This window comes from Mytilus trossulus, chromosome 5 (assembly GCF_036588685.1).
Source record: "Mytilus trossulus isolate FHL-02 chromosome 5, PNRI_Mtr1.1.1.hap1, whole genome shotgun sequence".
Taxonomy (NCBI): Eukaryota; Metazoa; Mollusca; class Bivalvia; order Mytilida; family Mytilidae; genus Mytilus; species Mytilus trossulus.
In genome coordinates this window covers 60,898,665-60,970,753 of record NC_086377.1, presented here as the reverse complement: position 1 = coordinate 60,970,753, position 72,089 = coordinate 60,898,665, and the positions used below count along the sequence as shown (strand labels likewise).

Here is a 72,089-nt window from a genome sequence, read left to right as displayed (position 1 = left end):
TATGAGATGTATATGTATATGTATAAGTTAGCCGCAAGATGTGTCTGATTTCATACATGTTATAAAGTACAAAGAATTTCAGTAAAGAATATGCATAATTTACAGAGGCGGATTTAGGGGGGGGGAGCCCGCCCCCCCCCTTTTTGGAAAAAAAATTGGTTGCTTATATAGGGAATCACTGAAGCGTGACTGAGCGGGCCCCCTCTTAGGTCAGTCAGTGGGCCCCCACTTATGAAAATTTCTGGATCCGCCACTGATTTATTCAGACTCGTTTATCTATGTTGCCATTCATAACACTTAAGTAAATCAATGTGGTCATAAGAAATGGTCTAGACTGCCATAAAACTTTATTTATTGTCATTTTTTACCAAGATTTCAAATACTTTCGTATATATACAGGGCATGCGCAGTAACTGTGTCATGAAAGTAGGACAACAATGTGACTGGCAAAAGAGTTCCTTATACAAGGCCGTTAGTGTTCTTGTTTGTTATTACATCACAATTTATAAAAGTGAACCATTATAGGTCAAAGTACAGTCAAAATTACACGGAGCCTTGGATCACACCGAACAGCATGCTATAAAGGACCCCAACATTACTAGTGTAAAATCATTCAAACGGGAAAACTAACGGACCAATCTGTATAAAAAACGAGAAACGAAAAACACTAATAAAGATCATCAACAAACGACAACTAAACATCAGCGTATTATTATATAGGACATCGTTTTGATCAAATTCTTCATGCTCGCTTAAGAATGGATTCAAGCTCATTGAATTCTCACCTTTTCCTTCGTAACTTAGTAGACTCTCCAAATTGTCGTTGTGGTGATGTAGAAACAAATTCTCACTTCCTGTTATCTTGTCCTTTATATACTTATTCAAGACAAGAACTATTAGATTCTGTTTCAGTTCTTCCTGTCCAAGTTAACACAAACACATTGCTTTTTGGATCAACGGTACTCTCAGATGAGCAAAATAGTCTTTTATTTAGTTTGGTGCAGAAATATATTATTAAAAGTAAACGTTTTAACCCTTGATGTTAATGCTTCATCACTCAATAGGAACTAAAGCATTTCACACTGTATACATAACAATAATTTATGTGTTTATTTTTATTTTCTTTATTTTTTTTCTCATTAATTTTTTTTCTTCTTTTTCTTCTTTCACCTTTTTCATATTCATATATTTATTACAGAGCATGCCAGTATTTATATTTATGTATTGTTCGATAAGTGTATTATTTTTGTAAAGGAGACAGATTTGTAAAAGCAAATTGCTCGTTTCTGAATCCTGAATATATTTGTATAATATCGTATCATGATACATTTATCTGAATACATATTGTTTAAACTTAACATCAGATTCCTGACTTAGGACAGGTGCAAACATTTGCAACGGGTTAATACGTTTCAATGGTACCAAACGTTTGATGAACCCTTATCTGAAACAATAGTGTAACGGAATCACAACATAGAACGACACACTATAAAATATCAATTGAAAAGGCTTAAAAACACAATCAAAAGACATATTTTACACAAGTGAACATATGTAACAAAATATGTGTTCCGGCGTAACATTTGTTCTGCTGGAACAAATTTCATAGGAAATATGTTCCACCGGAACTTATGTCACAGAAAATATGTTCCATCACTATAAAATGTGTTCCGGAACTAATTTTTTAACCAAGTGTAAAATAAGTTCCGGAACAAAAATCACGGCACCATGAGTTTTGTTCCAATATTAAAATTTTAAAAAATAAGTGAAATAAGTTCCTGTGATATTAGTTTTGAACGAAGGTATATTATAGAAATCAATGAAAATGTTCTGCTTCAAACTATTTCACAGAAAATAAGTACTGTGCTTGCATGGGGTACATTTGTAATTGAAGGCATGACAGTAGGATGAAGATAAGAAATAAAAGGGATGATCATGTGTCATAATTTATATCTTATGAGGTACTCCACCTCCTTGTTTTCTGTTGATCTGTCATGTGTGTTCTAATCATACATGTTCTTAGCTATGCATGGTCATTGCAGTCTTTAAAGAGTGTGTCTTTTGTTTCTTTATGTCTTTTAATATAATTGATCAGTCACTTTGTCCTTTTCAAAAGAAGTACAAATGTTCATCTTTAACTATTATAATACTTTTTTTTCGGAATGACTTTTATTATTATTTTTTATTCTTCTCTTTCCGGGTTCATAAGTGTCATTTTTAGAATTATTAATTGAGTATGTTAATAAACTTTTGTTTTACTCCACATGATCCAAATTGTAAAGTTTACACATTTTTTATTTATCCCAATATCAAAATAATACATGTTTTTTTATAATGACTTTAAACTCATTGGTAACCAGTGCTCAGTATAAAAGATAACTTGTTTAACCAGTGGAACATATTTCACAGACATGAAACTTATTTCACCAGTTGAGGACTGAACAAATCTCATAAATCCAGAACTTATTTCACCAGGTAAGGAACAAATCTCACAAACATGGAACTTATTTCACTAGGTAAGGAACAAATTTCACCAACCCAGAACTTATTTCACCAGGTAAGATCAGGTAAAGTGTGGAACTTATTTCATAGAGATGGAACAAATTATATAGAAATTGTCTGTGAAAAAAGTTCTCCGAGAACATATTTCCTGTGAAATTAGTTCCACTGGAACATTTTTCACAGGAACAAATTTTGGCTCACACATACTCTCAAGGAATAAATTTGATCGATGATGCAATGTAGATACAAAATCCATATTAAATAAGGAACGACTGAATTATAAAGTGATAGGTCCATCAGCACCGGTAGCAATGCTGTAAAAATGTAATCACTTTATGTCGGTCGACTCATATTCTACTGCAGAATGAGATACTATATTCCCGGTTCTATTTTTTACTTTTTTGTTGTTTCCGTATTAATAAACTTAATATCATATCCTTTAATATTTAATCGGCGTCATTACACTCAATGTCTCTTACCATAATTATATCTAGGTACATTGCTCATATTATCAATTTATTATTGTGTATTACTTATTGTGTATTTCACTAGTGTTTATATAATCATTGTATTATGATGTTTTTGTATCTTGCCCGACAAGGGCCCATGATTGGTTTAATAAAATGATGTCTAATGTATATTCTGTTTTTCGTAAATTGGTTTGTTATATATTAGTCATTATTTTTCTTATTTGAACTGTTTTACATTTTTCATAACATGGCGGAGTATACATGAACCAGTGAGTGGACCTCATTCTATAGATCAAAATAAATGTAGATGTGTAGCTGGTAAGAGTTGTCCGCCTTGCACACATTCGTCTCAACTCGGCCGATTCCGTATCCTCATCTAACGGATTCAGCCGATGATTACCGATTGCCTTGCACCGTGCACTAACCAACTTCATTGCGTCTTGGTTTTTTTACTGTTTGTTAAAAATACCATCGATGACAAATTTAAACATACGTAGCTGTATCTTTGGTTTGCTTGGAGCAAAATTTTCACAATAGCGATCAAAGGTACCAGGATTGCAATTAAATAGTTTTAAGACGCGCGTTTCGTCATTGACGCTCAGATCAAAATAGTTATTACGCCTAACAAGTACAAAGTTGAACAAAGTGTCTGACATTGCACTCTCATATTTTTTTTGTAACATTCTTCGCAAATGACTATAGAGATCACTTAGATTACCGGGTAACCTTATTTTCAGACCGCAAAGGTCATGTATGACAGATTAAAGACTTCGAAGGATATTAAACATTACTTTTATTGGGTCACCGATGGGAAACCATTAAAAATGTTGGTTCTTTGTAAATTGATCCGTTTCTAGACCGCAAAGGTCGTCTATGCATGACAGATTACAGACTAAAAAAGATATAAACCAATAACTGGGTCATCGATGGAATTTAACGGTTTTTTTCTGTATGCTTTTTTTGTAAATTAAAACAAGCTAGCATCGGCAATTCTTTTGAACATATCATATCCAGGAGGTGCCGGGGGTTGGAACTCCCTTTTTTGAACGATCAATGCATTTGAATAAGGACATATAGTCTTTATCCTGGATTGGGAACCTCTCTTTTTAAAATGGTTGGATCAGCCCCTGCATATATAATTTTATCATTTAAATATCACTCAAAAAAAAAAAGGCAAAAGTTATATGATTCACCCAAAATATCTATAAAGGTTATATATCTAGATAGATGTCCACGAACACGTTGTTTTTTAGGGAACCATAAATATTAATGGCAACTTAACCTATGTTCACCATTAAAAAAAATTCGTAAGAAAGAAACTTGAAGAAACAGTTAGAAAACGACAATTTAACTCCAAGGGTGGATGGGAGGGTGTTAGGTTTATTTTTTTCTTAAAAATATTGTGGTCAAGCAGTTGACAAAAATTCTGACTCAGACAAAAAACCGTTACTCCCTTTTAAATTAAATGGTTGCTCTTTCAAATTGCTAAATTACTAAAAATGCGAGAAAAAAAATATGGCAACAAATCATATTGATATTATTACTCTTATACATGTATATACATGAGGGTCTATTATATATGAGCATATTCTCAACTGAGTTTCTCAATTCTTATTCATTCTTATTCACTTTGTCAATTAATCTCTATTCCTTATAAATGATGAGACCTTATATTTCTCTCTTTTTCAGTTTGTCTATTCTAATTTTTCTATATATAATGAGACCTTATATTTCTCTCTTTTTCAGTTTGTCTATTCTAATTTTTCTATATATAATGAGACCTTATATTTCTCTCTTTTTCAGATTGTCTATTCTAATTTTTCTATATATAATGAGACCTTATATTTCTCTCTTTTTCAGTTTGTCTATTCTAATTTTTTCTATATATAATGAGACCTTATATTTCTCTCTTTTTTCAGTTTGTCTATTCTATTTTTTTCTATATATAATGAGACCTTAATATTTCTCTCTTTTTTCAGTTTGTCTATTCTTATTTTTTCTATTCTTTATATTTTAGGACCCCATCCTTTCTCTTATATTGTTTAAACCTATTCAAATTGTTCTATTCTTTATATTTTATCCGCTTAATTATTCTCTTTTCTTTTAATTTCATCCGCTCCATCATATTTATTTGCGGGGGTGTCAAACCTGACCCCATTTCGACCTCTTCCGGTGACATACATATGTATATGAGATAAATTAACAGGGGCACATATAAAATGTACTTAATGCTGCGTGTGTCAATTGTATTCTCTTATCTGTCAAATGGTTATTGTACATTGTAGCTTAAGTGTTAATATGGTATCATAAGCATAAAAGACTCAAGTCCACTTCTCCTCTGAATAAATTCTCCAAAAACCATCACGGTCAATATTATTAAGTTTGAACCAAAGTTACAAAAAATAGTTCATGTTATATACTTTTGTAGTTTTACATTCCTTTTGTTTGCTAAAACTTAAAATCTGAAGTCCTTAATAATAACATGAAAATTAATTCAGAGTTTGAACAGAATTATTTCAGTCTTGTATTTGATAGCTAATTGGTTAAGAGACATATGAAATACATAAAAAAAATGTCGCATTTTGAAAACGAGAACGATTAAAATTTTAACTATCTTATAGTAGTTGGTAAAATATGACGTAAAATTTGATTTTAAATTGAAAGTGGGTACATTTCTATGTTTGACTGGAGGAGAAATAATGCTTGGCAACTGATCACTTACAGTTCCTTAAAAAATGATGTTGCAATGATTCATTTATATGGATAGTCGATCTTCGTATGGATAGAAACAAGTGCCTGTGGTCAGTTAACTGCGAGTACTCCCAGATCTGTACCTAGTATCTTTTTATTGCTTGGATGTTCAAGTACCCACCCACTTGTATTTATGTCCATCTGATGAGTTAGGCCTTTTGTTTTCCAACTGTTTTTTTATATGTTACATATTTGTTTTTCGTTCATTTTTTTAAATAGATAAGGCCGTTAGTTTTCTCGTTTGAATTGTTTTACATTGTCTTATCGGGGCCTTTTATAGCTGACTATACGGTATGGGCTTTGCTCATTGTTGAAGGCCGTACGGTGACCTATAGTTGTTAATGTTTGTGTCATTTTGGTCTTTTGTGGATAGTTGTCTCATTGGCAATCGTACCACATCTTCTTTTTTATATTGTACAGAAGCTTGTTTATGTTCATGAGATATCTAGACGTAAATTTTGTAAAAATGAAATTCCATTTTTTTTGTATTTTACTTATAAATGGACTTGGTTTTTCTTCCAGTTAACATTACATACAGTCTGCAGTTAAAGTGTTTTTAAAACATTTTAAAGATTTTTAAACTATCCTGGATTTTTACGAAACTTGGACAAAAGCTTCTGATAATCAAAAGATAGTATCGAGAGGAATATTTTATTCATCATTATATTCAATCTCCCATACAGACAGAGTTATCGTCCTTTCCTCCTCGGGGAAAGGACGATAACTCTGTCTGTATGGGAGATTGCATTATATTTGTTGAGTGTGTGATAAACAGCAAAAGTAGGCTAGACAATGGGCTTCGCGGAACCCTTACAATTTTTTTTATCTTATTTTTTTACAACATGTACCTTTTGAACAGTAAAATACATGACTGTAAATTAACTATCATGTGTAAAATTTTCTAAATATCTGTTTTTGGTTGTATTGTGATGTGGGTGTTTTTGAGGGCCTCAATGAAGATGAGGTTTTTTTGGTAACTAACTCTATTAACCCTCTTTCAGTCAGGATACTACTTGTTGAAGTAATTTTTATTTACTTGAAGAAGTAAAAAAAAATGTACACATATAAGTAAATTTGTAGGATATTTTATTTACTTGTATAGGTATAAAAGAAAATGGCTAAAGTTATGTCCCTTAGACATTCAGATTTTTTTTATATCTTGTATAAGTAAAAAAGTCATCCTTTCTTCTTTTCTTGAATTCTTAAGAATTCTTTACTCTGATAGCAGTTTGAATTGTGTACCCTTTGCAGAAGTCTTTACTTATCATTTAAGTGCAATTTCATTGACATTGAAAATTCCATTTGTCTGTTATCTTCAGAACACTGCTCATTTACAAGCTCCATAGGAGCAATTTTGGAAGGCCTTTTGCAAATATACAAGATCTTTGCTTAATCAGTTTCTTTGCTGAATTAATGAGACGAAACATTGAACTTATTAATACAAAAAATTGAGCAAACCTGGGAAAAATCATTAATGGAATGATTTTGCATCTCAAAACTTGAGAATTTTTGTGGGATTGTAAGAAAAATTTACTTATACATTAATTTTTTTTAGAAAATGAAGGGGAGATTATTCAAACATTATTTATTTACTTATATGTGTATATTTTTTTAACTTATTCAAGTAAATAAAATTAACTTGTTATATAAGTAGTAGCCCTGACTATCTTTAAATAAAGAATTTTTACTATTATTATTCTTATTATTATTATTATGATTGTATGATGGCGGCGACTTAGGTATTGCTCTCCGGTGACGGCGTAAACTATTTAAATAAAGCTTGATATTTCAGAAGGTAGAAGACCTGGATGCTTCATATCTTGTATGAAGATACCTTATGTTACGAAATTTCCGTTTGTCACGTGTTTAATGTTATTGACCTTATTTTCACGGTTCAGTTACTTCTTGAAAAAATGAGTTTTTTTTGTAATGTAAATTTCTTTCTTGTTATGAGTAATAGTTTTTTAATAGGATAACTATATTTGGTATTATCTGACCTTGACCTCATTTTCATGGTTTATTGGTCAATGATACATTTTCGTCATTTTGTCAGTCTATCAGATACTATATAAGCAACAGGTCAACTATATTTGAGGGCCCTCGTGGGTTTTTTGATTATGTGATTACTTGGCCGTTTTTTTAATGATTATTTGATTATTAAGCCAAATATTTCATGATTATTTGATTACCTAGGATTGTATTTTTAGTTTATGATTATTTGATTACTAAAGATAAGCAAATATTTAATGATTATGTGATTATATTGGCAAAAAAATGGTGATTATGTGATTACTAGGACCCCCCCCCCCCCCATGAGGGGCCTCATATTTGGTGTATTGAATGATTGTAAGGTATACATGTAGTTCTAACCAGTAACATCTGACCTTAACCTCATTTTCATGGTCCATTGGTCAATTTTAAGTTTTCGTCTTTTTTTTCAAGTTCTGTTAGAAATAGGTCAACTATATTTAGTGAATAAAATAATTGTAAGGTAAACATGACTTTTTTTTTTTGTAGTTCTAGCCCGTATCATCTGATCTTGACCTCATTTTCATGGTTCATTCGTCAACGTTAAGTTTTTATACTCCCGTTTACGAGACGTATTATGGTATACCGTTGACCGCCTGTCGGTTCGTCCCAAAGTTGGTTTCCGTTCTCTAACTTTAGTTTGCCTCAATCAAATGTTATGAAACTTATGCACAATGCTTAGTACACACAAAATACAGATCAAGTTTGAATTTTGGTTGTGTTTTTTTTTTAACTGTTTTTGAGTTATGCCCCTTTACAAATAGAAAAAATGCTGAATTTTTCGTGTCCATTCTCTAACTTAGGTTTGCCCCAACCAAATGTCATGAAACACAATATATTTATACCACAAGTACAAATTAGGTTAGCGGTATTTTTACCGATCATGATTTAAGTTACTTTACAACATTACTGTTGTTAAAATTGATATGTGAGGCTTAACCCCTTAATCCACGCTAAAGGAGTTAAGGGAAATGTGAGAACGAGATTATATGATTTATCATTCATGTATTAGTATCTGTCATATTAATTAATGTTTGTAAAACGAATCTTCCTCCAATAAAGGAGAAGCTCATAATTAGAGTGTCATGTTTTGAGTCAATATTCAGTAAAAATAATAGTGATTATAATAGAACATACAGACGCACAGAAATGCTTTAAGCAGTATCACTTATGACTACGGGTTATGAATGTGATTTTAATTAGATAAGATAAGATAAGATATTTTATTTTCCAATTATGGGCCCCAAAGGGCATAAACATTACAACATCAATATTTTTTTTCATAATACAATACAAACAATGAGATAAAAAAAAAAAAAAAAAAAAAAAAAAAAAAAAAAAAAAATAGAGTATTACTACACGTTTGTCAGTTAATTGAGTATTGTCTGTTTTCGGTATTCCTGCTAAATATTGGCTGTGAATATAACACATTTATAGGTTAGACAATACTTGGTCATGTTTTATGAAGATTTAAGCCCAAGGCGAATTTTCAAATTTCAAAGTCTAATGAATAGTAGCAACCCGTCTGAACTAAACAATCTGTGCAAGTTTATAAGAATTATTATTAAATGCCTAGAATCTCCTGGGTAATCACTTTATGTCTCTATTTTACATTTGTATTTAAAATTTATACTATGATAATTTATTTGTATATGTCTCTACCATTGTACTTTGGTTTATGAGAATAAAGATATATGACCAATTTAGAACATATTTACACTTTCGAGTGACCTTACAAAATGATCCTTGCCCATTGTAATATTCAAACCTAAATAAGAGTTCACTATTTATAATTAACTAAAAATAAAACATAGGTAATGATCATTTCAATGGATGGAATGAAATAGCACTGACATAGTTTGTGAGGACCAAAAGGATAAATAGTTTTTCTTCTGCTTCAGGTAAAATTTAATACTTATATATCTTTAGATCTAATTTTAAAAAGCGCCATATTGTTATATAAATCCCCTTTTTTATTATTTTTTTTATAAACATAAAACTCTCTATTCAGACCATTCACCGTTAAATGTTACCTTTTATTGATAAATTTTCATGTTTTGTGTTTCTCCGAAAAAAAAATCCTCTTCTTTATATATCAGCAGTCTGGTATTGTTTTCTTGAGAAAAAAAACTCAAATATTCCCTCAAATTTTGGGTATATAAATTAAATGAAAAATATTTTTACCTCCATCCTTACCCTATATATTTTTTTGTTTATTTTATATATACAATGGATGTGTACCATTAGAAAATGTTTGAAAATTTGTAAAATTCCAAAGGTTTTTGTTTTAATCTTTGCTCTTTCGTCCTTAATCAGTATAGTCCTTTTTCCTAAGGAAAATGCCTCAGGGGATTGTACACTTTATTAGTGCGGTTATTTTAAGAGTTCACATAATTAACTGACAATGAAAAGTCATTCATGTATAGCATTGCATAGTGCATGGAAAACCATGTACTATGAAAATTAGAGGGAAAAAAACTGACTTTTCATTGGACGAGAAGGGGTGAGTATGTTCTAAATAAATATACACAAACAGATAGATACAATATATAGGCCGCAGGCAGGAGTCAATTGCAATTGTTAAACGAATATTCCTTCAATGAAGGAGGAGCTCATAGTTAAAGTGTCATGTTTTTGAGTCAATATTCAGTAAAAAAATGTGATAGGTGCATGATTATAATAGGACATACAGAATCACAGAGATACATATATATATCTAGAAGGCAGGTAGGAGTCATTCATGATTGTAACTGTTAAACGAATCTTCCTCCCAATTAACAGGTTGGGAACAAACCCTCTCTATGGTGATTATACCTGTATAGAGGGATAAACCTTCTATAGAGGGATAAAATTATCCCTCTAAAGAGGGGTATTTTTGTTTAGACTGGATTTAAATCAAAACAGGGCAGAATGGCATTCTCTACTTATTATGGCAGTAACCTGCAACAGTTGATGCACCAATTGATGTACTTAGTTTAATATGCACATGCCCAGTTTGCTGCTTATCTGACTAAATATAAAATCTATTGTCCACCATGATTGAAAGCTGTGATGATCAGGTAAATTCTACTCACTTATGCCTCACTGAACAGAATTTCTATTGTTAGATTTAACATGATTTTTAAAGGTCAACTATTCCTTTTGATGTTGATCAGGTGTTCAAATAGGTATACAATAGATTTCAAGTTTTGTCACTTTAGCAGAAAACGGGTTATTCCAATTTTTAGTAAAGTGCATATGTTGATGCACATACTGCTAGAGATTATAGCCAATATAATTAGAAAATGCCATTCTGCCCTAATTTGCTTTAAATCCAGTGCAAACACAAATACCCCTCTGTAGAGGGATAATTTTATCCCTCTAAAGAAGGTGTATCCCTCTATACAGGTATAATCACCATCCAGGGGGTTTGTTCCCAACCTGATTAACAGACTCACAGGGGTACATGTAGTCCGAGTTGGTTCAATATATTTCTGCATATGAATAATGGTAGGCCGAGTTTGTTATAGTCCGAGTTAGTTATAGTCCGATTTTGTTTTAGTCCGACTTTGTTTTAGTCCGAGTTATCCAGCAGCGGGTACATGTAGGCAGATAGGAGTCATTATTGTAACTGTTAAACGATCTTTCTCTATATTAACAGACTCACAGAGATATACATATAGATAGTAAGTAGATAGGAGTCATTATTGTAACTGTTAAACGAATCTTTCTCTCAATTAACAGACTCACAGAGATACATATAGATAGTAAGCAGGTAGGAGTCATTATAGTAATTCTGTTAATCGAATCTTCCTCTAAAGACGGAATCACATAATGTATTATGTTGGTAATACTGATCATAACTTGAAATAAAGAGATTGATTGCCATCATAGATCAAATGAAGTGGATGTAAGAATTTATAGGCCACCATACGACATTCAACAATGAAAAACCCATACTAGCTCAACTTATGAAAAGGAGTTTAATCTCATTGAACATAAAGCCCGGGTCTGCCAACTCACCCCACTGGGTGATGACAAAAAATATTAAACCGTATCATAGTAAATTAAGACCTACTAACTCGCCCTAGTTATGAAAAGGAGTTTAATTCCGACAAAAAAAGGTCTGCCAACTCGCCCTCTAATGAAAAGGAGAATAAAATCCTACTACATTAAAGACTACAAATTCGCCCATCTTGTGGAAAGGTGATAAAGAATAAAATCTTGAAGCATTACTGAAGGGCTACCAACTCACCTCACTTATGTAAACGAGTTTAATCCCGACAAAAAAGGTATATTTAATCCCATTGAATATCATGGCCAACTCGGCCGACTATTGAAAAAATCCAATTTGAACCGTAATAAGCCATACTTCAGAATTATAATTAATCTGATGAAAACCTTAGAAATGCTTCTTACTACTTCTCAGTCGAAGAGGTAAATACATTATTTACCAGCCTTTTTCGTGTTTCTGTGACCAAGGCCTTAATTGTGTACTGAGTAATTACTCATGATACAAAGTCCTTGATGTGACGTACGATGTCATTATTATTACCATTGTAACTGGGACGAGGTGGGATTCGTTGCTTTTTATAAGTATTGCGAGTTAGCCATACAAAGTTAAAATAACCCTTTTTCGTAAATTGGTGAAAAGTAGGGCGATTCGGTATGGGGCGATTTTGCAATGTGGCAAGTCTTGCTTTCCTCATGATAATTTTGGTTTCTTTCCCCTGACTTATTTTTCCCTTGAAGAGAAAAGTAACAGTTATGTAAGTTTATAAATAAACAACGCCATATCTTATTTTTTTACGAACTGAATTGATGAATATACTATAAGGATAACACCAATGCAGACACGAAAACTGAAAAAAAACTGGTTTAGACATATTTGGTATTTTGAGACCGTAAATAACATATATTTCCATGAGTCCATCATTGTCCATTGGATGTACCACAGTCGCTTGAATTTTAGTGATATATGTTAGCGACTGTGGATGTACATAACAATGAACATATTAAATTGTTGAATGTGTACGCTACGGATTGATAATTGAGTCTCAGATACATGATTTTTTATCAGTTAAAAATCACATTTAAATTATTAATAAGGATCCAAGATATCAAAGGGTCTAGGTGGCCAAGTGGTCTTAAGTAGGGTTATATACATGTACAATTAGGGGGAGGGTTGGGATCCCCATAACATGTTTAACCCCGCCACATTATTTAAGTATGTGTCTGTCCCAAGTCAGGAGCCTGTAATTCAGTGGTTGTCGTTTGTTTATGTGTTACATATTTGTTTTACGCTCATTTTTTTACATAAATGAGGCCGTTAGTTTTCTCGCTTGAATTGTTTTACATTGTCCTATCAGGCCTTTTATAGCTGACTATGCGGTATGGGCTTTGCTCATTGTTGAAGGCTGTATGTTGACCTATAAGTGTTGATGTTTGTGTCATTTTGATCTTTTGTGGATAGTTGTCTCATCTGCTCATTGGCAAGCATACCACATCTTCTTTTTTATAAGTAGTAAGTACAATGTAGTAACTATTGAATCAGTAGTCGACACTGGAGTTGTGAGTTCGAACCTTGCTCAACTTCAACCTTAATTTACTAGGATTGTCAGTTTTCCTGTCTTAGTTTAAGTGTATATAATTTTAATTTACTAGAAACTTATATCATGTAGATCTATATGTGTGTGACAAACTTCTATAATTCATTATCTGGAAATAATTCTGATGAGAAGCCAAGGTGTTCCACAATTGGAATTAAATATGTACATGTATAGAATTTTATCTTGAAAAAATGTATGTTGTTACTGGAACTTTAGAGGATAGTTGTCTCATAACTTATTTGACAATTGTATATAGTTTGAGGACAACCATTTGATATTTGCAATTGGGGATGGGAAGCAGGAGGATTTGGAAAATAAATAACTCAGCCCTGATAATCACAAAAATAAATGGTTCGTTCTGTGGTACATGTAGTTTGAAAATAGATTACCTGATATGCAATGTATTGGGGTGTCATATGATGAGTTTATTTATATTGTTTTAGAGTTTTGCCTCATTACAAATGGAAGAGCTTAACTGTTTAATTATTCGCTTTCATTCTTTCTTAAAGATACTATTATATGTATGGTTGCATCAACCTTAGGCCAAATAAAATAATATGTGTGTTTCCTGTTTCCTCTTTGAAAAAAATAGGGTAGGTAGGTAGGGATTTTTTTTTATTTTACCATTTTTTTTTACATTGAGTCTATGGGAGAGAAATCCTGACTTTAACAGTGCTTATTGAAAAATGACAAAAAAAACTTTAGGGTAGGCTATTTCTAAGCTTAAAATATAGGGTAGGTAGGGAAACAGGAAACACACATGCTTTTTTATTTGGCCTTACCATATATATGTTATGAGACTTATAGACAATTGTTATTACCACAAAACTCAGATTAAGTACAAGATAGCTTTACTTTTACCGATCTTCAGTTATGTCCCTTAATAAATTTAAGGTTTGAACTGTGGTGGCGATACTATTTAACTGTTCTAGAGTTATGTCACTTTAAATTTACTGTCAGGGAATCCATGACATATTAGGGTGGTATGGAAGTCTAAAATAAAAATGATAGAATTTGTTCATACTTTTCCAAAACAAAGTATCTATTGATATATATGTTGAAAAATATAATAAAAGTGGTAGGTCACCGCACATTTTCTCAAGCTACAGGACGTGACAAAATGGCACATTTTGTATGAATTATACAAGAAAAAACACTATTTTGTGATATGAAACTAAACAAAATGATAGAATTGTTAAATACTTTAGGAATTGATAGCTTTCAGACAATGCTTTGAGAATATCAAAAGAAAAGATAGGGTCACCATACGTTTTTTACTGCTAGAGACAGTAGAGTACAAAATAGGAAAATTCCATGTAGAATCTTTCAGAAAATGCACTGTTTTAGAGTTACCTCCCCTTAAAATGCCAATTTAATTTTTTTCAAAACAACCAAAAATAATCAGCATTTGCAAAAATATTAATATTTATAAGTTATATTCTTATAAATTGGTTCATTTAAATGAAAATTCACATTAAATATCAGCATTCCTGCATCAAATTTTGCTAACTTGATAGAAAATCTGGACCTTTGGTTCTTTGGTTTTTTTTTAACAATCTAAGATGGAGGAAGATGCCCATACCACCTTAACTGTCCGTGCAAGGGCTGTATAGCCAGTCAAGGTCATTAAAAACTTCCATTTGAACTACCTTTAGTTAACTTTTGTTATTTTTTTTATAGATCTAGTCTTACAAGAACACACATATACTGCCTATTACATTGTAATAGGATGGACGAGGTAGAGGATTTAGCCACAATCAATGATACTCTACCGAGACACATAAGAACAGAGACTGATAATATACGTCATAAATGTGAGGTTTGTACGAGAGAATTTAGTCGAAAGAGTGACTTAACGAAACATGTAAGAACACATATTGATGAAAAACCTTACAAATGTGATATTTGTGGAAGAGAATTTTCCCGAGGTAGAAACCTAACTAGACACATGCTAATACATTCTGGAGATAAACCTTATGACTGTGATGTATGTGGTAAAAGGTTTAGTCTATATGCTTCTTTACAGACACACATCAAAATACATACAGGTGATAAACCTCATGAGTGCAATTTGTGTGGTAAAAGATTTATTCAGCATGGTAGTTTACAGATACACAAGAGAATACATACAGGAGAAAAACCTCACGCATGTGATTTATGTGATCAACGGTTTAATGATCAGAGTAGCTTACAGAAACATGCGAGAATACATACAGGTGATAAACCTTATGACTGTGGTGAATGTGGTAAAGGGTTTAGTCGTATAAATTATTTACGGGATCACATGAGAACACATACAGGTGATAAACCTTATATATGTGATTTATGTTGCAAAGGGTTCAGTCATTATAGTAATTTAAAGAAGCACATGAGAACACATACAGGTGATAAACCTTATAACTGTGATGTATGTGGTAAACAGTTTAGTGAGCTTGGTGATTTAAGAAGACACACGAGAACACATACCGGTGACAAACCTTATGAATGTGGTGTATGTGGTAAAAAGTTCAGTGTGCATTGTAATTTACAAAAACACATGAGAACCCATACAGGCGATAAACCTCATGACTGTGATGTATGTCATGTATGTGGTAAACGGTTCAGTGAACATAGTAATTTACAAAAACACATGAGAACCCATACAGGCGATAAACCTCATGACTGTGATGTATGTGGTAAACGGTTTACTCAGCTTGCTACCTTACAAAATCACAAGAGAATACATACAGGTGATAAACCTCATAACTGTATTTTATGTGGTAAAGGGTTTAGTCAGCTTGGTAATTTACAGAGACTACGTCGGAAAAAAATATTGGCCTTAAAAATAATTATTGTTATGCAATCATGGTAATTGTAAAACCTTAAGGTAGCAATACACAGTTAGGAGTTTAGTTTCGCATTATGGCCCCTGTGGATTTTTCAAATAGGAAAGTTATTGTGAAATAAAATTCATTTTTAGACAGATGAGTGCTAATTTAGCCTTCAAAGGTGGTTTATAAGAGCATCAAGATTAGTTTTTACATGTTTTATGGGCTGTTTTCTGTTTGACAGTCCCTATTTTCATAGCTAGACCGGCCATCGGTCCAGAAATTAATGTACTGTTTACAAACACTCTTTTTCTACACGAAGTTTTTGACGCAATTTTACAAAAAAATGAGATGAAAGACATATGATTTTCATTGGATTTGCTGAATGATATATGTACACAGTTTCAGAAAAGGTATTACTTCAAGCAATTGAAATTCTACTTTTAGTCCAATTTTGGGGAAATATGTGACATCTTTCCCCCCCTTTTTGCATTTTTTTATAACAAATAAATGCAGATTGTTGCCATGGATACACCAAAAAGAAATTATATTTTACCATTTTATATACTGGAAATAAAATCTATGGAAGATTCTGATTACATACATATGCCCATATATGACACAAACAGTAAGCTTCATATTGCAAGAAAGCAATGAAAAGGGAATGGTAAAATTCATAAGGGCAAATTTTAGTATTTTTTCCTAACTGTTTATTGCTACCTTATGGCATACTTACCAAGCTCAGAATTGTATAATTTAAGACTTTTCATGCCACAAATCTATTGATATTTAGATTCAAAATCAACTTCTGAGTAAATTAAGTGTTTAACAATGACAATATGTGTCAATTTTCTTGTTTACAGTCCTTAGCAACCAAAATTAGACATTTTGACACTAGGCTTTTATTTGTTCTCTATCGGCTAAACGTTTGCTTCTGATGGATTGGGCTGCATGTAGTAGCCCAAGTATTGAACGCGTTGGTTTTTTTCTTTCGAATATATTATATTATTGTTTTTATCAAGATTTCATGTTACATTTTGGCATATATTAGATGTATAGTTAAATCAGATGTAAGAAATTGATTCCCTATCACCAAGTTTTTTAATCAAGTCTTTGGTATGCAATAAGCATAAAGATTAACATTTTTATGCTTAGAATTGCTCAATTTTGTACAATGGTGCATCATCAGAGATCTTATTATGATATTCAACATTAAAAAACTGACAAAAGAGGTACAATTGTTAAGATTTGGCTAAATATTGAGGTAGGGACAAGATTTTACACTTTGACTTGGCACCTTTCTTAAAATCAGTTTTTATCGCGTTTCAGTGTCAACTGCTAACCTTCATAAAATATTCATTACTCAACCAATTTTCAAAAATAAAAGGCCAATTTACTCGTTTTAGCTAGAAGAACTCAGAAAATAAGTTAAAAGGGAGAATTTGAAAAAAATATTTACTATTAAGGTAGCAATACACAGTTAGGAGTTTAGTTTCGCATTATGGCCCCTGTGGATTTTTCAAATAGGAAAGTTATTGTGAAATAAAATTCATTTTTAGACAGATGAGTGCTAATTTAGCCTTCAAAGGTGGTTTATAAGAGCATCAAGATTAGTTTTTACATGTTTTATGGGCTGTTTTCTGTTTGACAGTCCGTATTTTCATAGCTAGACCGGCCATCGGTCCAGAAATTAATGTACTGTTTACAAACACTCTTTTTCTACACGAAGTTTTTGACGCAATTTTACAAAAAAATGAGATGAAAGACATATGATTTTCATTGGATTTGCTGAATGATATATGTACACAGTTTCAGAAAAGGTATTACTTCAAGCAATTGAAATTCTACTTTTAGTCCAATTTTGGGGAAATATGTGACATCTTTCCCCCCCTTTTTGCATTTTTTTATAACAAATAAATGCAGATTGTTGCCATGGATACACCAAAAAGAAATTATATTTTACCATTTTATATACTGGAAATAAAATCTATGGAAGATTCTGATTACATACATATGCCCATATATGACACAAACAGTAAGCTTCATATTGCAAGAAAGCAATGAAAAGGGAATGGTAAAATTCATAAGGGCAAATTTTAGTATTTTTTCCTAACTGTTTATTGCTACCTAAACGAGTTAACCAAATTTAGAATCAGTGCCCATGAACTTGAAATAGAAAAGGGAAGACATAAAGGAATACCTCCAGACAAAAGATTTTGTAAACTATGTAATAATGACATTGTTGAGGATTAAATTCATTTTCTTCTTCAATATCCATCACTTAAAACTGAAAGGTCCAGTTTCATTTTAGATATATCCTCTAAATTTACTAATTTTAAAACTTTAAATGACCAATTTAAATTTGTATGGTTGATGTCAAATGAAGATCTATTTGTTAATAACATAATGATTAAATTAATAGATAATTTAATAAAGACTAGAAGAGTAAAATTAAGTAATAAAAACTAAGATTAAAGAAGCCCTCAGCCCTTCTCACTTTACAACGTACTGATTGTGTTCACTCACTCATTTTCTTTGAGAAAATATACTGTATTTGTTGTCTCCCTTCTCTTATATAGTTTTAGTTTTATTGTCATGTATTGTAACTTCAAATATTTCAATGAAAAAAAATCACCACAATTATTTGTACACTTTAATTTAAACTGTAATTGTACTGCTCCTCGGGCGTATTGATTGACAAATACAAATTGTTGTTGTTGTTGTTGTTGTTGTTGTCATAAGTCATTTTTTGGGCTAGATTTTGATTGTTGTTTGTATGTATATGAATATTTTGTGAATGCTTTATTTCAATCAATATGTGACACTATTGTAATATAAATGCGGTTGAAGATGAAACCCACTTTTTCTTAAAATGTAAAATTAATAAATCTTTACGTAATCAGCTTGAAAAAGATATAAGTAATATATGTCCAGAATACTTTAATTTGTCTGAAACAGATAGATTACAATCTATCTTCATTTGATATTATGCAGCTTACTGTTCCGTTCATTAAAAAGTCATTTGCACTGAGGGGAGTGGACACAACGCCTGAATAAATATTACTGTTTTACCACTTTATATATGATGTTTAATATGTTAATTTTTCTATTGTGTATATTGTATTGTATTGTTTGTATATGCCTTCAACCCCCAGGGGTGTAAATGTGCATTTCATTAATAAATAAATAAATATATTATATAATAAACAATTTTATTATTATTCTTATTTTGCAGTAATGTCAGTTAAACAATACATGTATATAAAGGGTTCAAAATCAACATTGTAATTTACATAGACCTGTGAAAATTAGAATCACTGATGAGTCTTTGGCTTATGTATATGAAATGCGCGTCTGGTGTACAAAACTATACTCCTGGTACCTTTAACTATTGTATTTAATTTAAATGTATTATTTACCTGCTGTATATTTAAAAAAAATTGATTTTACATATCCAGCTCACGCTGGTTATGCTTTGATCTATTATATGTATTCAAATCCATTTTAACTCCCGTATATATGTACATATGAGATATGAGATGCACATGTAAGATATGAGATGTACATGTACAGTTTACATGGTCATGATGGTATATTTCATAGATATAAAAAGATGTGGTATGCCTGCCAATGAGATAACTCTCCACCCAAGACACAATTTGTGAAAGTAAACCATTAGTTATAGGTCGAAGTACGGTCTTCAACACAGTCTTCAAATCAGAGCTTTAGCTCACACAAAACAGCAAGCTATATTAAGGACCTTAAACTGGCTAGTGTAAAACCATTCAAACAGGAAATTAAACCAACGGTTTAACCTTTATAAAAACATTGTAAAGGTTCCGCAGTGTCTTGCCTACTTTTGCTGTTAATAGCAGGCTCAACAAAAATAAGGGAAAAAAATCAATACAATATTTTTCTCGATACTTCATATGTATCTATTGATTTTAAGAAGTTGATGTGTTTTATCACGATACTTTTCAACATGTATAACTATTTACACGTGATTCTTGACAAGGTACCTTAAGTTCGGTGGATGTGTTTAATCCTGATATTTGACAAGGTACCTTAAGTTCGGTGGATGTGTTTAATCCTGATATTTGACAAGGTACCTTAAGTTCGGTGGATGTGTTTAATCCTGATATTTGACAAGGTACCTTAAGTTCGGTGGATGTGTTTAATCCTGATATTTGACAAGGTACCTTAAGTTCGGTGGATGTGTTTAATCCTGATATTTGACAAGGTACCTTAAGTTCGGTGGATGTGTTTAATCCTGATATTTGACAAGGTACCTTAAGTTCGGTGGATGTGTTTAATCCTGATATTTGAAAAGGTACCTTAAGTTCGGTGGATGTGTTTAATCCTGATATTTGACAAGGAACCTGAAGTTCGGTGGATGTGTTTAATCCTGATATTTGACAAGGAACCTTAAGTTTGGTGGATGTGTTTAATCCTGATATTTGACAAGGTACCTTAAGTTCGGTGGATGTGTTTAATCCTGACATTTGACAAGGAACCTTAAGTTCGGTGGATGTGTTTAATCCTGATATTTGACAAGGTACCTTAAGTTCGGTGGATGTGTTTAATCCTGATATTTGACAAGGTACCTTAGGTTGTGTTGATGTGTAAATCGAGATATTTGACAAGGTACCATAAGTTCGGTGGATGTGTTTAATCCTGATATTTGACAAGGTACCTTAAGTTGTGTTGATGTGTAAATCGAGATATTTGACAAGGTACCCAAAGTTGTGTTGCATGATGTGTTCAATCGTTTAGTCCTGATATTGGTCAAGATACCTTAAGTTGGGTGGATGTGTTTAATCAGAATACTTGACAGGGTACCTTCAGAACTTTGTGTTGATGTGTTTTATCTTGACACGTTACATTCTCAGGACTTAAGGTGGTACCCAACACTACAGGGAGATAACTCTGTAAAGTCAGCTAAATGTTTTAATTACATTGTGTTGTAAAGGGAATGTTAAGCTTCTCAATGATCAAAATTTGTGTTTGTCAAACTGCTATATAACCAGTGTAATTTTTCTGACAAAACGATTGGTTCAACGTTTTTGAAATTTTTATTTTTTTGTTAAAGGGTCAAAGTAATTACATTGTCAAAATTTTATGAAAATTAAACGAGCCAAATTAAATTTAGTAAAAGTGTTGGGTACCACCTTAACACGAACAGCATAGATCATATAGTGATATAGATATAGGAAGATGTGGTGTGAGTGCCAATGAGACAACTCTCCATCCAAGTAACAATTTTTAAAAAGTAAACCATCATAGGTTAAAGTACGGCCTTCAACACTGAGCATTGGCTCACACCGAACAACAAGCTATAAAGGGCTCAAAAATTACTAGTGTTAAACCATTCAAACGGGAAAACCAACGGTCTAATCTATATAAACAAAACGAGAAACGAGAAACATGTTTATAGAAGATATGCTCTAAAGAGACAAATAAGAACACATTTAAGCCATTTTTCATTTTTCTCTTTTCTTTAACATTTTGGTCAATCATTCCGTATTCTTGATATTTTAGCACCTCAGTATTTTCTATTGATACCCCACGCAACGGGTTGTGGAGGGTATAGTGTTTTTGACCCGTCCGTCCGTCAGTCCTGTTTCTTGTCATTGCAACTCCTCTCAAACCACACAACAGAATTTCACGAAACCTTTTCAGGTAATAAGGACATACTATGTAGTTGTGCATATCGACGGGAAATTGTGATTCAATTTTTTTCTAGGAGTTACGCCCTTTTGAACTTATTTACTTTAATGTACTACTGCAACAGTTTGTCATCGCAACTCCTCTCAAACCACACAACAGAATTTCACGAAACCTTTTCAGATAATAAGAACATACTATGTAGTTATGCATATCGACGGGAAATTGTGATTCAATTTTTTTCTAGGAGTTACGCCCTTTTGAACTTATTTACTTTAATGTACTACTGCAACAGTTTGTCATCGCAACTCCTTTCAAACCACACAACAGAATTTCAACCACGAAACCTTTTCAGATAATGAGGATATATACTATGTACATGTACAATGTAGTTGTTCATATCGACGGGAAATTGCGATTCAATTTCTTTTCTAGGAGTTACGCCCCTTTGAACTTATTCCCTTAAATGTACTATTGCAACAGTTTGTCATTGCAACTCCTCTCAAACCACACAACAGATTTTCAAGAAACTTTTTCAGATAATATGGACATACTATGTTGTTGTGCATATCGACGGGAAATTGCGATTCAATTTTTTTCTAGGAGTTACGCCCCTTTGAACTTATTTACTTTAATGTACTACTGCAACAGTTTGTCATCGCAACTCCTCTTAAACTACACAACAGAATTTCACGAAACCTTTTCAGATAATAAGGACATACTATGTAGATGTGCATATCGACAGGAAATTCCAAATATTTTTTTTCTTCTAGGAGTTGCACCTCCTTGAACTTATTTGCTCTAAGGCACTACTTGAACAGTTTGTCATCGCAACTCCTCTGTAACCACACAACAGAGTTTCATGAACCTTTGAAGATAATAAGGACATACTATGTAGATGTGCATATCGACAGTAAATTGCGATTCATTTTTGTTTCTAGGAGTTACGCCCCTTTGAACTTATTTACTTCACTGTACTTCTGCAGTAGTTTGTCATCTCAACTCCTCTGAAACCGCACAACAGAATTTCATGAAATTTTGTAGATAATAAGGACATACTATTTAGATGTGCATATTGGCAGGAAATTATTTTTTTCTTATACAATTTTTTTTTCTTACACTTATTTAATTTCTCCAATGACAATGTTGGGACGTGGGGTATGTGAGCGTGCTCACTAAGGTTCTTTATTTTAAACGTTTTGTTCCCGTCGTAGCGGAGAGGGCAGTTAGCTTAACCCTTTACCGTCTGTACGTCCGTACGTCCAAAAGTTGTTTTACCATCCCCTTTTCATTGCTTTCTTGCAATGATAATATTGAGCTTACTATTTGTGATATATAATAAGTGCACTTATATGTAATCAGAATCTTCCATAGATTTTATAACCAGTATATCAAATGGTAAAATTTAGTTTCTTTTGGGTGTATCCATGGGAACAATCTGCATTTATTTGCTATCAAGAAAATATTGCAAAAAAGGGGGAGGGGGGATACAAAATTTGGCTTAAAGTAGAATTTCAATCACTTGAAGTTATACCTTTTCTGAAGCTGTTTTCATATATTTTTCAGTTAATCCGATGAAAACCATATATTTCTTGCGTCTCATTTTTTGGTAAAATTGCGTCAAAAACTTCGTTTAAAGTACATTAATTTCTGAACCGATGGCTGGTCTACCGATGAAAATACGGAGAGTCAAACAGACAATAGCCAATAAAACATGTAAAAAACAATCTTGATGTTCTTATAAACCATCTTTGAATGCTAAACAAGTACTCAGCTGTCTAAAAATGAATTTTATTACACAATAACTTTAATATTTGAAAAATCCGCCGGGGCAAAAATGCGAAACTTAACTCCTTACTGTGTACCTAATACACAATGCTTATAATTATTTTGTTGTTGGGTTAACTAACAGAGGCGGATTTAAGAGAGACAGAGGGCGGTCCCCCCCCCCCCTTTTTTTTTTATGGGAAAACCACCTTTTGGTTATATATAAAATTACTGAAGTGTGACTGGAGCGGGCACCTTCTTAGGCTGTCAGTATAGGGCCCCACTTATGAAAATTTCTGGATCCGGCACTGATTAATGTGTTTTGTTTCCCTTTCTTATCTTGGATTATATTCAAACAATCTATGATCAAAGGAAGATGGCATTCTAAATTTACTCAACTATATTACAGATATTCGTAATAAACGTTAATATGAGTCTTATGTAGACGAAACGCGCGTCTGGCGTATAAAATTATATTCCTGGTACTTTTGATAACTATAATAACTTGTTTGAGTCATATTATCGATACGCGTAATATTACTTGCAGTGGTAGATCCAGAATTTTTCATAAGTGGGGGCCAACTGACTGCCAAAGAGGGAGGCTCCAGTCTTGCTTCAGTGATTCATATAATCAACCACATTTTTCTCTCTCAGAAAGGGCAGCTAGGGGTTTGCCCCTGAAAAAAGCATCGTAATCCTTCTCTGACTTGAGTAAATAATCGCCTGCACTGTAGAATTATGAGTGTTAACTCTTTAAAAGGGGACGAAAGATACCAGAGGGACAGTCAAACTCATAAATCGAAAATAAACTGACAACGCCTGGCTAAAAATGAAACCAGATAAACAGAAAAACAATATAAAACATGGCAAAACATAAAAAACTAAAGAATAAGCAACACGAACCCCACCAAACACTACGGGTGATCTCATGTGCTCCGGAAGAGTAAGCATATCCTGCTCCACATGTGGCACCCGTCGTGTTGATTATGTTATAACAAATCCGGTAAATAGTCTAATTCGCCAGGTCACATTCATGAAAGGGAAGGGGATTGTACGTAACCTATATCATATGTGAAACAGTTATTCCATAACGATCAACCAACTCGTCATGGCGTCCATGCAATTTACGAAGGGATGATTTCAACTTTACCAATTGGAACTTTTGGTTTAATAGCTGCTTCCTTGTAAGCAGCAACCCTCTATAAAGAAAAGCATGATGGGAAATGTAAGCACGGGAATATCGTATCAATTTGGAGATATATACTGCACTAAAGGAGTGAAAAATAATGTTAAGGGAAATATGAGAACAATTAAGATTATATTATGATAGTATCTGTCATATAAATATGAAAGCTAGGCCACATTTAAAAATACTTTTGTTTGCCCAAACCCTACCCAAAGGTTGAGAAAGTGGGTAGGTAGGTAGGCATTTTTTAATATTTTTTTTTCAAAAAAAGAAATTGAAGTATCAGTTTATTAGTTTTCATGCCTATTTGATTAAACTAAAAAAACTTCTTCAAGTCAGGACAATAAAAGAATTTGAGTAGGCAGCTTTTTTTTTCTGGGTAGGTAACATTTGGGCAAACAAACCTAATATTTATTATGGCCCTATCACTTATGGCTACGGGTTATGATTGTGATTTTAATTGGAGTATTAATACACATTTGTCAGTATTGTCTGTTTTCGGTATTCAATTTAAATATGGCTGATAATATAAAACATAAACACATACTGATCAAGACACAATATAAATAGGCCGCAAGTAGGTGTCTTAAAGGGGAACTAGCTACGAGATATATGAAAAATCTAATAATTATTTTTTTGGGCTTAGTCAGTAATGAAATACAAATAGTGAAATAGTAATTCCATTTTAGTAACCAATAAGATTTAATTTTGTCAAATAAGCAAAAAAAAAACCCCACTGATTATAACTTATTCATGTTATTCACTTGTAAGTGAATAATTCGACCTCATAAAATCTGTATCCATGTGAACTTTAATTTAACCCCTTAGCTTGAGATTGATAACACATGAATTGTATGTGTAAAGTTATTTAAAGGGGCACTAGCTGTCAAATTCATGGTCACCGATTTGACTCAAATTTTCATATTTTATTTATAACAATGTTAAACATTTATCCAAACTATCAAAAGGGTGAAATAAAAAGTTTACAGAGCATAGGGTCAATAGTATGTATTTTCGTCTAGACTCCATCTAATTAAATATCGAGTTGACCTCAGATGACCATATAAGCGACGTAACCATAAATATCCTAATGATTAGATATAAATAAATTAAGCATTTGAATTTTTATAGGTCTGTTTAATTTTATTTTATAGATAAAAAATATATGTGTATCGTCGTTTTTACATGTAGAAGAAAGTTTTTGTGCCCCACCTACGATAGTAGAGAGGCATTATGTTTTCGTATCTGTGCCTTCGTCCGTCCGTCTGTCCCGCTTCAGGTTAAAGTTTTTGGTCAAGGTAGTTGTTGATGAAGTTGAAGTCCAATTAACTTGAAACTTAGTATACATGTGCCGTGCTCTATGCTATGATCTTTCAAATTAAATGCCAAATTAGAGATTTTACCCCATTTTACGGTTCACTGAAAATAGAAAATGATAGTGTAAATTTCAGGTTAAAGTTGTTGGTCAAGGTAGTTTTTGATAAAGTAGAAGTCCAATCAACTTGAAACTTAGTGTACATGTTCCCTTTGATAACATCATTTTAATTTTAGTGCCAAATTAGAGAATTTATTCCAATTTCACGGTCCACTAAACATAGAAAATGATAGTGCGAGTTGGGCATCCGTGTACTGTGGACACATTCTTGTTTAGTCGATAGAATCAGTCATCAAATGAATTACCTTTGTTTAACTTTCAATGTTGACATTCCTTTCCTTTAAATAGTTCAAACATATTTATCTATAGCGGATTGGGAAACACGTTTTGCAACTAATATTAATCCCTTTCCACCTCGCGGGTGCGAGTGCTGCATACAGAGCATAGGGTCAATAGTATGTATTTTCGTCTAGACTCCATCTAATTAAATATCGAGTTGACCTCAGATGACCATATAAGCGACGTAACCATAAATATCCTAATGATTAGATATAAATAAATTAAGCATTTGAATTTTTATAGGTCTGTTTAATTTTATTTTATAGATAAAAAATATATGTGTATCGTCGTTTTTACATGTAGAAGAAAGTTTTTGTGCCCCACCTACGATAGTAGAGAGGCATTATGTTTTCGTATCTGTGCCTTCGTCCGTCCGTCTGTCCCGCTTCAGGTTAAAGTTTTTGGTCAAGGTAGTTGTTGATGAAGTTGAAGTCCAATTAACTTGAAACTTAGTATACATGTGCCGTGCTCTATGCTATGATCTTTCAAATTAAATGCCAAATTAGAGATTTTACCCCATTTTACGGTTCACTGAAAATAGAAAATGATAGTGTAAATTTCAGGTTAAAGTTGTTGGTCAAGGTAGTTTTTGATAAAGTAGAAGTCCAATCAACTTGAAACTTAGTGTACATGTTCCCTTTGATAACATCATTTTAATTTTAGTGCCAAATTAGAGAATTTATTCCAATTTCACGGTCCACTAAACATAGAAAATGATAGTGCGAGTTGGGCATCCGTGTACTGTGGACACATTCTTGTTTAGTCGATAGAATCAGTCATCAAATGAATTACCTTTGTTTAACTTTCAATGTTGACATTCCTTTCCTTTAAATAGTTCAAACATATTTATCTATAGCGGATTGGGAAACACGTTTTGCAACTAATATTAATCCCTTTCCACCTCGCGGGTGCGAGTGCTGCATTGTAGTGGCATTAGCCTACTCTTTTTCGAAATATACAAGGGTGTCTTTTACGTGCAAAATATATGGCTCTCTCTTAATACGGGTTAGCCATTTATCGTCCCCTTCCGACGGACTATCATGGTTTCCTCAAGACCATACTCGCATATGGTGTCAAGGGAGAGTCGAAAAATGAGTTCCTAAAATTTCCATCCCGAACGGGAATCGAACCAGGAACCTTTGTGTTAGTAGTCCGATGCACTAACCACTATGCCACGACTCTATCCTTTCCTTTAAATAAATAAATAGACCCATCAAAACAACATTTGATAAACAAATTTAATAATACTTTTAGATATTTGGATGATATTTTGGCTCTCAATAATGACGACTTCAGTATGTATATTAATGAAATTTATCCTGCTGAACTTTCTTTAAATAAAGCTAATACTAATAATGACCACTGCCCTTTCCTCGATCTTGATATCTATATCACTAACGGAAAGCTTAATACTAAAATTTATGATAAAAGGGATGATTTTTCATTTCCTATCGTTAATTATCCGTTTTTAGATGGTGACGTTCCCTTGTCACCATCTTACGGTGTTTATATATCTCAACTTGTACGCACAAAGGTGTCAGTATTCACCTCAGAAACTTACAAAACCTTTAAATAGACTGATTGAGAAGGGATATAATTACGATACTGTTGTCAAGTCATTAAAGATTGCATATTTTGGCGTTAATATTGAGTCACTGATAAGGTCTTTGCGTCGGAACTAAAGACATTTATTCTAAAAACAGTTGTTGGCATGACACGGGTTATGTTCTTCTCATATATGTTATGATGGTATGATACTAAACCCCTAACGGGAAGAATTGTGCCTGAGGTTCATATGATGAAATCATAATCTTTCAGTCAGTTTAATTGAAGTCTAGCGCTGGCATGTCAGTTAACTGCTAGTAGTCTGTTGTTATTTATGTATTATTGTCATTTTGTTTATTTTCTTTGGTTACATCTTCTGACATCAGACTCGGACTTCTCTTGAACTGAATTTTAATGTGCGTATTGTTATGCGTTTATTTTTCTACATTGGTTAGAGGTATAGGGGAGGGTTGAGATCTCACAAACATGTTTAACCCCACCGCATTTGTGCGCCTGTCCCAAGTCAGGAGCCTCTGGCCTTTGTTAGTCTTGTAGTATTTTTATATTAGTTTCTTGTGTACAATTTGGAAATTAGTATGGCGTTCATTATCACTGAACTAGTATATATTTGTTTAGGGGCCAGCTGAAGGACGCCTCCGTGTGTCGGAATTTCTCGCTACATTGAAGACCTGTTGGTGACCTTCTGCTGTTGTTTTTTATTTTGGTCGGGTTGGTGTCTCTTTGACACATTCCCCATTTCCATTCTCAATTTTATAGTAGACGTACAAAGCATGCGTTGTTCATCTCTAGACTAGTTAAGGGGTTTAATTGAAGTTCACATGAATACGGATTCAATATTATTTAGCTTAATTTGACAATTCACTTCATCTGTACTAATTCACTTTTATAATTGATTGAACAAAAAAAAATCATACTTTAAACTTTTATGCATCTCGTAGCTAGTGCCCCTTTATAGAAGAGAATGTTAACACTGAAATTGAAACAAAAGGTAACTAAATTATTTCATTTGATTGACTGATTCGGTCATCAAATAAACATTCTATACAGGTAAGAACGACGATAAACATTAATTTTTCATCTATAATATGAAATTAAATAGACCTAGAATAATTCAACAGCACGTGTTTGCTTAACCTATTTATATCTATATTTATATTTACATCGCTTAGTATATGGCCATCGGATGACTGAAGATGTCAACTCGATAAATAATTAATTGGCGTCTAGACTCAAATACACACAACACGAAGCTAATTAGTTTCATGCCTGTGCCTTGTTTATTTTTTTTATTTAGACTTTTAATAGTTTGGATAAATGTTTAATATTGTTATAAATCGAATATGACAATTTGATGAGAATCGGTGAACATGAATTTGACAGCTAGTGCCCCTTTAATTGCAATCGTATTAGAGTGTCATGTTTAAGTCAATATTCAGTAAAAATAATGTGTTAAGAGATACATATAGATAGAAGACAGGAAGGAGTCATTATTGTAACTGTTAAACGAATCTTCCTCCCAATTGACAGACTCACAGAGATACATATAGATAGAAGGCAGGTAGGAATCATGTTGTAACTGTTAAACAAATCTTCCTCCTAATTGACAGACTCATAGAGATACATATAGATAGTTGGTTGGTAGGAGTCATTATTGTAACTGTTAAACGAATCTTCCTTTCAACTGACAGACTCACAGAGATACATATAGATAGAAGGCAGGTAGGAGTCATTGTTGCAACTGTTAAACAAATCTTCCTTCCAATTGACAGACTCACAGAGATACAGATATATAGTAGACAGGTAGGAGTCATTATTGTTACTGTGAAACGAATCTTCCACCTAATTGACAGACTCACAGAGATAAATATAGATAGACGACAGGTATACGTAGGAGTCATTATTGTAACTGTTAAACGAATCTTCCTTCCAATTGGCAGACTCACAGAGATACATACATATAGTAGGTAGGTAGGAGTCATTATTGTAACTGTTAAGCAAATCTTCCTCCCAATTGACAGACTCACAGAGATACATAGAGATAGAAGGCAGGTAGGAGTCATTATTGTAACTGTTAAACGAATCTTCCTCTCAATAAACAGACTCACAGAGGTACATATTGATAGTTAGCAGGTAGGAATCATTGTTATAACTGTTAAACGAATCTTCCTCCCATTTGACAGACTCACAGAGAAACATATAGATAGTAGGTCGGTAGGAGTCATTATTGTAACTGTTAAACGAATCTTCCTCCTAGTTGACCGACGCACAGAGATACATATAGATAGAAGGCAGGTAAGATTCATTATTCTAACTGTTAAACAAATCTTCCTCCCAATTGATAGACTCACAGGGGTTCATATCAAATATAGTTATCCCATTACTTATAATAAGAGATAATTTAACATTACAAAAAAACTTAACTTTTTTTTTTCGAGTTGTCACTGAACCGTGAAAATGAGGTCAAGGACATTCGACATGTGACTGACGGAAACTTCGTAACATGAGGCATTATATACAAAGTATATGCATGAAGTATCCAGGTCTTCAATCTTCTAAAATATAAAGCTTTTAGGAAGTTAGCTAACGCCGCCGCCGCCTGATCACTATCCCTATGTCGAGCTTTCTGCAGGCGCGATAATAAAAACTGGCTGACACGAAAATTTTACTGAAAATGATATTTTACCAACAAATGACATCAATCAATCAACAACTGTTAACAACATATTAAGTTGGAAGTTCATATGTGTATTATATTTTGGTTTAAATTAGCACCTAGCTATATATAAAACCAAGATTTATGAACCATTTTTTACACGAGTTGTTATCCATTCGTGTTGGTGTGTTTAGGCGTTTGATCTTGCTATTTTCTTATTATTACGGACTATCTCAGTTTAGAATTTTAATACCTCGGAGTTCTGTATTTTTGATAGTGTATTTCTTTTATAACATCGAGGCCGGGTTGAAATTATTCACCCTTTTGTATTATAGTTATCTTCCTTTGTGCATCAAAGGAATATAACTATATATATGGTATCTCATTCTAGATAGCTTTGTTCCTTTCGAACCCACTACCAGCAGGTGCTTTAACATTGAGCGGTTGGCACCCCTCATATTCCTCGCCAAGGTTCGGGCGAACCCGTAAAAATGACCCAGCTACGCTACTGGTCAGATCTCTCCAACCACACTGTCGCACCCGAGTATACCAAAATTTCATCTTCCCGAGTGTCACTGGTCAGTTTAACCGGCCATAGATGAATTTAAACAGGCACTAGCAACATCCACCATCTCCTAACTTGTGATTATTGGATTTTAACTGTGAATGCGCATCTTTTAACTGTACATAGACATGATAGAGGACAGCTTTACTGCTATGGCACGTATGCGCCAGAATAAATATACTTAAAATGAGTCACACACTTAACCAGAAGAATAAGAAGTTTACTTGACAACTATCATGTTAAAACATGTACATCCACATTTTCAACAGTTATCTAAATGTATTATAAGGTTAATATGGCCATTGTTATATTAAAGTTCGTTTCTGTGTGTGTTACTTTTCAGTGTTGCGTTTCTGTTGTGTCGTAGTTCTCTTAGATTTGATGTGTTTCCCTCAGTTTGAGTTTGTAACCGGGATTTGTTTTTTTCTCAGTCGATTTATAAATTTTTAACAGCGGTATACTACTGTTGCCTTTATTTAAATATTGCTTCAATATGCAAAAGCAATTAGACACAAAATTAATCAAACTTTGTTAACTGTTAATACATAGTTACCATGGTGATGTGGATATAGAGAGTGGAGAGTGGTCTCTATGGCACTCATACATGTCATCATCTATATAGATATAGGAAGATGTGGTATGACTGCCAATCAGACATCTCTCCATCAAAATAACAACCATTATAGGTCAAGGTATGGCCTTCAACATGAATCCTTGGCTCACCCCGAACAGCAAGCTATAAAGGGCCCCGAATATTACTGATGTAAAACCATTCAAACGGGAAAACCAACGGTCTAATCTATATAGAAATGAGAAACACGTATGAACTACATAAACAGACGACATATACTGTACATCAGCTTCCTGACTTATGACAGGTGCAAACATTTGCAGCGGGATTAAACGTTTAAATGGTACCAAACCTGCTCCCTTTTCTGAAACAATAGTATAACATCACAACATAGAAAAACACACTTTACCATGTATACTGTGATATCAGTTCTTACATATGAGCGAGTAAAGATAGATCTGAATTTTAATCAGATTGCCAACTTATAAAATCTCCCCCCATATGTACTATTAAGTACACACTATACTTATAACAATAAATATATCAAACACAATTTATAATTGCCGATCGCCCAAAAGACTAGAAGGACACCGGATTTTATTATAATCTATCATAACAAACATAATATTTATGCAAATAATATATATAAACATATATATAAACAATGCTTTCAATACGAAATGAAAACATTGACTCCGTCATTAACGAACCCGCCGGCCAGGAAAAACTAACAACTTAGTCGATATGGAAACCTGTGTCAAAACCCTAATGCTCGGAAGATCGTCTCGAGAGTTGTACTTGGACAATACTGAAAGTTAGCTTATGTATACATAAACAAAATACCATCAAAATGTGTAATAGCAAACAAAAATACCAATATATAGTACAAAAAAACAAGAAAAAATCAAGCATTAATGAACCAACATTAAATCTGAACTTGACCAGTTCGAAGTTGGCGAGAGAATGGTCTGATAGGGAAATAAACCCGCCAAAAATGACCATTCACGTGATACTACAATTAATATCACGTGTCCATACATATATTAAAAGAACCGTTAGTACAATAATTTTCCTCTATACTTCGAAACTCGGAAAATTATAATTAACTGTATGACACAATTTGGGCTGGATATGTTCCACAATCATTGAGTTAATACAGTCAGGTTTACAATCTTCATAAAACATGACCAAGTATTGTTTAATATGGAACGCCATAGCTGTCTTATGTGTCTTTTTTATTGCTTTTCTATTATAAGATGGTGCTTTTCTATTATAAGATGGTGGTTTTCTATTATAAGATGGTGCTTTTCTATTATAAGATGGTGGTTTTCTATTATAAGATGATGGTTTTCTATTATAAGATGATGGTTTTCTATTATAAGATGGTGCTTTTCTATTATAAGATGGTGGTTTTCTATTATAATATGGGGGTTTTCTATTATACGAAGGTGCTTTTCTATTATAAGATGGTGCTTTTCTATTATAAGGTGCTTTTTTATTATAAGGTGCTTTTTTATTATAAGGTGCTTTTTTATAATAAGGTGCTTTTCTATTATAAGATGCTTTTTTATTATAAGGTGCTTTTCTTATTATAAGGTGCTTTTTTTATTATAAGGTGCTTTTTTATTATGTGATGGTGGTTCCGTGATTAACCGGAAGTGTGGGGAAGCATTAATGACAGGACGATTGCCCGGATAGTGACAGGACGGTTGACCGGACGAGATATAAATAGTCATAACTTTTTTGTTATTCGGTAGCTTGGTTTAATATTTGTAGACCTTAAAGATATTAAAATGTATTTTATGAAAATCAAACAAAATAAGTGAACAAAACTATTTTTTAGCAAATAAAGTTGACCGGACGGTATCCACACTCGCCGATATACAGATATTCAACCCCTCGACAACAGGTGTTGATATCAATATTTGTCAATGAAATTCAGTAATCTGTGAGAATAATGAATATTGGATACGACAATATAAACTTTATAGTAAAAAAAAAAAGTTTGTCTCCAAAAAAAGTTGACCGGACGGTGTTTTCATTCGTCGATGTACGCGTTAATCATATTAAACTGATAAAAAAGTGTCAATATCTTATTTGTTTTACAATATTTTTACACGAAACTAAGAAATCTACGAGATCAATAAATACTTGATTTGAAAATATCAACTTTATAGTAAATAAAAATGTTTTTCTTAAAATAAAGTTGACCGGACGGAATTCACATTCGCCGATATATATGCTTTAAATATATTAATGATCGACACAAATGTCATTATCTCTTTTATTTTACCATATTTGTCCGAATATTTTAAATTGATAAATACGTTATACGAAAATATAAACTTTAAAGTATAAACATTTGCTTTTCCTCAAAATAAGTTGACGGGACGGAATTCATTTGCCGATATATGCTTTAAATATATTGAACTGATCGACGTCGACATGTTAAATTTCTCTCCATGAAATTAAGGAATCTGGGAGATTAATGAATTATATATATTATACAAAAATATATACTTTATAATAAAAACTTTGAGCCCAAAATATTGACTTGATTAAGTTCACCAGCACACTAGAAGACCTGATATATAAAATATTTATTACATGTATTTAATTAGATTACTATCTAATTTTGACACCTGTCGTAATCACCAATCAAGAAAATAATCATGTCATTTAAGTTTTCACACCTGAGACATCAAATACATTTAATTGAGAATCCAATCAAAGATTACAGTGAATTGAACTTTTTTTAAAAGAATTAAAGAATACAAAACTGGCTCTCTTTTTTTTTTAAAGATAAAACTAGATAGCTGACATGGATTAAATTAAAGTGAGACCACCATTCTGTCGATATCAAATCATTTGAAAAAACAACAACAATGTATTGCAATATGACCTTTAACATCGAAGGAGTAAACTTGCATTCATTCGTGTGCAGACCTTTTACAATAGAAAAATAAAGGACGGGCATCGAACACAAAGTTACTTTTGTATAATACTGCACTGTCACTAGTCTGTCACTATATTTAAATTTAAAAGTGAGGCAAAATATATTCACCATTCGGTGAGGGGTCTGGCTGTCGTTCAAGACCCCCAGAAGCCTTGAAAAAAATACGCAAAATCGTGCATCCCGAGAGTTTCTCGGACTCCTAGGAGGCACATTATTTAAGTGTCCTTTCCCTTCGAACCTCAGTCTCCAAAAACACCAAAACACCAGCCAGGTTAAAGACATCAGCCAAGTTGAAAACACCAGCCAAGTTAAAAATACCTCAGTCAAAACAGAAGGTTGTATCAACACCGAAATCTACTAAGATTGAGGTATGCTGATAATGGCAGTCAAGATCATCAGATACTTTTTACTGACAGTAAACCTTCTGTGAAGAAAGAAAGTCCTGTTAATATATTTAAAACCAAAGACCTAAAATACAATTATAGAGTTGCGAATCTCTTCATGTATCATATATGTCTCTGTTAAATACATCGGCAAATGTGAACTCAGTCCGGTCAACTTTTTTTTTAGCAGAAAAACATTTTTTTTACTATAAATCTATATTTTCGTATAATTTGTTTATAAATCTCACAGGTTCCTGAATTACTTGGACAAATATTGAAACACAAAAAACATTTTAATATCATTAAGGTCTACAAATATTAAACCAATCTACCGAATAGCAAAAAAGTTATGACTATTATTATCTCGTCCGGTCAACCGTCCTGTCATTATCCGGGCGGTCATTAGTGCTTCCCCACACTTCCGGTTAATCACGGGAACCACCATCACATAATAAAAAAGCACCTTAAAATAAAAAAGCACCTTATAATAAAAAAGCACCTTATAATAAAAAAGCACCTTATAATAGAAAAGCATCTTATAATAACTAGAGGCTCTAAAGAGCCTGTGTCGCTCACCTTGGTCTATGTGAATATTAAACAAAGGAAGCAGATTGAAAATTGACTACAAAGGTCAATAACTCCTACAGGGGTTAATTGACCATTTCGTTCATGTTGACTTATTTGTAGATCTTACTTTGCTGAACATTATTGCTGTTTACAGTTTACCTATATCTATAATAATATTCAATATAAAACAGCAAAATTTCCTTAAAATTACCAATTCAAAACAGGTTGTCCAATTCATCTGAAAATTTCAGGGCAGATAGACCTTCACCTGATTAACAATTTTACCCAATGTCAGATTTGCTCTAAATGCTTTGGTTTTTGAGTTATAAGCCAAAAACTGCATTTTACCCCTATGTTCTATTTTTAGCCATGGCGGCCATCTTGGTTTGATGGCCAGGTCACCGGACACATTTTTTAAACAAGAAACCCCAAAGATGATTGTGGCCAAGTTTGGATCAATTTGGCACAGCAGTTTCAGAGAAGAAGATTTTAGTAAAAGATATATAAAATTTACGAAAAATGGTTAAAAATTGACTTTAAAGGGCAATAACTCCTAAAGAGGTCAACTGACCATTTTGGTCATGTTGACTTATTTGTAAATCTGACCTTGCTGAACATTATTGCTGTTAACAGTTTACCTATATCTATAATAATATTCAATATAATAACCAAAAACAGCAAAATTGCCTTAAAATTACCAATTCAGGGGCCGCAACCCAAAAACAGGTTGTCCAATTCATCTGAAAATTTCAGGACAGATAGATATTCACCTGATTAACAATTTTACCCAATGTCAGATTTGCTCTAAATGCTTTGGTTTTTGAGTTATAAGCCAAAAACTGCATTTTACCCCTATGTTCTATTTATAGCCATGGCGGTCATCTTGGTTAGTTGGCGGGGTCACCGAACACAATTTTTAAACTAGATACCCCAATGATGATTGTGGCCAAGTTTCAAATAATTTGGCCCAGCAGTTTCAGAAGAGAAGATTTTTCTAAAAGATTACTAAGATTTACGAAAAATGGTTAAAAATTGACTATAAAGGGCAATAACTCCTAAAGTGGTCAACTGACCATTTTGGTCATGTTGACTTATTTGTAGATCTTACTTTGCTGAACATTATTGCTTTTTACAGTTTATTTCTATCTGAAATAATATTCAAGATAATAACCAAAAACAACAAAATTTCCTTAAAATTACCAATTCAGGGGCAGCAACCTAACAACGGAATGTCAGATTCATCTGAAAATTTCAGGGCAGATAGATCTTAACCTGATTAACAATATTACCCCAAGTCAGATTTGCCCTAAATGCTTTGGTTTTTGAGTTATAAGCCAAAAAATGCATTTTACCCCTATGTTCTATTTATAGCCATGGCGGCCATCTTGGTTAGTTGGCGGGGTCACCGGACACAATTTTTAAACTAGATACCCCAATGATGATTGTGGCCAAGTTTGGTTAAATTTGGCCCAGTAGTTTCAGAGGAGAAGATTTTTGTAAAAGTTAACGCAGGACGACGACGGACGACGACGGACGACGCCGGACGCCAAGTGATGAGAAAAGCTCACTTGGCCCTTCGGGCCAGGTGAGCTAAAAAAGCACCTTATAATAGAAAAGCACCTTATAATAAAAAAGCACCTTATAATAGAAAACCACCTTCGTATAATTGAAAACCACCATCTTATAATAGAAAAGTACCATCTTATAATAGAAAAGCACCTTCGTATAATAGAAAACCACCATCTTATAATAGAAAACCACCATCTTATAATAGAAGAGCACCATCTTATAATAGAAAACCACCATCTTATAATAGAAAACCACCTCTTCTAATAGAAAACCACCATCTTATAATAGAAAACCAACATCTTATAATAGAAAAGCACCATCTTATAATAGAAAAGCAATACAAAAGACACATAAGACAGCTATGGCGTTCCATAGTTTAACCTATAATACTTATATAGGTTAATTTGTAGGATACTTATATATACAAGTGAATTTGATTTACTTGTACAAGTAAAAAATTTACTCAGTATAATGTTCCTTAGACATTCTAATTGTTTTACTTACAAGTATTAAAAAAAAATCACCCCATCTTCTTTTCTTGAATTGTTAGGATTTCTTTGCTCTAATCATGGAAGTAATATTTGAATGTTACTTCCATGGTCTTATAGAATTTTAAAATGTTTGCCCTTTGCATATATCTTTGCTTATCATTCAAGTGTAATATCATGGACAATGAAAATCCCATCTGTCATCTTCAGCTAGAACACTGCTCATTTACAAGCCCCTAAGGATCAATTTTGAAGGATTACGCAAATACTTAAGATATTTTCCAAATCAGTTTCTTTGTTGAGTTAATGAGATAAAACATTGAACTTATTAAACATATCTTTATTTCTCATCACCAAATACATAGGTACGGAGAAGAAATTAATATAGTACATTAAACACATAAACATAAACAGTCAGAGCTCAGACATAAACAAGTCGATTTTTGATTTTGACTAACATAAGTCCAAACATGTATTTATCAAAAAAAATATTTTCAATTTTAGACTCATCTAAGTCAGAAAATGACAGACTTGTTAAGGTCTATTTATGTTGATGAAAAAACTTACTTTGACTTGGTGGCCAAAGTACACCACCTATTACAGCAAAAACCTGCCTGAGAGTTCACAAGGACTTGAGCTACCTATATTTAATTATCCAATTGAACATCCTTACTAAACACAGATGTTCTACCTCATTAAGTGTGGCTCCGGGTGGTTGCATTGTAAGGTTAAGTAACATTATCTCCGATTTTTTAGACTCTCATTCATATTTTTCTTTAGAAGACAAAGCATTGTTTTTCAATGTTGTCATTATTTCATTTAGATGCGTGACCTTTTTATAAGTATGCGTGGGTCTTGAAGTCAACCAATTTTGATAACTTTTTGATTCTGGTCAGTTATTTCTTGATTGACAATATTTGACTTATCAAAGTCGTATTTTGTCTTGCATTAAAGGGAGACAAATCCAAAAACTTACAAATTTAGGCAGCAACTATTTGATTTTCTGGGAGGGGGGAGCCTATGGTTTTTTTTTCTGTGCAAATTTTATTTTTCACCTTTGGCGAAGTACAATCTATTTTTTTAGCGACAAACCGAAATCAATTTTTTTCTTTTAATTTTAGCATTACATACAGTGGCAGGCTAGCTGAGGGTGAAACAAACAATTTTTTTTCTCAGGGTGCATAAAAAAAACCTGGAAACATACTTTTTTTTCCAAAAATACCCCCCCCCCCCCCCCCCCCCCCGGAAAATCAAATGGTTGCTGCCTTAAACCTCTACGAGTCAAAAGCAGATTTAGACTTATATTAAGTCTGACTCAGAGCTCTGACTGATAAATATACAATATATATATGTTACAGGCATTTTCTAAATTTAGGCATTTTGTAAAATGACTGAATTTTCAGGCAATTTAGAAAATGCCTAACCTTGACAGGCATTATACAAAATGACTAAAAAAACCTAGTCATTTTGTAAAATGACAAAAATTTGAAGCAAAATTCCACAAATTGCCTTTTGAGTTTCAGGCAATTTGTAGAAGGAGGATATCATTGAGATGCGTATGGCAAAATTTGACAAAAGCACAATATCTTGCAAAGAAAATAACTAATAGTTCGGTAGAACTAAGTTATTCTCCAAAAACCAGACCGAATATACGTACATGTACTCCCTCTGTATTTATGATACCAACTGTGAATTTATGATTATTTTGTCAAAATGGCAAAAAGACAAATTATTCTGTCAATAGAACAACATTTACAATCACATGTTTAGAAAATGTAGATTCAAAACAGTAAAGTGAAACATTTGAAGTAGAGAAAAGTTCGTTTTTAATTGACGGATTGCTGTTTTTTTTTTTATACAAGATACTCTAATGATGATTGTGGCCAAGTTTGGTTAAATTTAACCTAGTAGTTCCATATGATATCATGCTCGTAAAAGTTAACAGACGAAGACGGAAGACAGCCGCCCAGATTAGAATAGCTCACTTGACTCCTTTGGCTAGGATAGCTAAAAATCGACGATGAAAAGAAAAATAACAGTGCATTGAGAGGAGAAGCGTTTCAAGAAAAAGAGGGATCACCCTTCATTGGCAGATCTGTTTGAGTCCGTCTAAAGCTACAAGTCAAAAGATGCGGATAAAATAGTTTGATTTTTTGAGGACCATATGAAAAAGAAGATATGCATTGGTGACGTGTGTGCTTATTGCAAAACCTTATGTTGCCTAACGTAAAGTGTTATATCAGTAAAGGTAATGAAAGAATTAAAAGTGTGATGATCCCGATTTTTCCTAATGTGGTCGGAATGCTAAATCAGATTTTACGCCAAACAATAAATTGCCCTAAAAAACAGGTGAAATATTGTGTACAGTTCTGTCGTGCAAACATTTTGAGAAATAAACAAAAATGTCAAGTTCTGTGCTTGTGTGAATTGAAGTCAACTGTGTTGACTTGAGTTATCAATGAGATATGCTCATAATTATAAATTAACTGTTAGCAAAACTTTGAATTTTTGAAAAACTAAGGCTCTTCTACCTCAGGAATAGATTACCTTAGCTGTATTTTGCAAAACTTTAAGGAATGTTTGGTCCTCAATGCTCTTCAACTTCGTACTTTATTTGGCTTTCGTTTTTTTTTATTCGAGCGTCACTGATGAGTCTTTTGTAGACGAAACGCGCGTCTGGCGTAAATATAAAATGTTGGTCCTGGTATCTATGATGAGTTTATTTGTAATAATTCAGTAAAATGTATTCTGGATTATTTTTGATAAAAGCTCTTCTTTTTTAATTCAGTAATTATCATAAATAAAACAGCTCTGGTGTTCAAAGCTTTCAATTGTTTTTCTTAACATTTTATTAGATAAAATAATTTTAGGCATTTTGTAAAATGCCTTTCAATTTTTCCAGGCATTTTGTAAAATGCCTAGAAAATTTAGTCATTATGTATAATTACCGAATCTTGCAGGCATTATAGAAAATGCCTAAAGTTTTCAGGCATTTTACAAAATGCCTAAATTTAGAAAATGCCTGTAACATATACATTTCTCTAATTCTATGGAAATTTATCCCTTTCCAAACCCATTGTATAAAAAAATTTAATCAACGTGTGGTTGATGGTGATCTCAAAAGATCATTGGATGATTTTAAGGGTCATTACCATTTTAGCTAACTGGATGAATCAAAATTGCCCTATTTGTAGACGACATAATTTCAGTAATCATGGTAAATAGTATAATATTTAGACTTCTAGTAAAATTAGGATTGTCATTGATAAATTTATTTCTCTCTTCTTTGAAATGTGAGCAATTAGCATGGTTAGGCAGCAACCATTTGATTTTCTGGGGGGCTATGTTTTTTTATGGAAACAAAAGTATGTTTCCAGTTTTTTGAGAAAAAAATAATTTGTTTTTGATTCTGAGAAAAATAAATTGTTTGTTTCACCCTCAGCTGAAAAAAACCCGTACATCATTTAAAAAGAGCTGTATGTTCCAGATATAAGAAAATCAAAATTCATCAAATATATACGTTTAACAAATATTAAACATTTTAAAATCAATGTTTTTATTACAATGAAAGTGGTACAGTAGTTTATATAATACAAGAATACTTTGACTGCTTTCCCATAATCAATTAAGGGAGCTACCATTTGAATTTTTTTTTTTTGGGGGGGGGGATGAAAAATTTTGTCCTGCATTTTTTTTAGCTGTAATATCTCTGTCCTGCCTTTTTATTTTTCACTCTGTTCGGTCTTGCCTTTTTTTATTAGTTTATCCGTCTTTTTTTTACCTTAATTGTCGGCCTGACTTTTTTTTTACTCAAAACTCCTGTCCTGCCTATTTTTTTCAAATTTCATCCTAGCCCCCCCCCCCCCCCCCCCCCATAAAAATTAGTAGCTCCCTAAGACCAGTAGGATTTCATCCTTAATTTTACATCAATAGCAAGTGGGAAACGTCCTAGCTCACCATATATCATACAGTTGGGAGTAGAAGATTTCAGATTCAGAAACAACTTTCAAAATTTTAGATGAACCTTTTCGATAATATCACAGTTATTAAATGAATCCCCATATTTCTGATCCATATCCAATCAAAAATTATGAGCTAACCTGGGAAAATCATCATCAAAGGCATAATTTTGCATCTCAAAGCTTGAGAATTTTTGTGGGATTGTAAGAAAATTTACTTTTTTACTAAAAATTACTTGTACAAGTAGTACCCTCATTGTAATATGCATAAGGTAAAAAATATATTTATACATAAATTTTCACTAGTCTATTTAAATTACAAACTTGACTTGATCCCTTTACTGTGTTTATTGCTTAACTGACATTGCGGCAAACACGACAGTCATGCAGCATATCATCTGTACATTGTATGTGTTCTTATGTGTCTCTGTAAGTTACCAATTTGACTACATCATTTACCACATACACATGATACATCACAGGCTCATTAATGAGGTGTACCGCCTGTATGTATTCTAATGTGTTTTTGTAAAGTACCAAGCTGAGTAAACAGTTTACCACAAACATCACACCCATGAGGTTTATCGCCTGTATGTGTTCTCATATGAATTTTCAAATTACAATGTACACTGAACCTTTTACCACATACATCACATTCATAAGGTTTGTCACCGGTATGTGTTTTTGTGTGTCTTCTTAAATCACCAAGCTCACTAAACTGTTTACCACATACATCACAGTTATGAGGTTTATCACCGGTATGTGTTCTCGTGTGTCTTCTTAAATCACCAAGCTCACTAAACTGTTTACCACATACATCACAGTTATGAGGTTTATCACCGGTATGTGTTCTCATGTGTCTTCTTAATTGACCAAGCTGACTAAACTGTTTACCACATACATCACAGTTATGAGGTTTATCACCGGTATGTGTTCTCGTGTGTCTTCTTAAATCACCAAGCTCACTAAACTGTTTACCACATACATCACAGTTATGAGGTTTATCACCGGTATGTGTTCTCATGTGCTTCTTTAAATTACTATAATGACTGAACCCTTTGCAACATAAATCACATATATAAGGTTTATCACCTGTATGTGTTCTCATGTGATCCCGTAAATTATTTATACGACTAAACCCTTTACCACATTCACCACATTCATAAGGTTTATCACCTGTATGTATTCTCATGTGAATCTGTAAACTATCAAGGCGACTAAATCCTTTACCACATACATCACAGTGATGAGGTTTATCTCCAGTATGTATTCTCATATGTCTCTTTAATTTACTATCATGAGTAAATTCTCTAGCACAGACCTCACATTTTAGAGGTTTTTCACCTGTATGTATTCTCATGTGTGCCTTTAAGTTACAACTGAGAGAAAAATGTTTAGCACAAGCATCACATTTATGAGGTTTTTCATCAGTACATGTATCATTTGTATGTGTTCTCATATGTCTCTTTAAGTCACCACTTTGACTAAATATTCTCGCACAAACATCACATTTATGAGGGTTTTCACCAGTATGTGTTCTCATGTGTCTCTTTAAGTCACCACTTTGACTAAATATTCTAGCACAAACATCACATTTATGAGGGTTTTCACCAGTATGTGTTCTCATGTGTCTCTTTAAGTCACCACTTTGACCAAATATTCTCGCACAAACATCACATTTATGAGGGTTTTCACCAGTATGTGTTCTCATGTGTCTCTTTAAGTCATAACTCTGACTAAATACTCTAGCACAAACATCACATTTATGAAGTGTTTTACCAGCCTGTGTGTAGTTGTGTCTCTGTATACAGCTATGCACAGTACCATTGATTGTGACTAAATCCTCTCCTCCCTCTAACATCTTATTGTGTCCCTGTAGAGTACCATTGCTTGTGACTAAATCCTCTCCTCCCTCTAACATCTTATTGTGTCCCTGTAGAGTATCATTGATTGTGACTAAATCCTCTCCTCCCTCTAACATCTTATTGTGTCCCTGTAGAGTACCATTGATTGTGACTAAATCCTCTCCTCCCTCTAACATCTTATTGTGTCCCTGTAGAGTACCATTGATTGTGACTAAATCCTCTCCTCCCTCTAACATCTTATTGTGTCCCTGTAGAGTACCATTGATTGTGACTAAATCCTCTCCTCCCTCTAACATCTCATTAATCATGTTAATAAGGTTTATCTCCAGTATGTGAGTTCTTACACTACTCTGTAAGGAACAAAAAAACAGACATATAAACATGTATGATAAACCTTATGATATACATATGCCATGTGTGTCAATTGCAGGAAGGTATCAAAAGGTTTATCTATACAACATATCTTTTTTGACATTCTCTGCATTTATTGGGGAATCTAATCCCAAATCCCGTTGGCTATATCCTGATTTTACCCCCAACGGGGTAGAATGTCATATCAGCATTTCAGACAATGAATATTCATGATGGAGTAATATTTTGAATAAAGGAAAGATTTCAGTGGTCTGTTTTAATATATTATTTATATCTATGTATTACTGTTCCTGAATCTACCCCGTAATTAAAAAGTCAGATTTTTTTAGAAATTTACGGGGTAGAATCAGGAACAGTTATATAAGATAGAGTTTTAAGAGTTTTACGGGGTAGAATCAGGAACAGTTATATAAGATAGTGTTTTAAGAGTTTTACGGGGTAGAATCAGGAACAGTTATATAAGATAGAGTTTTAAGAGTTTTACGGGGTAGAATCATGAACAGTTATATAAGACAGTGTTTTAAGAGTTTTACGGGGTAGAATCAGGAACAGTTATATAAGACAGTGTTTTAAGACATTTACAGGGTAGAATCAGGAACAGTTATATAAGACAGTGTTTTAAGCACTTACGGGGTAGAATCAGGAACAGTTATATAAGACAGTGTGTTAAGAGTTTTACGGGGTAGAATCAGGAACAGTTATATAAGATAGAGTTTTAAGAGTTTTACGGGGTAGAATCAGGAACAGTTATATTGGATAGTGTTTTAAGAGTTTTACGGGGTAGAATCAGGAACAGTTATATAAGACAGTGTTTTAAGACATTTACGGGGTAGGATCAGGAACAGTTATATAAGACAGTGTTTTAAGACATTTACGGGGTAGAATCAGGAACAGTTATATAAGATAGTGTTTTAAGACATTTACGGGGTAGAATCAGGAACAGTTATATTAGACTGTCTTTCAAGAAAGAAGGAGGATATTTTGTTGTAACATTCATTATTTTTGTTCAAATAATTATTTAAATATTTCCTGACACAAATATCCAAGCGTCTGAAAGGGTTTTCTTTGGGGTTATATTCAGGAAAAAAAGGGGCTAGGATTTTTTTTGGGGGAAATGAAAAAATAATGTCATTAAGGTGGTATGGGTGTCTAAAATAAAAATGATAGAATTTGTTCATACTTTGTCAAAATGTAGTATCTATTGATACATGTTCAAAAATATTATAAAAATGATAGGTCACCGCGCGTTTTCTCAAGCTACAGGACTTGACAAAATGACAAATTTTGTATGGATTATACAGGAAAAAACTACTTTTTGTGAATAGAAACTAAACAAAATGATAGAATTGTAAAATAAATTAGGAAAAGATTGCTTTCAGACAATGCTTTGAGAATATCAAAAGAAAAGATAGGGTCACCGTACATTTTTCCGGCTAAAAGACAAAATAGGAAAATTTCATGTAGAGTCCTTCAGAAAATGTACTGTTTTAGAGTTATCTCCCCTTAAATTGCTAATTTGAAAATATTCAAAAACAACCAAAAATAATCTACTTTTGTAAAAATATTATAATTTCTAAGTCATATTCTTATAAATTGGTTCTTTTGATGAAAATTCACAATAAATATCTGCATTCCTGCGTCAAATCTTGCTAACTTGATAGAAAATATGGACCTTAGAAAAAATAATGACAATTAGGGGGGAAATCAGGACCAGTAATAAAGAATTAAAAACGGTTCAAAATGCAGAATGTATAGGGGAAGAATCTCGACCAGTAAAATTAAATAGAAATATGATTAAAAAGAAGTTGTTGTGGAAATCGGGGTTGAAATACTGAAAAATTATAAAATGTGGCTGAAATGAAAGGGGGGAAATCCGGAACAGTAAAAGAGAAACTGCAAAAGGATAAAATATAGGGAATGTAGGAGGAATCACGACAATGAAAGTATACTTAAAAAAGTGTAAAAACTTATTTAGGCGGGGAATAGGGGGTTAAAACAAAAAAATATTGAGTGAACTGTAAAAGATATACTGCAAAATACGACGGAAAAGGGAATACTATACTATTTTACTTTTTTTTAATAACATTTTGATAACTTGATAAAAAAAAATAGATTAAGCTTTCCCCTTTTTCCGTCGTACGTAATGTTTAAGTTATGTTTCACTCGTTATCAGGTCAGTTGCTTTAACAAATTTACGGGGTAAAATCAGGAACAGTTATATAGAACAGTGTTTTAAAAAAAATACGGGGTAGAATCAGGAACAGATATATAGAGCAGTGCTTTAACAAATTTACGGGGTAAAATCAGGAACAGTTATATAAAACAATGCTTTAACAAATTTACGGGGTAGAATCAGGAACAGTTATATAAGACAGTGTTTAAGACATTTACGGGGTAGAATCAGGAACTGTTATATAAGACAGTGTTTTAAGATATTTACGGGGTAGAATCAGGAACAGTTATATAAGACAGTGTTTTAAGATATTTACGGGGTATAGAATCAGGAACAGTTATATAAAAAAGTGTCTAGAAATTTGTAGGGGTGAGAGGGAATTTAAAAAAAAAACCAATGTCATTCACAATACAAGTATTTTGTTTTTGACTCATTACAAAATAAACAAACAAAACAGTTTGAAGTAGAGATGTGATTCAAAATAAAATCTTTCTTTTATTCGTATTGAATAAAATTGCGTATTTCAGTGCCCTTGGAATTCTTCCCCGAAAAATTAATGTACGGGGTAAAATCAGGATAAATCCCGTTACTGTTTTGTCAGATTCCTGTACCCCGCTTACACTATGCACATAAGCAATTATCTTTTGTAATTCATGTTTTTCGCTAGACTTTACTGCACGTGTTCACTGTGTAAGTTTTTTTGTTTTAAAGAAAAGCTAGTTGTGTTGATCAAATAGTATTGTAAACTTTTACTGGCAATGTTCGATTTTGGGGCCTTTTACAATTTGCTATTCATGAAGTATGGGTTTTCCTCAGTGTTGAAGTCCAAGTGGTTGCCTTTAATTTCTTACACGATGCATCTAGATACTTTATTTAACTTTGGCATGTTTGGAGCATAGTGTCTCATAATATTTTATTAAATTTTAATATGATTAATTACCAATCACGTATACAGGTATAACCTAGTCCAAATGACTACATGACGTCTTGGAAGGCTATTTTAAGGTTCATGTGGACCCTATGGCTAAAATGGCTGCATTTTGGTATCATAAAATATTGTCTCCCATGAAATATTGTCTGTCGGAAAAAATTTCATATAAAATATTGTCCAGACAGTATTTGAATTTCATAATCATGATAATGAAATATTGTCCTTGACAATATTTTATTATGAACAAGATGAAATAGTACTTAGGGAGCTACCATTTGATTTTTATGGGGGGGGGGGCTAGGATGAAATTTGAAAAAAATAGGCAGGACAGGAGTTTTGAGTAAAAAAAAAAGGCAGGATGAGACACTTGCAAAAAAAACTAGAGGCTCTCAAGAGCCTGTGTCGCTCACCTGTTACTGTATTTACTGATGTCGGTCATCTTGGTTGGTAGGTGGGGGTCATTAGACACTTTTTTAAAATAGATACCATAGTGATGATTGTGGCCACGTTTAGTTTAATATGGTCCATAGTTTTAGAAAAGAAGATTTTTGTACAAGTTACAAAAATTACGAAAATTTGTTCAAAATTGACTATAAAGGGCAATAACTCCTAAAGGGGTACTCTTACAATTTTTATCATGTTGACTTATTTGTAGATCCTACTTTGCTGAACAAAATTGCTGTTTACAGTTTATCCCTATCTATAATAGTATTCAAGATAATAACCAAAAACTGCAAAATTTCCTTAAAATTACCAATTTTAGGGCAGCAACCCAATAACGAGTTGACAGATTCATCTGAAAATTTGCGAGGGGATAGATCTTATTCTGATGGACATTTAAATCTTGAAAGATTTGCCCTAAATGTCTTAGTTTTAAAGATATAAATCAAAAACTGCATTTTACCACTATGTTCTAATTTTAGCCATGTCGGCCATTTTGTTTGGTAGGCGGTGTCATCGGACACATTTTTCAAACTATATACCACAATGATTATTATCACCAAGTTTGGTTTAATTTGGCCATGTAGTTTCAGAGAAGAAGATTTTTGTACAAGTTACAAAAACTGACGAAAATTTGTTAAAAATTGACTATAAAGGGCAATAACTCCTTAAGGGGTTGACTGACAATTTTGGTCATGTTGACTTATTTGTAGGTTTTACTTTGCTGAACATTATTGTTGTTTACAGTTTATCTCTATCTATAATAGTATTCAAGATAATAACCAAAAACTGCAAAATTTCCTTAAAATTACCAATTCAGGGGCAGCAACCTAACAACAGGTTGTCCGATTCATCTGAAAATTCTAGGGCAGATAGATCTTGACCTGATTAACAATTTTACCCCATGTCAGATTTGCTCTAAATGTTTTGGTTTCAAAGATATAAGCCAAAATATACATTTTACCCCTGTGTTCTATATTTAGCCATGGCGGCCATCTTGGTTGGATGGCCAGGTCACCGGACACATTTTTTAAACTAGATACCCCAAGGATGATTTTGGCCAAGTTTGGTAAAATTTGGCCCTGTAGTTTCAGAGGAGAAGATTTTTGTAAAAGTTTACGGACGACGGACGCCAAGTGATGAGAAAAGCTCACTTGACCTTTCAGGTCAGGTGAGCTAAAAAGTCAGGATGACAATTATTGTAAAAAAAGTCAGGATAAACTAAAAAAAAAAAAAACAGGACCGGATAGAGTGAAAAATAAAAAGGCAGGACAGAGATTACAACTAAAAAAAAATGCAGGACAAAATTTTTCATCCTAGCCCCCCATAAAAATCAAATGGTAGCTCCCTTACACGTCCATATCCATGAAATTTTGTCACCTCCTTCTGGACAATATTTCACTATGAAATTCTGTTCATGACAATACTTCACTATGAAAATACTGATCAATACTGGCTTTGGAAATCTTTTTCAATAAAAAATTATTACACAATTAGAAAAAGCAAACAAGCATGTATCATGCACATTTTTATATTTATAACTAAAATGGTTTTGTACATGTAAAGTACATTGTAGTAAGGAATTTATATCATTACTAATAGTGAGTTTCAAACTTGCATAGATCTTTACAAATGGTTAATTATAGATTGTCAAATAGATATAGGAAGATGTGGTATGAGTGTCAATGTATCATATGTTTCATTTTATCCTGATTTATTAGAGTAATTTCTTGCAATTTGATTGGCTGATATTGTCATGATTGTCTTAATAAATTTCAGTACAATTTTTATCATGTCAATTGGAATTATCTCCCTTATTTATTACGTCAATTGAAATTATCTCCCTTATACCACTGACCTAATAAAAAATATATATATCATGTATATAGTTTGAGTTGAGTCCTAATATTTTTTATTTTTCACAGTTTTAGATTAAAATATATTTGGTTAATATTGTCCTATTACTGTAAATTCAGAAATTAATGCGAGGTTTTTATTATTGCGAAAAATGCGACTGAGTTGTAAACGCAATAATTCGAACTCGCATTTTGAAATATTTCATATGAATTTAACAGGATTTTTCTCAAAATCGTAGAAATCGAAATCGCATCTAAGTCTAAAATAACAAAATCGCAATAATAAATGCACACCATAATTTCTGAATTTACAGTATTGAATTTGAATATAATAATACATGTATGTTAATATATAACAAAATCAGGATAAATTGGTTACACAGTGTTCAATTGTCCTAATATTAGAGACAATTCTTGTATTAGACAATTGCATACTGTGTAACTAATTAATAGTCTTACATTCCTCTGTACAAATATAAGTAATGTACGTACTGACTAGAAAGAAAGGTGTGGAAGCAAGTACTGCTGAGCGGAGCGAGGTGAAAAAAATTTGGGACCCTGTTATGCAGAAAATTTTTTTTTTTCGTTTTTCGGTCATAGGACGGCTAAAAGAGGAGCTATATCATGTATATGTAGATAAAAGTTTAGGAATGTAAAACTATTAATAAATCTTCTGTATTTTTGATACAGAATTTACTCAAAATTGTCCAAAATCTTCTCTTGGGGTCTGGGAAGAAAGACACTTCTCTATTACTTTGTCAATATTCACACTGAAATCCCGATGAATATGCAGTAATGCTATATAACTGTCGTTGTTTATTGTTGATCGTACATTTGTTTTCAATTACATATGTAGTACCATGACTGAAAGATCTCCATCATGGCATGGTAGCACTCGCGAAATGTTATAAACAAGCGTACGTGTCCGGCATCGAGTCACCTCCCAATTGAATTCGTCAAAATTACATGCCAGGTCAGTTTCGTATGTCTCAGACAAATGAGATTTGCTCGTTTGTGATATTTCCTACAACACGATGAAGCAGATACAGCGCAAGGAAGATAATACTTGAAGCGACCCCACTATCCAGTTCCCTTATAATATGGTCTAAAATTGCAAAAAATAATAAGAATTTCCAATACTGTTTTGGCGTGGTTGCAGGGTGATAAGCTCCGGCAGTCTGTCGACCACTTCGCCTCTGCATATTTTCAACGATATCGAAGGGATCTAATAATTTTAATGCCGATTGGGACATCTCATTCCAAACTGATGAACTGTACACTGTAAAATATGCTCCAAAACTACATGTCTTAGACTGAGTATTATAAATTCAAATCTTGTAAAAGATACAAGTTACCTTCTGATCTTGTCATTTTTTTTATTTTTAAACCAAAGGTCGTTATTTGATGATATTTCATCAATTAAAAAGGTGACAACATAGTTGTTTCCTTTAACATTCAATTTATAAATTTTGATTTTGCCATTTCTTTTTTGCATGCCGAATCAATGTACACGCAACTGCAAGTTAGCGTATATGGAGCCACGATCTTTTTCTGCATGACTCGAACAGCTTCATCAACACTTCTAACTATAGGTTGTCAAACTAATATCTGGGAAACCAACAGTCTCCGAACGTTAAACAAATATCATAATCATAATAGTCTTAGATAATACATGCATCATGCTGTCTGATTCTGATTGATAACTCATCTCTCTCTCTCTTCTTTCATGTCTTTTCTTTTTGTTTTCTTTTTTGTTGTTGTGAAAACGAAGTGGATGCACATGCTGTCGTGCCTCTGGGTAGCTACGCCCCTGACAATAACTTATTTTGTAAATTTATACACAAAAATTCCTATGTACCCTCTCTAACATGAAGAAAAAATTCCATGACAATCTGTCTATGAAATATTGTCTCAATACTCACAAAATATAACCAAAATATAACCTCCCTTTAACGTGTTTAACAGAACAAAATTGCATAGTATACATCTGTGAGGGGGGATAGGACCTTTATCAGGACTCCGGGATCGGGTGTTTTTAAGCTTGCGATTTCGGGATTGACCCTTTCAGGATCCGGGAATTCTTTTTTCGGATTTCAGGACCCCTGGATGTCGATTTTTAAAGCCAGGGATTGCGGGATTTTGGGTTTTTAAGCCTGGGATTACGGGATCAGGACACCTTCTATCCCCCCTCATCTGTGAAATATTGTCTCAATTCACTAAAAAATATAACATCCCTTTAACAAAACAGAGTTCCAATGATGATAGTATTCACAGAGACATATAATGTATTATCTGTCTCTGGTATTCATCAGTGAAATATTGTCTATATACAGACAAAATTTCACTATGATTATACATAGACATGATAGATTAGTTATGAAATATTGTGTCTTGTGGTACAATATTTATAGGACAATATTTTGCTTTACATTGCAAACTGTCCTGGCAAACCTGTGCATCTGGAAAATGTTTAAGGCATACAATGTAGCATGCCCTATATAAATAAAATTATGTTTGTCTGTACTCTGAGTAAATATTGAGGTGAAAATGCAGCCATTTTAGCCAAAGGGTCCTCATGAACCGTGCACCCTATGGCTAAAATGGCCGTATTTTCACCTCAAAATTTACTCGAGTACAGACAAACCTGCGCATCTGTAACGCATTTCAGGCATAGCATGCCCTAGATAAATGAATTTTAAGTATGTTTTATGTTTTAGAAAAATAAAAACTTACCAGGATTTTGCCGTGCACTTTTTTTCATTCCTCCAGAAGGTGCCAAAATAAACTAAGTTGGGAAACAGGTTTGAGAACTTCCCCTGGCACAGGTAAAAAATAAAGTGAGCATTTTTTATTGACATAGACATTAGATGGACAATAGATACCTGGCAATAAATTGGTTATTTAAACTGTGTACCTGAGTGGACCATATCAAGGTAAACTCAACTGTTTGTTAATTTTATCATCTTCTGCAGAGACGAAAAAAAGTGTACGGCAAAATCCAGTTCAGTTAAGAATTTTCTAAATCATACAATGCATTTGAATTTTATTTATCTAGGGCATGCTATGCCTTAAAACTTTTCCAGATGCACAGGTTTGCCTGTACTCAGAGAAAAATTTGAGGTGAAAATACGGCCATTTTAGCCATAGGGTCCACATGAACCTTAAAAGTACAACTTTTAGCTTTGTTATTTGCCGTCTTACATGACAAATTTCAGTCTGGACAAGCAGATAATAGCTTCTTCATAGTTTTCACGTTATAAACAGTGTCAATTCTACCCATTTATTGCTCACTCCAGTTTGTTAAAGAATAAAATAAACCATAGTATTTTATACTTACTTTGTTTTTGAAGGGAGAATTTAAGTCGGGGGAAAGAGACCCAAGGTATATTATTCAATATGTATTTTCTTCCAATAATCATGATAATGGAACACCTCCTCAACGGATACGAATCGCCGTTTTATATATTAAGTGCACTGCTAACATTGTTTCTCTATTTATAATGAACATAAAACATTGAGTCTTCGATACAATGTTCCCAGATATAAAGACAAAAACATTAAAATCAGAACGTCTAAACCCGCTGCATTTGTTTGCACATGTCTTATGCCAGGAGCATGATTCTAAGACGTAGACTACTAGTTGTCGTTTGTTGGTGTGGTTCATGGTGTTTCTCGTTTGTGTTATCACGTGACAGATGAGACCGATGGTTTTCCGTTTGAATGGTTTTACTTGAGTCCTTTTCGGGCCCATTATAGCTTCCTGTTTGATGTAAGCCAAGGCTCCGTCACGTTCGGGTGACCAATAATCATGGTTTATGTAGTAGTGTCATTTTTACGTCTATTAAATAATAGTAAAAATATCTTTAAAGTTCTTAAATTAATGGTATTTATTATAAACGTTTAAATCTTGCATTTTGATAAAGGAATATTATTATTTAAATCAAATCTACACTTTACTTTTTATATTGAGTTCATGAATATTCAAAAGGTTCTTACTTTAAATAACGTATTTGATTGGTCATTGTGATTTCGCGGTCAATTTATATTTTGTACTGACCAGGTAGATTTGCACGGGAGATTGAAAACTACAGTCGTATTATATTGTATCTCGATTTATATACCTGTGTCATGGTTTTAATTCATTGTGGACACAACATATTACATATTGATGTAAGTTAACTTCTTTATTATATAATTAATATTTTCACATGTAAATGATAAATTTAGCAAATTTTCTGTTGTATGATTTCGTTCTCCTCGTAAAGTTTGGTTATTACATAAGTAGGATAGATGAACCCGAGAATATTTTATTTAGCTTCGTGCTACATGTATTTTATTCATCTACCGTTAATTTGTCACGGTAGAACTAGATATTTGCTTAGCTATTTGATTATTGATACAGATAATTTATATTTCATAAATGGCGGCATATTAGACAAAATAAGGAAAAGTGTTAAAGTGGATATTTATTAGTACACTTATATTATACATTGTAATGATAGAAGTATAACTATAAATGAACTGGAGTTATTTTGTCATATCGTATATTTTAATATTTTACGAGTCCGAATGTTTATGATTGCATTTTGGTTTTAGGACTCCATTGATGTAATTATATACAGAGTATACATTGTGAACTGTGCCTTGTCCTTGCCAGTAAGAACTCACTCCACAAGTGGTAAGAGTCAATCTATTTTTAACTATGTAATGTTGTAAACAAGACGTTATAGATTATTTCCCTTTAAATATGCGGTTTTAAGCATATTTAGTATATTGGTTTAATTAGTCTTTATGAGAATAGTTTCTACATTTTAATTATTGTTGTAATGTAATTGTATGTAAAGAACAAACAATATATTATGTTCCGATCAGTTTAATGTAATGTTCGCAGTTTTAACTTTAGTTTTGTACCGTACTTAAAGTAAACCAGTAAACACTATATAGTATATTATTTACGATCAAGGGTTACATTCTTGTGTAGTGTATGACAATGAGATTTAAAACTACACGTGACATCATCTCACTAATTGTCTATTATATGTATTCGCAGTATAGTACACAGTATTAAAGTGCATTGTATTTTACCATAACTATAGGTGATATGTATAACTTAGGGTACTTGAGTTTTGTAATAGATCTGTTATTTATAATTGTGATATTGTTATTTCAGAGTTTATTTTTATACTACTGGTATAATAAATCATCCGAACCCTAAACAGAGTTTGTTATATCTTTACCCAAGAACCGACCCTGTTACAAAATGGCGCCCAACGTAGTTTAATGGATTGATGGCACAGTCGAATTAGGGTAACAGTGTGTGTGTGTGACCACCGAAGCAGACGACAGACGAGACCACGTGATGTTTGTTTACCAACAATGCGCAGATGTCCGAAGATGCACGTGCCAGTGTTTACATCCGTTGATGTCCACATGTGTTTATTTACATTAACATTTTATTCCTGTTCCAGTTATGAAGATTTGTGAAACCGGAAGTTACTTTTAGTAACTTAGACTTTTTGATTTTCTTAATTGAAAATAGAACATTTGTTGTTTAAATTAATTCTTATTATTGTGATTGGAATTGGAAAAGTAACTTAGCTTTATAAGGTAGGCTTTTTACTTATATATATATTATAATTGTATACTGAAATAGTTTGCTTACACACTTTGAAAAAAAAATTATTTTACACATGCATTAATTTGTTTACCTAAAGAAGACTTTAATTAAATAGCATACATTGGTCGATTACTATATCGTATTGCAACATCAACACTTATTACAGCAACATACATTGAAAGATAGCATACATACATACATACATGTAGTGTTATTGGTATACCACAGTTCAACTTGAACTTAGTTACACTTAAACATTTTTACACATTGACATTGTTCATTCATTCATACACTTTTGGACTTTGAATTTTTTTTGTTAACGTCCTACATATTGACCTTTCACACTTAAACATTTTACATTCGAACATTGAATTTAAAATATTTCTTTGTTCATTGAACATTAGCATCACTTGGTGGTTGATTGTTTACATTTATAAGAGAGTGCAGATGTACTTGTAGAATTTATTGACTTATATTTTTACACATTAAAAGTACATTTTATACATAAAGCAACACTATCGTATACAGTTATAGTATATAGTACCTTTACTCTGTGTTGAACTTAGACAGAGTTTGAAAAATCTATAGTTTGATTAAATAGATTTGAAATAAGTGACTGTTGAATTATTTTGAATTATTCACTTACAAATACAATTTGATTGAGGTGCACTCATTTGCATATGATGCTCAATCATTTTAATATTTGGTAGTACTTATTTATCAATGCACACTCATGTGTATTTGATTTAATTTGTGTGTATTTTAGTAATTGTAGAATTGAGTATTAGTTATTGATTAAAATTTACCATTTTGATTTATTGTACTAATGATACTCTAGTGTGGTGGTTATGTAGTTTATAGTTGTATTGTATTACATAATTTTTGTTTTGAAACACGTTTGATAGACATAGGCTTTTGGGATTGAAAGTATTTTGTTTTTCACTTTCGATTTTGTTGTTGGCATTTATTAAGTAAGGGGCTACTACATTCTTCCAATTAGTCATGGAACAGTATGGTCCAAAGAAGAAACGCCATCGTCGTAGACGTAGACAACGACCCTACTGGGACAACGATTTTGACAACCAAGCCAATCAACACTACTCACCTACTTCAACTCCTATTCCAAAAGATCCTATCGTACTTGATCACATAGCCATTGGTTGCCGTATACGATTAGACCATTCACGACAAGCCTTTAACTTCCAGCAGATCAACGCTGAAGATAGAACATATGCATACCAACAGCAACAGTCAACACAAGATGTCACTGACCAACTAATAGGTAACACCAACGAAGTCACTGTTAAGATACATGGTATTCCAGCTACAGCTTTATTAGACACAGGTTCCACAGTTAGCACTGTCAGCGAGTCATTTCATCGACAATACTTACCTGATCATACTATACAGACACTTAACCGTATTTTACACATTGAATGTGCTGATGGAGAGAACTTACCGTATCATGGTTACATCACTGTCGACTTAGAATTACCTGGAGCATCACCATCAGATTTACCACAACCTTGCTTACTACTAGTAGTTCCTGATAGCAACTACAACAAGGCCGTGCCTTTGCTACTTGGTACCAACGTATTGCATAGAGCTATGGATGATGTGAAACAACGCTTTGGTCAACGGTTTTTGCAGAACGCCAACTTGATTACACCATGGTATATGACGTTTCGATGCCTTTTACTCAGAGAGAAAGAACTCAACAAGAGAAACAACAGGTTAGCATTGATTAAATGCGCAGAGGGAAAGACTGTTCGCATTCCACCGAATAAAGATGTTATGCTTCAAGGCTATACGGACCATGAGTTGCCGTACCACCCTGTATGTGGAATACTTCAACCAACACATAAGGCAGCAGTACCTGAAGACTTAGACATAGCTCCAACTCTTGTCAACTACCAATACAGAGATAACAGATTAGTACCTGTACATATCAGCAATGTTACAACGAGAACCATAACAGTTTCACCGAACGCTATCCTATGTGAGCTGCAACCTGTCTCAATTGCTGATATAGAAACACCAGATGGTACAGATTATGATGTTTTGAATGACGTTCACTTACCAACCGACGTACTCAGTGATGAACAGTTAGAGAAAGGTAAACAACTACTTAGACAGTATAGAGATGTTTTTAGTATGTCAGACACCGACATTGGTCATACAGATGCAGTTCGTCATAGAATTGATCTTACTGATGATACACCGTTCAAGCAGAGACATAGGCGTATACCACCAGCCATGTTTGATGAAGTTCGTACACATCTACAACAACTACTTACAGCTGGAATAATACGACGTTCACACTCAGCTTGGTCATCTAATGTGGTACTTTGTCGAAAGAAGGATGGGAAACTCAGAATGTGTATTGATTACAGACAACTTAATCAAAGGTCCGTGAAGGATTCCTACGCTTTGCCACGCAGCGAGGAGATACTAGACGCTCTTGGAGGTAATACGCTATATACTGTACTGGATATGAAGAGCGGGTACCATCAGGTAGAAGTAGAAGAGTCCCATAAGCAGAGAACAGCTTTCACTGTCGGCCCACTAGGCTTTTACGAATTTAACCGCTTGCCGTTTGGATTAGTCAACAGTCCAGCGACGTATCAGAGACTAATGGAAGAGATACTAGGAGACCTACATCTTGATATCTGCTTTATCTATCTGGACGATCTTATCATATTCTCCGATACTTATGAGGAACATCTAGTAAGATTAGAAAAAGTACTACAGAGGTTAAGAGAAAGCAACCTCAAACTATCACCGAAGAAATGCTCATTCCTTCAAGAGAAAGTTAAATATATAGGCCATATCGTTTCCAAAGATGGAATACAACCAGATCCTGCAAAGATAGACAAGGTAATCAACTGGCCACGTCCAACAACACCAGAAGAAGTCCGTCGTTTCCTTGGGTTTGTAGGATACTACCGGAAGTTCGTTAAAGATTTTTCGAAAATAGCACGACCACTCACCGACTTAATGCCTCCACCGAAAAGTTCATCAAAGAGACGCAAGCAAAAACCTCGAGATCCAAACAGTCAATCATGGATTTGGGGAGATCTTCAAGAAAAGGCTTTCCAGACACTCAAAACAGCACTTGCTTCACCACCTATACTTGGTTTTCCACGGTACAACAAACAGTTTGAGTTACATACTGATGCATCCATGCAAGGTTTAGGAGCTGTATTATACCAAGAACAGGAAAACAAGAAGCGTGTCATTGCTTACGCCAGTAGAGGACTCAGTAAGACCGAGCGAAATTACCCAGTACACAAGTTAGAATTTTTGGCATTAAAATGGGCTGTCACCGAGAAATTCCACGACTATTTATATGGAAACACCTTTACAGTATTAACAGACAACAATCCTCTAACATACGTGCTAACATCAGCCAAATTAGATGCAACTGGACACCGTTGGATTGCAGCATTAGCATCGTACAACTTTAACATCATGTACAGACCAGGTTCCAAGAATGCCGATGCTGATTCTTTATCAAGATTGCCCGAGTTACTTGGACGTTCACCATCCAACTTAGATGCTACTTCTGTCAAAGCCATCTGCAATCTTCAGCATGCTCAACCTTTCGTCGATACTTTGTCGATGAATACTCTTGCAACTGTTGATGATACATCGTTACCAGCACAGCACTTGGTTGACATCAAATCAGAACAAAAGAGCGATTACAGAATTAAAGAATGGATTTACTGGGTATCCGAACACCGCAAGCCAACTAAGGAACAACTAGAAAGATCACCAGAGAATACATGGTTCATCAATAACTTCGACAAATTACAGCTTAAAGATGAAATTCTATTCAGGGAAGCTACACTTGATTGCCAAACAGTTAAGCAACTTGTTTTACCAGAAACTTGCGTTCCGAAAGTCATGAAAGCACTTCACGATGGCATGGGCCACCAAGGACGAGATAAGACACTGTCACTTATAAGAGATAGATTTGTATGGTATGGGATGACAAGAGATGTGGATCAGTGGATAACACAATGCAACAGATGCATAAGACGAAAAACACCAACTAATGAAAGGGCACCACTAGTTAGTATTGAAACATACCAACCACTTGAACTAGTATGTATGGACTACTTGTCACTGGAAAGATCCAAAGGAGGTTTTGAAAATGTTCTTGTCATTACCGATCACTTTACCCGGTATGCCTTGGCAATTCCAACGAAGAACCAAACAGCAAAGACTACTGCCGAAGCATTTTTCAACCACTTTGTAGTACATTACGGATTGCCAGAACGTATTCACAGTGACCAAGGTGCCAACTTTGAATCGAACATCATTAAAGAACTATGTAACATCACAGGCATGCAGAAATCACGTACTACACCTTACCATCCTATGGGCAACGGTACTACAGAGCGTTTCAATCGAACATTACTGAGTATGTTAGGTACATTGGAAACAACACAGAAGAAAGATTGGAAAGCACATATTGCTGGATTGGTACATGCTTACAACTGCACCAGACAGACAACTACCAGATACTCGCCGTACTTCCTTATGTTTGGTAGAGAACCAAGATTACCGATTGACATCGCCTTCAACCTTCCTGGTAATGAACAGAAGCAACCAGTTACGAAGTACATTGAAACCGTACAGAAAAGATTGAAAGAGGCATACGAGTTGGCAACGAAACACTCGAGAATAGGGAAAGATAGACAAAAGCACAACTATAACAAGAAAGCTAGATCAGCCATCTTACAAACCGGCGACAGAGTCTTAGTAAAGATCTTGGCCTTCGACGGGAAACATAAGCTAGCTGACAAGTGGGAAGAAGATCCATACCAGATTGTTAATCAGCCTAACAAAGAGATACCTGTGTATGAGGTCAAGAAAGAAAACGGAACTGGAAGGAAGAAGACACTTCATCGCAATCTTCTACTTCCAATTGGATTTCTGCCAAAGACTGTTGAGTCTGAGATAGCTCCTGCACCTAGACAGAGGCGTAAACCGCTGAGGTCTGGACGACCACCGACGAAGTCTGTTGGGAACAGCATTGAAAAGATGTCTGCATCGGAATCAGATGAGGAGTCGGAGCAGGGGTATTGGATAATAGAGACGGGGAGGAGTACACCTAGCAACACTGACAGTGAAGCAGATATGGTGGAAAGACCTAGGGTAGATGATGTAACTATCAGCGACACGGGTGACGATCTTGATGCCGTTGGTAGTAGCCAGGTTAATGGTTTAGTAGAGGACGCTTTACCTTCAGATATAGTAAATGCTGAAGAACCTAACCCTGGAACAGAGGATGTTGAACCTGCAGCGACTGGTCAGAATATGGAAGATGACACTTTAGAATCAGATAATGGCAGTGCGTTGACGGAGGATCCATCTCTAGATGAAATGGCAGATGAACCCACACATGATGAAACTACAAGAGTACAACCAGTAAGAGAAAGAAGACGTAGATACTTACCTACACCACCACGGCACATACCAGAACCTACCACACTTGCTAGACCTCAGAGAAATCGAAAACCACCGAAGTACCTGCAAGATTATGTAACTACAGCAAAGCAGGCTACAACTAAACCAGATTGGTTAGCTAAAGTACATTGGTTAGAAAGTCAGGCAGAAACAGGACGTTTTAGAGGTCTAGAGATTGAACTATCGAGGGCTATCATCAAGATTATTGAGAACAGTTGAAATGTAAACAGCTTGACGAGGACGACAAGGTCATAAGAGGGGAGAAAGACACAATGACATGGAAGTCATTTTCTTCAACAGAGGGGAGAATGTAGTAGTGTCATTTTTACGTCTATTAAATAATAGTAAAAATATCTTTAAAGTTCTTAAATTAATGGTATTTATTATAAACGTTTAAATCTTGCATTTTGATAAAGGAATATTATTATTTAAATCAAATCTACACTTTACTTTTTATATTGAGTTCATGAATATTCAAAAGGTTCTTACTTTAAATTACGTATTTGATTGGTCATTGTGATTTCGCGGTCAATTTATATTTTGTACTGACCAGGTAGATTTGCACGGGAGATTGAAAACTACAGTCGTATTATATTGTATCTCGATTTATATACCTGTGTCATGGTTTTAATTCATTGTGGACACAACATATTACATATTGATGTAAGTTAACTTCTTTATTATATAATTAATATTTTCACATGTAAATGATAAATTTAGCAAAGTTTCTGTTGTATGATTTCGTTCTCCTCGTAAAGTTTGGTTATTACATAAGTAGGATAGATGAACCCGAGAATATTTTATTTAGCTTCGTGCTACATGTATTTTATTCATCTACCGTTAATTTGTCACGGTAGAACTAGATATTTGCTTAGCTATTTGATTATTGATACAGATAATTTATATTTCATAAATGGCGGCATATTAGACAAAATAAGGAAAAGTGTTAAAGTGGATATTTATTAGTACACTTATATTATACATTGTAATGATAGAAGTATAACTATAAATGAACTGGAGTTATTTTGTCATATCGTATATTTTAATATTTTACGAGTCCGAATGTTTATGATTGCATTTTGGTTTTAGGACTCCATTGATGTAATTATATACAGAGTATACATTGTGAACTGTGCCTTGTCCTTGCCAGTAAGAACTCACTCCACAAGTGGTAAGAGTCAATCTATTTTTAACTATGTAATGTTGTAAACAAGACGTTATAGATTATTTCCCTTTAAATATGCGGTTTTAAGCATATTTAGTATATTGGTTTAATTAGTCTTTATGAGAATAGTTTCTACATTTTAATTATTGTTGTAATGTAATTGTATGTAAAGAACAAACAATATATTATGTTCCGATCAGTTTAATGTAATGTTCGCAGTTTTAACTTTAGTTTTGTACCGTACTTAAAGTAAACCAGTAAACACTATATAGTATATTATTTACGATCAAGGGTTACATTCTTGTGTAGTGTATGACAATGAGATTTAAAACTACACGTGACATCATCTCACTAATTGTCTATTATATGTATTCGCAGTATAGTACACAGTATTAAAGTGCATTGTATTTTACCATAACTATAGGTGATATGTATAACTTAGGGTACTTGAGTTTTGTAATAGATCTGTTATTTATAATTGTGATATTGTTATTTCAGAGTTTATTTTTATACTACTGGTATAATAAATCATCCGAACCCTAAACAGAGTTTGTTATATCTTTACCCAAGAACCGACCCTGTTACATTTACTTTAACAAATTGTGACTTGGCCCGTATAGAGTTGTTTCATTGGCACTCCGTGCCAATATCCAACTTAACCTGATGTTTCGTTGGAAGTTAAAATTTCCATCATGGTCGACCCATATTACAGGACTTTCCTTTTGTATGTGTTTTCCTAATACTAGTATAATTTGTAAACTATCTGCCACTAGACATTCAGCCAACTATACAAACAATTTAGAAAACATCCTCCATCATAGTACATGATAAAAATGTATTACAAAGCATTCTTATGTCGCATATGTCTATACCATTTGATTTGTATGGGGAGAGGGGGGCTATGAGGTAAAATTTTGTCCTGCAATTTTAAAAACATGTAATCTTTGTCCTGCAATTTTAAAAACATGTAATCTTTGACCTGCCATTTTATTTTATACTCTATTTAGTCCTTTTTTTCTTTATTAGTTTATCCTGACCTTTTAACATAAATTGTTATTCTGTCTTACAGTTTTGGGCAAAGTGACTCATTCTGCCAGTCTATACGAATTTCATTCTAGCGCCCCTCTCCTCTTTAAATCAAATGCTAGCTATCTTATTTAACGAAGCGGCCTGTCTTTGAAAAATCTATGTAAAATTAGTCCTTTTTAATAAGGTTTTTATGTCTGTGTAAGCTCTGACTGTTATGATTATGTATGTGTAAGATCTGACTGTTTTCATGTCTGTGTAAGTTCTGACTGTTATAATCATGTCTGTGTATATTCTTACTGTTTTCATGTCTGTGTTATTTCTGACTGTTATCATGTCTGTGCAAGCTCTGACGGTTCTCATGCCTGTGCAAGCACTGACGGTTCTCATGTCTATATGAAAGTGTTCGAATGTCTGTAAGCGTTAACTGCATGTCATTCACAAAATGATCATGTGCAACACATGTGTATGTGTTCACGTGTCTTATAAGTTCTGACTGTTATTGGAGGGGTTTTAAATTGAATGGTTGCTCTGGATTCCCCACTCAATTAACTAATTTATAACTCTTGGGATCTTTTTATGTATGTCTGCTATCTATTGTTGTGGCATATCTTTTAATCATATGCATCATTCAAATTAGAATTAATGTATAGTCATCATCAAGCGAAATGGAGTCTTCGATTGGTCTCTCTCCGGAAGTAACTGTCGTGAATGATGAATCAAACAACACGACGAGTATTAACTCGTTCTGTCAATAAACGTCATATTATAGTCATTATATTAAAAACGATCGCAATTTAAACCGATGTGTACGGAAAGGAGGATTTGGGGTAGTTGGATATCCATGACACATGATTATAATTATGGGCACAGTAAAAGACACAAAAAGCGACAAAACAGCGCTTTTTTGTTATTCTTCATCTCACAGTGAGGCCTCAAACAACTCACTGACTCAAAGGAAATTAAACATTAAAAATGTTAGGAATGGGATTCTTCCTATAATAATTAACGTAGGAAACTAGGTGATAGATACGAACAATGACGAAGTGGAATACTTTCTCTTACTCTGAGTCTCAGTGACTGCTGTTGAAAGTAAAATTGGAATTGATAGTACAAAAATAAAACACGATAGGCCTAATTACGTTGTTCTTACACTTTTATCCGGGATTGGTTATTTTGTTACTATTTTACATGTGCAGTTGATTTAGTTTTGAAAATAATATTTAGACAATAAACGTATAGTGTCTTGAAATATGAAATTTATTTGTATGAGGCTTAGAAACGGGAAAATGCGAGGTTCTACCGAGCATTTTCCCGTTTCGTGCCGAATACAAATAAATTTCATATTTCAAGACACTATACGTATATTGTTTTTATACTGAAATCGAAAAAAAATGAAAAATGAAAAAAAACATGTAACAAAAATTGTTAAAAAAAGTGTTTGGAATTTCCCTCTTGAGGTACCATTTTGGGGTATTTCCCTATGAGCGTAGTCCAGGTGGTAAGACATTGGCGTATTAAGGAATTAGAAAGGGAAAATGAACTTAATTAATAACATTTGATAAACATGATATATAAATAACCAATTTGAAGACATAAAAGTTTAAATTGAAAAAAGTTTGACCATTGTTACTTTACGTTGTCATGGTCGTGACGTGATGTTGTTGATGAAATACAATAGACCACTTTCGAGTTCATCCGTCACCGGCAAAAACTCGTCAATTATACACGCCTTTATGACGTCATTTACCAGATAGAGGGGCTCGCCTGTATCCCTGCACTATTTACGTTCATCAAGCGTCTTAGTGATCGTCTTTGTGCAGGATAAACTAGAAATAATGGTTGCTCTGTAGGTACTTACTGACATTTCCCTAATGACAGCAGTGTTGATTGTCAATTTTGAGAATTCAATTTGCCGAATAATTCGTACAATATAGAATTATAGTTTTCCAACCACTCGCTCAACATTGGAAGGAAGTGACGACGCCGCTAAACGCACAAATGACGGTGATAAAGGCGCGTATAATTGACGAGTTTTTTCCGGTGACGGATGAACTCGAAAGTGGTCTATAAGGAGGCGGGGCTTATAGGTCAGTTGGGGTCATTGACGTATAAAGCTAACGTTTATACGTATAGCTTTATCTGTACAGTAAACTAGCTGATTGCAGTATAATATCCAGCTACACGTATACATGTGTCAATGAAACAACGGCAATCGTATCCCTCCGAGCAATCTGCTCTTTGATTTTTTTTAACAAACGGAGATTGCGATGGAATCAGTGATTTTTATGACAAAATCTACTGGTCCGACGCACTCTCTACTGGCACCGAACCACCTGACCAGCGCTTATTCGACCTCTGCACGTTTAATTATGCCTCATGTGTTGATGTGTTTAATAATAAAGCTTGACAGGGTACCATCAGTTGTGCATTGATCCGTTCAAAAACTTATTCAACAACGATTTAAAACGAGGGGAAATCACCTCCAATACAAAATTGTTCACATAGCAAATTCAAATTAATAGCAATCAATGCTCACAAACACTTTCATTCGGAATGGACAGACAACTGGTTGATATTTTTTTTTATGTTAAACGCCACTTTCGTCACTCTTGGCCCTATCGTAGTGGCCAATATTTATTGGTGGAGGAAGACTGAATACCCAAATAAAAACACAATTATTCGGCGGCAAAACTTGCTATCAAATAGAATTGAATGGATATGGGGTAGTATGATATCCATGACACATTATAAGAATTGGCACAGTAAAAGTCACAACAAGCAATGGGACAGTGTTTTTTTTCTATTCTTCATCTTAAAGTCACAACAATGAGGCCTCAAACAAATTGCAAGTCAATAATACTTCGGCGTTGTTTTTGAGGTTATTTCTAATAAAAAATAGACAACTGACTACCTATAATGAAATGTTTCAAATTTAATAAAAAAAAGTTGTGGTTTTTGTCTTAATCGTAGATACACTTTGCGAATCACTTCAAAAAGTTCCATGTAGGATAAAAAAAACCACCCAAAAACCCTTAATTTACATAGATTTTTCCAAGACTCGCCACTTTGTTGCATAATTGAGCTACCATTTGATTGTAAGGGGTGTACTACCATAAAGGGTGTTTCCTTACTTGTTGGTATAGCTGATCATGGAATGTCCAGTGGCAAATAGTTTTCGCAAGTTCAGTACGAAATTACATTATGAAAACACATACAACAGGAAAGTCCAGTAACTTGAGTCGAACATGATGGAAATTTGGTCTTCCAATGAAACACCAGGATAAAATTGGATATGCACGGAATTTTAAACTTGAAGGGAACTTATGAACCTCATTAACAAACGACAACAAGACAGTATATATCGAAGACGCAATGTTTTCTGTACATTATAAACAGAAAAATTATGTAGCAGTGCCCCTAAATATAAAACGGCGATTAGTATCCGTTGAGGAGGTGTTCCATCATTGGAAGAAAATACAAATTGAAGGATATAACGTTAGTCTCTTTTCCCCGACTTAAATTGTACCCTCAAAAACGATAAGAAGACAATGATGTTATTATATATTCTTTACAAACTGAGTTGAAAAATATATTGGTAGTTTTAATACTGTTCATGACATGAAAACTACGAAGAAGCTATTGTCTACTTGTCCAGACTGAAATTTGTCATGTGTAAGACGGTAACAAATTTATATATGTTGTTTTAATATCATGGGATTCATGATCAGAGATCATCAGAGAAATATAATACATAATAATTGTAATATATGTCTCTGATATCATGTTTATCAGAATGACAACTATCTTGAGGTCCTATCCCTACTTCATGGTTAATTTTAGCAACTTCACATTTATTATCAATGTTGCTGTTTATAGGCCAGTCAAACTAATTTAACATTTAATCTCAAACTAATTGCAACAGAAAATGTTTTAGTTCTAATCTATAGAATTATGTCCTTTAAATATATATGTAGGACTCAAATCTATGGTGGGTTCCAAATCTATGGCAGATTCCTAATCTATGGTAAATGTGACGTCATGCCATCCCAAATCTATGGCAAGTTTTGTAATTTCCTAATCTATGGCGGATTTATGTTGTTTCCAAATTTTATGGCAAGTTTTGTGCAAATGAAAAACAATGCAGTACATTGTTTACCAATGACTTGTCATAAGCAAGTGGGAAAAATACGACAACGGGAGCATGTCTATAAATATTTGTGAAATAAACATTTCATTATGGTCAACCAAAAAAAATCATAAATGATAAAAGCATATGCCTTAATACAGACTTCAAGATTAAAATGATGTGCTCTGTAAAAAATAAACATTCTTTAATCTGTGCATGGTACCTGTTTAACGAATTCATTAAACAAACTAATAAAACAAAGTCAGAATAATAACAAACCAGGAGGCCGCTAATTATAAAAAAATAAATAAAAAAAGTAACGGCCAAGAAAAATAACCAGTTTGAATTTTTCAAATAATATTATTTCAGCGATATCTTTAATACATCTTTTTTTTAATTTGCTGACGATTTAAATCAAATTTGTATCCGGTAATTTTATATATCATAGAAACTTTGCCAGCCGTAGACAGTAAACTAGTACAAACTAAATATAGGAAGATGTGGTATGAGTGCCAATGAGACAACTGTCCATGCAAGTTACAATTTATAAGAAAACCAGTATAGGTCAAGGTACGGCCTTCAACACGCAGCCTTTGCTCACACGGAACAGCAAACTATAAAGGGCTCTAAAAATCCTTTTTCTAAAATATGCGTTACTTATAATAGCGGCGCAATAATTCATCGCGGGACTCGGCCAGTACAGCGCATTTGGTCCATCTTCGGGATAATATGTCACATCTTCCTTTAAACCACCCGCAAATTGTTGCCAGGGTAATATCTTTATCTTATATGGTGTTCAAATCTATGGGTTCCGCCATCGTTATCTGCGGCGAAGATGTAATACGGCGGTATATTCAATTGTGACGTTATACGGTACCCTTTCCACAAGATCTGCCATAGATTTGGAGTAAACAAAAATCTGCCATAGATTTGAGTTGTTTGGCGTTTGTAACGTCACATTTGCCATAGATTAGGAATCTGCCACAGATTTGGAACCCGCCATAGATTTGAGTCCTACATATATATACACTGAAAAAAGTCCTATCAAATCTAACTTGAGGAAAACTCAAAATCAGCATTTTTAATTTCCTATGGAAATTATTATTGGAACGGGAGAAAACTCTTGCAAAAATGAGTCGCTTATGGTCAGTTTTGGTTGTTTTTCTGGAAATTTATGTAATGTATGATTCTTTGATGGGGTTATAAGTTTGTATTTGACTAAATTATATAATCTGCTGCTTATAAAATGTACAAAACTGAAGTGTTATGGGTAGTTTTATTTTTTTCATGCATTTTTCATTAAACATGTTAAATAAATAGCAAATTTAAAGCTTTGTAACCATTTAAAAAAAATAATGTGAAAATTTGGTATTGTTTATAGATATATACATGATATAGGAAGATGTGTATATCTGTATATTATATTTTTTTCAGCAACTTATTTATCTTAAGAAACTTTAAACCACAAAAAGAAGAATACATGCTTAAATATTTTTCATTAAATTTGAGATTCTTTACCTTGACATGTTGAAAAATTCAATAAATGGTCAACTAATGAATTATGAAATCTAGATTATAGCTTGATAAAATATATGAAAACACGTTTAGAGTTGTTTGTTATACTCTACAGACCACTAATAAATCAAGAACCAATACATTCTTATGAATAGGATGTTAAAGTTATAATTTTTTATCAATTTTTATTGATATTTCTGCCTTTTTTGCAAGAGTTGTCTCCCTTTTCAATGCAAATCTCCATAGGAATTTTAAATCATTAATGGCGATTTTTATAGTCTTCCTCAAGTTAGATTTTATGGGACTTTTTTCTATGTATATTTAGGGTATAATGCTAAAGATTTATACTTAACAACCTTCTGTTGCAATTACTTTCGGTTTAGGGTCAAATTTATGCTACATTGACTGGACTATTAACAGTTTATCAGATCATTGCAGATTGTCTTTCCTTATTTATTCATACAGGTGAGACATTTAATATATATCTTTGGGGCAACAGTTTATTTACTTAAGATAATTATGTGAAGCTTGCATGCCAATGAGACAATTCTCAATCCAAGTTACAATGCTTGAAAACATGAAAAAGTTAAGAACACCATGAACTCAGAGCTTGTAAATTATGTTGACATTTACCAACATTGTATTCCTAATGAACAAATAAGTTGTAAGGTATACATCAATAAGGCAGTACAGCATACAGTCACAGCCCTTCTTGTACATGTTGTATTATTTAATATTTAGTATGGAACTAGAATTACCCAAACATACAGATTTATAAATGCAGAGAATGTCTAAATTGCAGAAAAGTATCAAAAGGTTATATATATATGTCTTTATTTTTTGGTGTTCCTTACAGAGTTGTTCAAGAAATTACATACTGGTCACTGGAGATAAACATTATCAATAAGATGTCAGAGGGAGGAGAGGATTTAGTCACAATCAACGGTACACTACAGAGACACATAAACACACAGGCTGATAAAACACATCATAAATGTGATGTCTGTGCTAGAGATTTTAGTCAAAGAAGTAACTTAAAGGCACACATGAGTACACATACTAGAAATAACCCTCATGGCTGTGATGTATGTGCTAAAGGTTTTAGTTTTCTTAGTAATTCACAGATTCACACGAGAAAACATACAGGCGTTAAACCCCATGAGTGTGATGTATGTGGTCAACAGTTTACTCGGCGTTGGAGTTTACAGATTCACATGAGAACTCATACAGCAATGTACAGGTGATAAACCTTATGACTGTGATGTTTGTGATAAACGCTTTAGTCAGCTTGGAAGTTTACGGCTGCACATGAGAACACATACAAGGAAAAAACCTTATAACTGTGATTTATGTGGTAATGCGTTTAGTTGGCGTGGGAATTTAAGGACTCATATCAGAACACATACAGGGGACAAGCCTTATGACTGTGGTGTATGTGGTAAAGGGTTTAGTGAGAAAGGTAGTTTACAGAGACACATGAGAATACATACAGGGGATAAACACGATAAACCTCATGACTGTGATTTATGTGGTAAAGGGTTTAGTCAGCTTGGTAGTTTACAGATTCACATGAGAACACATACAGGTGATAAACCATATGACTGTGACGTATGTGGTAAAAAGTTTAGTGAGCAAGGTAGTTTAAAGACTCACATGAGAACACATACAGGGGATAAACCTTATGACTGTGGTGAATGTGGTAAGGGGTTTAGTAAAAGTAGGGGTTTATGGGATCACATGAGAACACATACAGGTGATAAACCTTATATATGTGATGTATGTTGTAAGGAGTTTAGTCAGCATATTAATTTACAGACTCACATGAGAACACACACAGGTGATAAACCGTATGACTGTGGCGAATGTGGTAGGGGGTTTAGTCGTAGAAGTAATTTACAAGATCACATGAGAACACACACAGGTGATAAACCTTATATATGCGATGAATGTGGTAAAGGGTTTAGTCAGCATAGTAGTTTACAGACTCACATGAGAATACATACAGGTTACAAACCTCATAAGTGTGATGTATGTGGTAAAAATTTTAGTTTGCTGAGTCATTTAAGAAGACACATGAGAACACATACAGGAGATAAACCTCATAACTGTGGTGTATGTGATAAACGGTTTAGTCAGTCTGGTACTTTACAGAGACACATGAAAACGCATACATAGTAGGGTACATATTCACATGAGAATACATGTACATACATACATGTAGTAATTTACAGTTTACAGATTCACATGAGAATACATACATAGTAATTTACAGTTTACAGATTCACATGAGAATACATACGTATATAGTAATTTACAGTTTACAGATTCACATGAGAGTACATACATAGTAATTTACAGTTTACAGATTCACATGAGAATACATACATAGTAATTTACAGTTAACAGATTCACATGAGAATACATACATATATAGTAATTTACAGTTTACAGATTCACATGAGAATACATACATAGTAATTTACAGTTTACAGATTCACATGAGAATACATACATAGTAATTTAAAGTTTACAGATTCACTTGAGAATACATACATAGTAGTTTACAGTTTACAGATTCACATGAGAATACATACATAGTAATTTACAGTTTACAGACTCACATGTGAATACATACATAGTAATTTACAGTTTACAGATTCACATGAGAATACATACATAGTAATTTACAGTTTACAGATTCACATGAGAATACATACAGGCGATAAACCTCGTGACTAGGGTGTATGTGGTATAGGGTTTAGTCGACTTGTTAGTTTACAGAGACACATGAGAATGGTTCACAATGAGAACACATACAAATGATAAGCTGCGTGATTGTCATGTTCACGGTAAAGTCAGTTAAAAAATAATCACGATAAAGGGTTCAACCAACATGGCCAAGTTTGTAATTTACAGAAATGTGAAAATGTATATAAATATATATTATTTGCCTGTTGCATATTAATTTGTTGATTTGACATTTCCAGCCCAATCTTGGTCATGCATCTTAACTCCCGTATGTGTACATGTAAGATATGAGATGTACAGTTTACATGGTCATGCATATGATGGTAAACCATAGATATAAAAAGATGTGATACGAATGCCAATGAGACAACTCTCCATTCAAGACACAATTTGTGAAAGTAAACCATTTAAAATTATAGGTCAAAGTACGGTCTTCAACACAGTCTTCAAATCAGAGCTTTGGCTCACATCGAACAGCAAACTATATCAAAGACCTCAAAGCCGTCCAAACTTGACTAGTGTTAAACTATTCAAATCGGAAAACCAACGGTCTAATCTAGTATATAAAGAAATTATATCTTCTTAGACATAGGAAGATTTATGAGTGCCAATGAGACAATTCTCCATCAAAGTCACAATTTATAAAAGTAAAACATTATAGGTCAAGGTACGGCCTTCGACACGGAGCCTTGGCTCACACCGAACAACAAGCTATAAAGGCCCCCCAAAAAATAGTAGTGTAAAACCATTCAAACGGGAAACCAACGGTCTGATCTATACATATAAATAAAACAAGAAATGAGGAACACGTATAAATAACATAAACAAACAACAATTACTGTACATCAGATTTTTCCTACTTTTGCTTCAACTTGTAATCGCAGGCTCAACAAAAATTATGAAAAAATCAAATGAATAAAGTATTTTTCTCGATACCATCTTTTGATTTTAAGAAGTTGATGTGTTTTATCATGATACTTAACAACACGTGTTTAATCGTGATACTTGACTTGGAACCTTAA

The 72,089-nt window shown here is 33.4% G+C and overlaps 3 protein-coding genes across 3 annotated transcripts; 2 read left to right on the top strand and 1 right to left on the bottom strand.

The window, feature by feature from the left end:
• The first annotated feature begins 12,584 nt into the window (after positions 1 to 12,584).
• Positions 12,585 to 16,190, top strand: LOC134718147 (zinc finger protein 239-like). The gene is made up of 2 exons (XM_063580637.1): positions 12,585 to 12,621; positions 15,020 to 16,190. The coding sequence occupies exon 2, from the start codon at positions 15,069 to 15,071 to the stop codon at positions 16,188 to 16,190; it is 1,122 nt and encodes a 373-aa protein (XP_063436707.1). The 5' UTR covers positions 12,585 to 12,621; positions 15,020 to 15,068.
• Positions 16,191 to 41,672: 25,482 nt separating this feature from the next.
• On the bottom strand, positions 41,673 to 52,812 carry LOC134719002 (zinc finger protein OZF-like). Its single transcript, XM_063581901.1, has 2 exons — positions 52,730 to 52,812; positions 41,673 to 43,969 (listed from the first exon to the last, which is right to left on the bottom strand). Exon 2 carries the CDS (start codon positions 43,925 to 43,927, stop codon positions 42,242 to 42,244), a length of 1,686 nt encoding a protein of 561 aa, XP_063437971.1. The 5' UTR covers positions 43,928 to 43,969; positions 52,730 to 52,812; the 3' UTR covers positions 41,673 to 42,241.
• A 16,765-nt stretch (positions 52,813 to 69,577) lies between these two features.
• Positions 69,578 to 71,201, top strand: LOC134719004 (zinc finger protein 239-like). The gene has a single exon (XM_063581905.1). The coding sequence runs from the start codon at positions 69,628 to 69,630 to the stop codon at positions 70,492 to 70,494; it is 867 nt and encodes a 288-aa protein (XP_063437975.1). The 5' UTR covers positions 69,578 to 69,627; the 3' UTR covers positions 70,495 to 71,201.
• Positions 71,202 to 72,089: the final 888 nt, after the last annotated feature.

Excerpts from the sequence above, each read along its gene's own strand:
- LOC134719002 (XM_063581901.1), bottom strand. The coding sequence starts at position 43,927 with ATGATTAATGAGATGTTAGAGGGAGGAGAGGATTTAGTCACAATCAAT.
- LOC134718147 (XM_063580637.1), top strand. The coding sequence starts at position 15,069 with ATGGACGAGGTAGAGGATTTAGCCACAATCAATGATACTCTACCGAGA.
- LOC134719004 (XM_063581905.1), top strand. The coding sequence starts at position 69,628 with ATGAGAACACATACAAGGAAAAAACCTTATAACTGTGATTTATGTGGT.